Source organism: Phocoena phocoena, chromosome 14 (assembly GCF_963924675.1).
Source record: "Phocoena phocoena chromosome 14, mPhoPho1.1, whole genome shotgun sequence".
Lineage (NCBI taxonomy): Eukaryota > Metazoa > Chordata > Mammalia > Artiodactyla > Phocoenidae > Phocoena > Phocoena phocoena.
In genome coordinates this window covers 59,695,694-59,767,782 of record NC_089232.1, presented here as the reverse complement: position 1 = coordinate 59,767,782, position 72,089 = coordinate 59,695,694, and the positions used below count along the sequence as shown (strand labels likewise).

The window sequence follows — 72,089 nt, the reverse complement described above, 5'->3', positions numbered from 1 at the left end:
TTAAATAATGAACGTAATGTCTGTAATAGTTGTTTTAAAACCCTTATCTGCTAATTATATCACCTCTGTCATTTTCCTGCATTTTTACATGTCTAGTAATTTTTGATTAGATGGTCAACATTGTGATTTTATGTTGTTGAGTTCTGGATTTTTCCTATTCCTGTAAAGAGTGTTGGACTTTCTACTGAAGGCAGTTAAATTACTTGTGAATCAGTTTGATCCTTTGAAGGCTCTTTTTTTTTTGCGGTACGCAGGCCTCTCACTGTTGTGGCCTCTCCCGTTGCGGAGCACAGGCTCCGGACGCGCAGGCTCCGTGGCCATGGCTCACGAGCCCAGCCACTCCTCGGCATGTGGGACCTTCCTGGACCGGGGCACGAACCTGTGTCCCCTGCATTGGCAGGCGGACTCTCAACCACTGCGCCACCAGGGAAGCCCTGAAGGCTCATTTTTAATCTATTTTAGAGCAGGTGTAAATAGCCTTAACTCTAGTGTTAATTTACCTGCATTAGCAAGCCATTACCCTTCTGAAGCCTCTACTGAAAGTCTCAAGTAACTCATACACACTCTACACTCTGGATGGTAAACACTTGAACACTTACCAGTTCTGTGTAATCTTTAGGAATAGTTCAGCGTACAGCTTCCTGGTAATTGTTCTTTCCCTTGAAATTGTTTTTTGCCTGGCTCAGTGGGGTTTCACTCTATGCATGTGCAGATTGGTATTCAATTAAAGGTGCAAGGAGAGGGACTTCCCTGGTGGTCCAGTGGCTAAGACTCCACATTCCCAATGCAGGGGACCCAGGTTCAATCCCTGGTCAGGGAACTAGATCCCACATGCATGCCACAACTAAGAGTTTGCATGTCACAACTAAAGATTCCATAGGCTGCAACTAAAAGGACACCACATGCCGCAACTAATGATCCTACATGCCACAACTAAAGATCCTGCATGCCACAACCAAGATCCCACGTGCTGCAACTAAGACCTGGTGCAGCCGAAATAAATAAATAAAAATTTTTAAAAATTAAAAAAAAAAAAAGACTCAAGAATAGCCCTATGCGTATTTCTGGAACTCTTTCTCTGCATAACTCCCTCATCTTCAGTACTAAGTGGGCACAAATTCTGGGTGCTTCAGTTTCTCTGAACTCTGATCTCTTTTCAACTCAGTGAGATTACCAGGCTCTGTTTGGTTTTCCCTTCCCTGTGCCATAGTCCAGAAATTGCCTCCAACTGGAAACCTGGGGAGATCATAGTATTTTCCTCTTTGTTTCCCTTTTATCAGGGATTAAGGGTGGCAGTGCTATAATAATTTGCTCCTTGAGAAAGTGTCAGGAAAAACAAACCGAAATATTTGCAAATTTAATTTCGTAACAGACAGTTTACCATTATTTGTATCATTTCTCCCAAGTTGCAAACAAAATTTAATACAGGTGTTTACCTGTTTATAAAATAGGGGAAATTGATGGGAAAACAATTTTGGAAACTTCAAAGTCTGTATAAAAGCCTTATTATATTTTACTCTCATTACAAAAGTTTATCCTTGTATTTATATACTCATTGCCATTTTAAAGTCTCAGAAGGAAAGGGGGATTTATATTATTGTTTTCCTCTAGTGGCCTTCTTTAAGAACAGTGATAAGCAATAAAGCTAGTGAAGAGTGGATGAAGTAAAGAAAGATTATGGTGCATTTTGTCAAAGTAGCTAAGTTTATATGCAACAAGTTTATGTTTATATGGAAGTTTATATGGAAGCTTAGGCCTGTGTAGCCCAAAGCTTGGGTCTTTGATGCAAAATGGTGAAAGTTCAGAAGGAGAAAGGAGTCAAAGAAATTACTTTTTTGTTACTTTAAAAATAAGTGAACATTTGAAAGAAAATAAAAACATTAAGACCTCAGACAGAAATAGAAATGTAAGAAGCAGAAGAATTCCAGGTCAGAAGAAAGGAGGTAAAGCCTGCACATACATTAGCATCTCTGCTTTCCATGTTGAATAAAAGAGATGAGGTGGTTACAAACTTGCCACAACTCTTTGTATATTTTATATCTCAAAGCCCATTTTAAAATGTTTATCACTCTAAATTGGAGTACAAAATGTTAACTAGATGCCAAGGAAGAGCTTTTTCTTGGACTTTCCTTAAAGATTAGATAAAACCCAGACATTAGCACACTAGTTAATTTTATACAAATAAAAGGTTCAGACACAGTTAAGCATAATTTGAATTCTTTTTTTTTTTTTTTTTTGTTATAATTTGAATTCTTAAATAGTTTTTTCAGAAATTTATAATGATGCTTTTACCTCTATCATACCCTTTAGAAATATATGGTAAAGAGTAAATTTCAGATCAGAAGTAGAATACAAATTCTGAATTACAGTTGATACTTTACACTGGTTGTCAGTAATATCCATACAGGTAGTATTTCTATTCAGCCACGTACATTATAGAGGCAATTACTCATAGTTTATTTTAGTTTGTGATTTATCAAGTGTTATTAAATTTTTTTGTGATGAGGTAGACTTGGTTTTTGTTGATTGAAAAAGCCCTAATATTTTTGTCTTGGGAAAGACAGAAACAATGTTCATTTACATTTATACTTTTAATTTTAGAAACAAAAACCAGGAAATGCCTCGTTCCACAAACAAAGAAATGATACTTGGCATCATGGTGGGAACTACTGGAATCAGCTTGCTGCTTCTGTGGTACCACAAGGTTCGTAAACCAAGGACAGCAATGGATTTACCTAAATTTCTTTCTCTGGGTAATTCACTTGATTTGATGCCTTTGCAAGATGAAATGCCTAATGGCCAAGGAACAACAGCGATCTTTCAAGGAAGGCAACTTCAGATATTGGAGAAGTTAAATGAATTACTGACAAATATGGAAGAACTCAAGGAGGAAATCAGAGTTCTTAAAGAAGCCATTCCAAAGCTGGAGGAATATATCCAAGGCGAACTTGGAGGGAAGATAACTGTTCACAAGATAAGTCCTCAGCACAGAGCTAGAAAAAGAAGGCTTGTCACAGTTCAAAGTTCAGCAACAAGTAATAGTTCAGAGGAAGCAGAAAGTGAAGGAGGGTAAGATTCTTTAAGATGTTTCCCATGTTGAATTGATTATTTATTGCATTATTGCTATTACTTAGGTACTTTCATTATACATTCCCAGTCATATATTCTGTTACTAAGAAGGCATAAAAAGGAGTGATTATTTTGTCTCATGTTACAATTAAAACCCTATTCCATAGAGGTCAGTATTTTAGTTTAGACCTCAATGACAAAAAGAATGTAACTTACTCTAGTGCTAGGTGGCATCACATGAGTATTGAGGAAGACAGTGATTGTTTGCCAAAATGTGTAACCTGTTTTTATATGTGGCCACTGTGTGACCCCTTGCATAAGGACTGTCCAAAAAGTACTAATAAAACTTTCTGTGATGATGGAAATGGTCTAAATCTGTGCTGCCCAATATGGTAGCCAGTAGCCACATGTGGCTATCAAGCACTTGAAATGTAGCTAGTGAAACTGAGGAGCTGAATTTTTAATCTCATTTCATTGTAACTAATTTAAAATTAGCCACATGGGACTAATGGCTACTGAATTGGGCAGTGCAGACCTAAAAAGATTTCAGAATGTACAAGTGACTCAGTTTCATCCTTGCATGGGTAATTCATTGAATTCTACAATCAAGAACATAAATAATGTTCTTTAGGGGAAAAACAAATGATTTATGAAAAAAGGACTTGTGCCTGACTAGTGTTTCTAAGGAGTAAAATAGGCAAGTAAATAAAGACGCACCAGTGAATGTAGCATAGCCTGAAATTCTTTAAGGCAGGGACCCTATGTTTTCGTCATCGTATTCCTAACACCTATTATTGTGCCTCCCACTGAGTAGATGCCAGTAACTATTTCTTGAATTAATGAGTGATCTGCTAAATAACTATAGAATCAGAAGAAGGAGAGGGGATCTGGAAAGAGGAAACAAAGTGTAGGGATTTAAGGGTGATGTAAATGGTTGATGAGGTCTTTGAGATCAATGCTAGGACTGGAATTACTTAGCATCTTCATATAGAACTGGAGAAATAACTTATGAAAAATCTTTCAGAGAGAGAAGAGCCACAAATGCTAGATCTAGATAACAAGAAGGTCTTAAAAATTTGTGTTCCTGAACAACAGGAAAAGTTGTAGACTGGTTTTAAAATAGGCAATGAAATGGTTTTTGTTTGTTTGTTTTAATTTTTATTTATTTATTTCTGGCTGCGTTTGGTCTTCATTGCTAGACGCAGGCTTTCTCTAGTTGTGGTGAGCGGGGGCTGCTCTTCGTTGCGGTGCGTGGGCTTCTTATTGCGGTGGCTTCTCTTGTTGTGGAGCACGGGCTCTAGGTGCATGGGCTTCAGTAGTTGTGGCACGCGGGCTCAATAGTTGTGGCTCACAGGCTCTAGAGCATAGGCTCAGTAGTCGTGGCGCATGGGCTTAGTTGCTCCATGGCATGTGGAATCTTCCTGGACCAGGGCTTGAACCCATGTCCCCTGCATTGGCAGGCAGATTCTTAACCACTGCACCACCAGGGAAGTCCGGGCAATGAAATGTTTAAAAGGAATCTAAAATAGTTCTAAATAATTTAGAACTGTAACTCAGAAAAGACACTTGTTAATTATTATGGGTATAGAGAACAGCAGCTTAGGACTCTGATAATGATAAAAATCCAACCATAACATTGCGCATCATTGAGAGTTACTGAAGACAAACCGATGGTTATCTTACGTTATGTAGATCTGTGGTGTTTCCTCACCAGGAGTCCTATGTGCAGTTTTGGCAATCACATCTTAGAAGGGACATAGTGGAACTAAAGGCTAGCCAGAGAAGATCTGCTAGACTGAGGGAAGAGATGGCAGCCCTGATGAAGGAGCTTAGGCCAAAAGGATCAATGGCCCTTAATCTTAAAAGACCCTGGCTAAGCTGAGCACAGGCTTGCTCAAGAAATTCTAGTATTCTAGAAAGACAGGCAACCTTTGATAAGATTAGGATAAGTTTAGGACAAATGAAAAGAAGATAATTATGGGACTTAATTAATTTCGAGTAATGGTGTAGACATAAATTTTTTTATGTGGGTTCAAGAGGGATTTGTGAAATCTATGAAGAGTAGTCACATACCGCTAAAAACAACTAGACATATCAAAACTTTAAGGTTGATGTCAAGTAAGACATCCCCTTCTCTTGCTTGATCCTGGGTGCCTTTGTTAGCAAGAGTACGAGAGTAGATGTACTAGAGCCCTAATAATGGACTAGACAATAATGGACAATGAATGGCATTGAAAGCAGAGGGAGAGTTGAATGGAAAAAGAAGATGTGGTACATATATACAATGGAATATTGCTCAGCCATTAAAAAGAATGATACCATTTGCAGTAACATGGATGGACCTGGAGATTATCATACTAAGCAAAGTAAGTCAGAAAGAGAAAGACAAATATCATATGATATTGGTTACATGTGGAATCTAAAAAATAATGATATGAGTGAACTTATTTACGAAACAGAAACAGACTCACAGACTTAGAGAACAAATTTATGGTTACCAGGGGGGAAGGGTGGGGGGAGGGATGGATTGGGAGTTTGGGACTGACATGTACACACTGCTATATTTAAAATAGGTAACCCACAAGGGCCTACTGTATAGCACAGGGAACTCTGCTCAATACTCTGTAATAGCCTAAATGGGAAAAGAATTTGAAAAAGAATAGAGACATGTATATGTATAACTGAATCACTCTGCTGTACACCTGAAACTAACACAACATTGTTAATCAACTATAATCCAGAATAAGATAAAAATTTAAAAATAAATAGAGGGAGAGAAACAGTTTCCCCCTTAGCTCTACTTTAGAAAAATAAACAAAAGCAAAGAAATGAAAACGATTTGTTTCTTTTTCTGTTTTGAAAGGAATAAGATACAGAAAGATCTAACACATCTTTCTAAATAAACACCTAGAAACAAACTTTTTAAATAAGTAAACATTTTTTTTGAAAGTAAGGTTTTATAAAATATATTTGTTTCAATTTTAGATTGCATGTCCTCTTATAACCTGCTTGGGACAGAAACAACTGGTCATGGTGAGATACAGTCATAATCCCATTACCACATTTAAGATGGGTTGTAGCCTTGATACATAGTATCCTTGATAGCAGAATTAAAACGGCAAATGACAATTACATGTTCCATATGTAAATTTTATGCTTTGCAAGAGGCACCTGGAGATTTTGACTTCTTTTAGTAAAATAGATGTCAATCACAATTGGCTGATATTATTAGTTTTACACACGAAAAGAAAAACATCTAATTATATTCTTCGTTGTTGATTAAAACTTGAGTGGGTAGATCAGTAGAATGCATTTTCTGTAAACATTATTAGAATCTTCTACATGCCTCTCTTTGGATCATCGTGGACTTATGGATTTATGCCTTATTTTGTCTCAGCTAATTTCATTTAATTAGTTGTGGAGGTGATGATGACTAAAGGCTCAAAATCTCATGACCCTGGCAGGCTCATCAGTGGGCCTGCCAGGGTTCTTTTCCCTTCTTAGAACTAGCGTGAACATCTTGGAAGGCATCTTTGCTTCTTGGTAATATTGTTTCGACTGATTTTGGTTTGGGCCCCTGCTCCAAGACTTGGAATCAGCTACCGTCCTGGCAGCATTGGTTCATTTCTGTGAGAAATAGTACTAGATACCAAAATTGGGAGTGTAGGGTAGTACTGTTTTTAGGCAGGATGATACCAGAGGCTGTTTTGGCCCCTTTAGGGACAGGATAAAGAAAAATTATTAAAAAGAAATATATATATATATATATATATTTTTTTTTTTTTTTTTTTTGCGGTACGCGGGCCTCTCACTGTTGTGGCCTCTCCTGTTGCGGAGCACAGGCTCCGGATGCGCAGGCTCAGCGGCCATGGCTCACGGGCCCAGCCGCTCCGCGGCATGTGGGATCTTCCCGGACCGGGGCACAAACCCACGTCCCCCGCATCGGCAGGCGGACTCTCAACCACTGAGCTACCAGGAAAGCCCTAAAATATTTTTTAAGTCATTAGTTCACATTGATGTTTTCAGTTTACATTTAAGTCTTTCCCTATTTCTGAAAACTTTTTAGTTCATTTTCTTTTTTAAGCTGCCCAATTTTCTTTCTTCTGTCAACCTTTTAGTTATATTGCTCTATCAAACCATGGGTTTAAAAGTGTTATTTATATCAAGTGGTATATAAAGCTTCAGAAACCTCCCTTTCAGAACTTAAATCTTATTCCAGTTTAGGTTAAAGTATTACCCCGTAATAAAATTCATTGTTCTTCCATTTCATGTGGGCTTTAAGAGAATACATGAGTTTGAAAATTAGATAATTCTGTTAGGTGAGCAAGGTTGTATAGCACCTTATGGGCCTTCTTGATTTTTTTCTTGACTTGGTATTTTCATTTTAGTATTAAGTTCACATGATAACCTTCAGATAGTATCAACAGACACATTGCTGATTATTTGAAAAGAAAATAAAAAGAAACCCCAGAAATCTACCCACAAAGAGCACCAGCATGATACAAGCCATAATACCTAGTACCTTAGATGATATTACTTTATAAATCATAGAAGATGGTCATGAAAGCAAGACCACAGACAGATACAGGTTTTTGAGGTTTTATTTAAAACTTCTTAGACTTTAATTTTCATGAGCCAAAATATAGACTTTGCTTTTTGTTCATTTACATTTTTATTTTTACCATTATCTACTTCCTCCAAGTCAGGTTTAGCGTTTAACTTCAATTTTTCAAGGCCTTGAGAGAAAGACAAATTCAGATATTCCGGATATGGTGATTCTGTATCCCTTCATGTTGTAAAAGTAAGATTTGCAAAAAAATTTTTTTTGTTTCAGATTTTTTTTTTTTAATGAAATGCTACACATACAATTGAGATCTTTTTGTACTCATTTCAGAGGTAGCCATTATCTTCAAGTTGGTGTGCAATCTTCCTTTGAAAGTTTTAATGCACTCCTACATACACTTGTTTACATACACAATGAATAAATGGTCTTTGGTTTTAAAATTTTACATAAATGGCATTGTAGGGTACATAACACTTTGTAATTTGCTTATGCATCAACTTTTTAAGGAAATTTTTCCATATTGATATATGTAAACTTATTTCACTTTTTTCAGTTGCTATGTTGCATTCCATTGTATGAATAATATGCCTTAATTTAGTTCCCTCTTGGGGGGGGTGGGTGGTGGTGATGGGATGAATTGGGAGATTGGGATTGATGTATATACACTAATATGTATAAAATAGATAACTAATAAGAACCTGCTGTATAAAAAAATAAAATGAAATTCAAAAAAAAATTTAGTTCCCTATTGATGGATGTTTAGGTCACCGTTTTTTTGCTTTTATAAACAATGCTTTATTGAACACCTTTCCTCATAATTCCTTATGTACATGTGGAATAATTTGAAAGTATATACTTAGAAGTGGAATTGCTGATTTATAGACTAAATACACTGTTATTTTCTATTACTTAATCATCCTTCAGAGTATACCAATTTACAATCCTATAAGCAGTGTATGAGAATTCTTATTTTTCCATACAAATTCTTATATTATCAGACTTTTTAATTTTAGCCAACCTGATGGCGATGATGTGGTAAGTAATCATTATTTCAGTTTACATTTCCCTGAGCATTAGTAAGATTGGGCAGCTTTTCATAGTTTATTTGCCATTTAGCTCTTTTCTTCTATGAATTTCTTGAAAAAAAATAATAGTAAAGGAAGGGAAGCACTAACAGTTGAAGTCCCTTTTATTCATTTGATGAGAGTGTCTTCTCTGTGGTAGGTACTGTATAGGCTCTCGAAATACAGCAGGGCATAAGATAAAGGCTCACAAGTAAAACAGAGTTTTAACAAAATGTGACACAATGTTAAAGAGGGATACTCTCAGTCTATTTCAACCAGAGCCCCAAAGGCCAAGAACAAACAATAAGTGCGGGGTACTCTTGCATCCTAGAGCCAGATGCTAAACCCTCCTGTTTCAAGCTGGGATGAGGGCTGGGGTCGGGGGGGCCCTTGAGCATAGTTTTAGGCTGCAGAGAGGAAGCCAATATAGAGAGTGAGTAAAAATACCAGAGAGGAATTAAGTCAGAAATGAAGACAAAGGGGAAATGAAGGAAATAACCCATGAAACAAGGTGTGGCCTGACCCTGTTAGCAGCAGTACAACTTAGGTATTGAGCTAACATTTTGAAGAAAGAGAACAGTATCACTTGTAGACTCCAGGGAAATTTTATTAACCTCAAGATAGTATTTTGGTAAAAATGGGAACTGACAATGTAAAATCTCTAAAACTCCCACTCCAAGTAAGATAGTTCTAGCTTAGGAAAAAATGTTACATAGCTTAAGCCATATTCTACATTACATTATTACATTACATTACACTATTCCTGGTCAGTGCTTCTATTACCATAACATTTATATATATAATAACCAGTGGGTTATTAAGAAAGACAGGTAGAACAAGCTTGCAAAATCATTTCTAAAATAAATATTTATTGACCACTGACTATGAGCTACACTCTTGTAGGTGGTGCAGTGGCAACAAACAAGTCCCTGCACCTGTTGAACTTACATTCTCTTGGCTTTTGCCTCCAATTTGGAGACATTTGTCTATAGAAGCCTCACCTAGTGATCTTGCTTCTTATGCTTTGTTCACAACTTGAAGCGCACTATGTTCATTCCTCCTACTAGTGAGTCCACAGGTGAATCTGGGTGCCCCTGATTCTTGGGACCAATGATAAAACTTAGATCTTTAAGTGTCCTCTCCAGTGCCCAGGACCAATAGATACAATGCATTAAATATTACAATAATTCTATGTGTCATATAAGGGAAAGAAAAAGATCCCAGTTCTGTGCACAGATATTACAGAAGAAAATGAAAGTCAACTCCATCAAAAATTTGTTCCAGATCCTGTTCTAAATGTTTTATATTCGTTATCTCCTTTAATCCATACAATAACTCTCTAAGGAAGATGATACTATTATCCTCATTCTAGAGATAAGTCTGGGAAAGATTAGGTAATTCCTTGGTAAAAGGCAGAGTCTATACACCATGCTACACTGCCTCTTTTCTTCCTCATCCCCAGTTAAGAAAGTGTAAGGTGTCAGAGTGCTCTAAAAACATTATCCTAGGAGATAAAGGGAGGGAGGATAAGGCCAATATGTGTGTGAAGTGCCTGCAGAACTCAGACTTCATCTCCCAAGGTGCCTGGCTACCGAAGTACCATAACAGTCACCTCAGTTCCACTTGAGTGCCCTTGAAGGCCTAACCTAACCTAAGGAGGAGTGTGTGGGGTCAGACATACTGTACGTCACTGATTATAAGATGAACCTTTCACATTTTAACATCTCCTAAGTCAAGATGTATCTTACCACCAATTAATCGATCATATCACTGTGTCATAGTTTAATTGGTAACATTTTTTTCTTGCAGTTGATGGTGGTTTTGATTCTGTGAAATATGGGGTAGATACCTTTGTGGGTGTAAGGACCAGAAGCTGAAAGAGTTCCTGCCTTATCACCCTAGTTTTCTCAGGGAAGGACCATAGGTCATCTTCTAGAATGGAAGGGAAAGTACACTGAGGCATGTGAGGAAGGAGATTGAGATTCTTTTTTTTTTTTTTTTTTTTTTTTTGCGGTACGCGGACATCTCACTGCTGTGGCCTCTCCCGCCGCGGAGCACAGGCTCAGCGGCCATGGCCCACGGGCCCAGCCGCTCTGCGGCATGTGGGATCTTCCCAGACCAGGGCACGAACCCGCATCCCCTGCATAGGCAGGCAGACCCCCAACCACTGTGCCACCAGGGAAGCCCGGAGATTGAGATTCTTGACTCCCCTCTTCCCCATACCACCATCCTCTCCCATCCTCTGTCAATTTCCAAGTCTTAGGGCTTTGGCCTTCTTAAGAGCCTGCACTGATGTGTTCACTGTGATGTCTGCAGTGCTTACTTAGCACAGTGCCTGACACATCATAGATGATCGTTACATATTTATATTAATAAATGAATGAACACATGACCAAAGAAAGTACTGAAGAGACATTGTGGGGAGTGGAAGAGGACATTAACTAGGAGCATGGGTAAGGATTACCCTGCAGACTGTTGCTCCAACTGAGGTTCAAGACTGTGTACCAGTTTGCACTGTACTGCGCATCTTTTCACTAGTTCTTGGCCTTTCATATATAGAAGTGGAGGAGTCAGAGGGCTTAATTGATTCAAATTAGGAGATTTGCAAGGTGAGTGTGATAGAGAGGCAAAAGACTGAGGATGTCTAGAGTATAGATAAGGAAATAAGTCTTCTAATGTTGCTGGAACACATCTGTGTTTACTTCTTGACCTAAAATGTGTATTTTTTTTTGCTTCTATTGTTTTAAAAACTACTTCCTGTTTCTTATTAGATCAGTTTAAACCCTTGACTATGTACTGTTTCTTTACTAGACTGTATTTAGTAACTACTGTCTAGTGAGTTAATTTTATTAACCTTTCTTTCAAAAGAAACTAATAGTGGATAAGGAAATTATAGAAATAACCTATGAAATTATTTGGTGATCTTCAAGCCATATTTTTTTCTACCTTTCAAATCACATAGATAATCATGCTATCTGAGTAACTACAAACAGTGAACCTATGTGGTTAGAGTTTAATATTGTAATGAAAGAAAATAATTAACCTGGTGGTAATTTAGTGATGAACATTATTGTTATTTTGCATAATTAGGTATATTTGGTAAATATACAAATAACTATCATTCATATCATGTAATGGATTGAATAATCTACATTCACTACACTCAGATCAGCTAAACATGTAACTGTACTTTATAACTGAATTCAGAGTAGCTCACTATCGCTGATGTGGGAAAATCTGGCTGATGTGGGAAAATCTGAATGTGCCAATTCAAGTTAACTCTGTCAATTCTAGTTCAGAGCTAGTTATTTTGTGTTAAAGATTAAGTCACATTCAGGGTTTCCCCTTCTTCCTCCCTCTTACTTCTCCTCAAGTGTAAGCTAGGTCCCTAAAGGGTCTTAGCATCTAGGCACCAAGAAAGGAGGGACATTCAGTCCTGATAGCATTCACTGTCCTTGTCCTTATTGGACTCCAGCTCAGGTAGGAAGCTGCTGTGAGGTTCCTTTTAACTGTCACTATTTAGGGTTTGTTTATTACCAAGATGATCTAGATCAGAGCTACTCAAAGTGTGGTCTGTGCGCCAGCAGCATCCATATCCCACCTAGTCTGGGAGCTTGATGGAAATTTGCATTCTCAAGACCAGCCCCAGACCTAGTGAATCCGAATCTCTGGGATTCTGCATTGTGCCCAGGAATCTGTATTTTTAAATGCTCTCCTGGTGACTCTGATGTACCCTAAAGTTTGAGAAGCTTTGTTCTAGAAGATTTTCTAACTTTCAGCTGAGATATCATGACAGGATTATAATTTTAATTACTAGCAATTATAGTTATAGATAAATAAGATGTCCCTGAGGCATGGTGAGGAATATAATGATGAGGTATTAGTCTTGATGGGAATAGAGCGGCTGAGGTAAAAAAGGAAGAGGTTTAGGTAACCATAGGACATGATGAATGCAGAAGGTACCTGGGAACATGGAATTGATAGAAAAAAGAGAATTGGGAAGGGATTGAAGGAGAAGCGTGTTTTAAATGCTTACTGTTATGACAGTTTACTAACTTCTTTTGGGCTGTGTCTAATTAAGGTTCTCTTAAAAATAAGCAATGAGGGGGTGATTTTAGGATTAGAGATTTAGATAAGTACTCTATCCAGAAAAATATTACAAAACCTTTAGATATAACTCATGCTAGTATGCAATTTCTTTTCCTTTCAAACATCTGTGCAGATCTGGACCTTCTTCCCCACCCCCCAGACATGCACACCTAAACACTTTTTTTTAATTGATAATTGTAGATTTATTCAGTGGGGTGAGAGGGGAGTGATCTGACCTCGTTCATCACCTCCTTTGGGCAGAAGTATTTGTCAGCATTGAGATCTTGTCATAACTTCATCATTTCCTTTGGGGTAGCTCAGTGGGCAAGTGCTTCTTTTAGAGGCCTTTAGTGGGAATGTTAAACAACAAACTGGTCTACTTTTGGAAAGAGAAGTTTTTAATAGAAACTTTATAAGCATTATATAATCCATTGTTTCAGTTGCAAAAGATGTCCTTTTGGAAAAGGTACTCACAGATCTTAATGTGACTTAGGAACAATAGACAATAATCTCACAAGAAAGGGAAGCAAATAATAGATTGCTATAATGAGAGACAGTCCTCCTTGGGCTTCCTATTCACTTACACATCTTGCTAGGTATGCGAAGAATCAAGAATGTAAGGCCCTGACCACCCTTTTTTTCCCCTAATTTTTTTTTTTTTTTTTTTTTTGCGGTACGTGGGCCTCTCACTGCTGTGGCCTCTCCCGTCGCTCCAGATGCACAGGCCCAGCAGCCATGGCTCACGGGCCCAGCCACTCTGTGGCATGTGGGATCTTCCCGGACCGGGGCACGAACCCATGTCCCCTGCATTGGCAGGCGGACTCTCAACCACTGAGCCACCAGGGAAGCCCTTCCCCTAATTTTAAAAAAACTGAGACTTTACTTTTTTAGAGCAGTTTTAAGTTCACAGCAAAATTGAGGGGTTGGTACAGAGATTTCCCATACAATCCCTACCCTCACACATGTATAGCCTCCCCCATTATCAACAGCTCCAGCCAGAGTGGTACATGTGTTACAGCTGATGAACATACATTGATACATACGTCATAATCACCCAAAGTCCATTGTTTACATTATGGTTCACTCTCAGTGTTGTACATTCTGTGGGTTTGGACAAATGTATAATGACATGTATCCACTATTACAGTATAATACAGAGTATTTTCACTGCCCTAAAAATCCTCTGTGCTCTGCCTATTCATCCCTCTCTCCCCCCAAACCCCTGGCAACCTCTGATCTTTATACTGTCTCCACTGTTTTGCCTTTTCTAGAATGTCATACAGTTGGAATCATAGTATGTAGCCTGTATTGGCTTCTTTTACTTAGTAATGTGCATTTAAGTTTCCTCCATATCTCTTCATGGCTTAATAGTGCATTTCATTTTAGTGCTGAATAAAATCCATTGTCTGGATATACCACAATTTATTTATCCATTCACCTACTGAAGGACATCTTGGTTGCTTCCAAGTTATGGCAATGATGAAGACAGCTGCTGTAACCATCCATGTACAGGTTTTTGAGTGGACATGAGTTTTCATCTCATTTAGGGAAATACCAGAGCACTTGATTGCTGGATTGTATGGTTAAGAGTATGTTTAGATATGTAAAAAGCCTCCAAATTGTATTCCAAAGTGGCTGTACCATTTTGCATTCCCACAAGCAATGAATGAGAGTTCCTGTTGCTCCACATCCTCCCCAGTGTTTGGTGTTGTCGGTATTCTGGATTTTGACCATTCTAATAGGTGTGTAGTGGTACCTCGTTGTTTTAGTTTACATTTCTCTAATGACATATGATGTGAAGGATCTTTTCATATGCTTATTTTCCATCTGCATATCTTCTTTGGTGAGGTATCTGTTAAGGTCTTTGGCTCATTTTTAAATGAGATTGTTCATTTTCTTATGGTTGAGTTTTAAGAGTTCTTTGTATATTTTGGATAGCCGTCCTTTTTCAGATGTGTATTTTGCAAATACTTTCAGTCTGTAGCTTCTCATTTTCTTGACATTATCTTTCACAGAGCAGAAGCTTATCAATTATTTCTTTCATGGATCATGCCTTTGGTATTGTATTTAAAAAGTCATTGCCATACCCAAATTTATCTAGATTTTCTCCTATGTTATCTTCTAGGAGCTTCATAGTTTTACATTTTATATTTAGATCTGTGACCCAATTTGAGTTAATTTTTGTGACGGGGGTAAGGTCTGTGTAGCCACTCTTTATCCAGGCCATTTCTCTGTTTTGTGGTGAGAAGCCTTGAGGAATGAGGTAGTGTTCCCCTTCTGGACCAACAGCAGATTTGGTTACTGCTTGCTATAAAAGCGGGGGATTCCCTAAGCTCAGTGTTGCTTTCTTTGAAATGCAGCTCACTGCGAATGTAAGAGTGTCTGGGCCCTAGGCATTGCCCTTGTGGGTCCTGAAGTCAAGGAGAACCAACATAAAAAAGCTGGTGATCACATTGCTTAATTTGCTGTGAGTAATAAAGTCCTCGGTCTCTTACACAAAAATCGTGTGTCTTCTGCCAGCAACCATGAAACAGGAACAGATTAATTCATTAGCTTGTATGTTGGGTAAAATCAAATTACAAACTGACGATTATATGGTGAGAATTAGAGAGCTTTTAGCCTCTGAAGGGGGATTTGTTCAAGGGTTTCCCAAAGAAGGTTGTTAGAAAGAGAACAAAAACAGGGGGTTGTAGTAGGGTGTATAGGATATTGAGAAGTTAAAATATATATATTTGAGGGTATGTTTTATGTCATAGGTGGCTATACACATATATCTCTTATATAGACAGTTCTCCAAGTTGTTTTGGAAAAGGAGAAGGCAATATTCCTTTTCTAATAGCTCTGTTAATCTTGTCTTAAAATGGGTTTAAGTTGTTTCAAGGGGTTATAAACAGTGGCACAGCAGATCTCCATAATCTGTGCAAGTGACCCATGTAATCAGATGGCACGCTTTACTGCCAAGGTAAATTTAGCTTGTTTCATTTGGGGGGCAGTGACATTTGCTATTTAGGCTTTCTTTCTTTTTTTTTTTTTCTTTTTAATATATCTTCAGACCAAAGTCTGTAACAGTAACTTTTCCATATCACGGGAGGATGTAAAACCCTGGGGTAGAAAGTGTTCAGGTGAAAGAAGAATGAGTTAGTAGGCTAGGGGTGTGGAGGGCAGCTAGTTAGAGAGTTCCAAGTAAAGGATTGTAAGAGATCATATATATTACTGCTTCCATCCTGCTGTTTCCTTGTCCCTTGATTTGTTGGCTGTCTCCTTGAACATAATGAAGTTAGAATACACATTCCACAGTCACATGAATTGCAGCTTTTCAGAGAGATGAGCCACAGAACAATTTTATTCTAAACTGATGTCATTAGATTCTAGAATCTGCTATCATTATATTCTGTGTTATTGCCATGTTAGTTCTACATGCAGCTTAAGCATTCAGCTTCTAACCTGTTCCACCTACACAGGGCATTTTACGGCTTAAAGATGATGGCTTAGAAAGGAAGGGAGAGATTTACTTTGGATTAAATTCAGTATGGGACAATGCTTAAGGTAAGCCTTTAAAAATAAAAAAACACTTCTCCATATGTTTCATGTGCTAAAGAACATTGAAATACTCATAAACCAAGCTTTAATGTTTCCTTTAGTTTCCCACAATAACTGAATATCTGGAATATCTGGATATTTATCTGGAATATTCTCTCCAGAGAGGTTCTGCTTTATCCATGGTTAATATTTTAAAACGTGTTAGTCAGCAGGGTATACATTTATTGTACTTATTAGCCCCTTTAAATATAGTAGTTTAATAGTCTCAAACAGATATTATAACTTAATTATTTTCAAAACAGGGAAGTTCTACCTTTACCTTCAGGGAATCCTTTTGTTTTGGTGCCCTCTCATATGTTTTCCCTTACTTTTCTTTGTGCCTGCTTCCCTGAGTCTTTCAATTTATCTTCCAAGGTTTAATATAGTGGGCAGGTACTGTGTAGGTAGTTAGAAATAATCTTTTAGACTTAGGCATTCTTTTGGATACATCTATGTGGCTACCAACTTCAGCTGTCTTAATTTCTTACATTGTTTCCATATTGATAAGGTGGCCATTCTTCAGGAGGCTTGGCAGGTTTCCACCTGTACTCCCTATTTTTTCCCCTCATTTGACACTTCTCTCACTCTAGCTGCTGCAAAGAGGACCAGAGCTTCCAAACAAAATGTCCTGCAGATCAAGTTTCTTCAGACCCCCTGCACCCTGGAGCCTCTTCTATTATTCAACCACCAGAATCTCTTGATTTTAAAACAGCTCATCCTCCTTTCATGCATAGAGCCAGTTCACCTAGAGGAAGTAAAATTGCCTCTTCTTCATCAAATACGTCTTCTTACTCATCTTTCTTTGGAAGAAGACATTCTTTATTTGCTAAATTTCAGAAAAGCAGTGCTTCCCTTCATTCTGGACAAAGTAGAGCTAACTTTGATTCTGAAGAAAAAAGAAGCTTCAGTGATTTAAAATCGCCCTCAGAACATTTTCGCTTTAGATCCAGAAGTCTTTTCTCTGCCCCAAAACTAAATATAATTTCCTGTTATGAGAGTGCTAGTAAATTTTTGGATCCTCAATCAAGAAGTCAATGCATATTTAATCCAAATGAAATTGAAATCATTTCTAAAAACTTGAGTATTACTGATGCTGGAAAATATATAAGCTCTTATTCTCCTGAATATAACACTAAATATTTTATGAATTCTGAAACAAATGCTAATTCCTCAGCCTGTCGGAACACTGTCGCTAACATCTATCAAAGCACAGCGACCATGCTTACTCTTCCAACTACTACTTCCTATTCCTCTCAACAACGTGGAGTTGCCAGTGATATTCAAGAAAGAGAGCAGTTAAGGAACAATTCCTTTCATCCTGTTTTTCAAAGTCGCAGTAGAAATAATTCTCCAGCTATGTTGCAACATCATCCCTCTCAAAGTGTAACTTTCCCTGTTCTCCGTAATGTTGGATTTACTTCGTTTTATAAAAATGCTACCCCACCTCAAAATGGAGTTACCTCAGATCCCTTTGAAGATGAAAACAATGCTATCTCATCTAAAGATGAAGACAAATCTTCACCTAATGAAATTCCTGAAATAAGGTCACCTCAGACTTTACCCTCTCTTAGAAGGGCAGCTCAGATCAGAAGCTTTCCCACCAGGCATACTATATAGTCTGTAGAAATCACTGCTCAGTTTTCATAGAGGTCTCCTCCCTTACTAAACTTCACTGCATATTCTGAAAAAGAGCTCTACATTGCAGTCTAAATTTAACTTTAATTTCCATATTTTTTGAAAGATAGTTGGTTAACATTATTGGAGTATGGAAATCAAAGATTGTTCATCTGTTTCAGGCTTTTAACAGATTTACTGCTTATAGATTGACTAGTCCCAAATTTATGAGTGACTATTGTCATACTTTTGTGGTCTGAAAATAACATCAAGCTTTAGATCTTCTAAATGTATTACAGTCTTTGAGGGTTTAACATCTTTTATTCTACTCTAATCATTAAAATAGTATTCCTCTATAATCTATAGAGCTATATTCATCAGTTCACAAATTCCCATTTATATCAGCCTTGCTAGCTATAGCTCATGCCAGACATCCCACTGATAGACAATGTTTTTACTAGTACAAGGATCAAATCATAAGTAAAAACATATTGTAGTGGAAATAGGCAGAATATGTTGAAACCAGATATTTTAATTAGTTTTAATACACGTTAGTTTATGTATATGTCTGAGAATTCAGAAAACTCTGAAATCAGAGTTTGTCTTTTTATTTGTAAAAGTGAAAATTTTCAGGTTTTTTCCCGAAATTTTTATAAAATTTTTATTTTAAAAAGTGTCTCCAAAATTTTATTTTTGATGTGAAAATTTAAATTTTTTCCATTATATTAAGCAAAGTTTATAAATATATTTATCACAATAACAAATAGAAAATGCATATAAGCAATTAAAAATACTTAGAATATAATTGGGCTTTGTAGAGGAAAGAAATTTGTATTATTTTCAATTATTTGTCATAATAAAATGCCCGCTAAATTTATATCATTGTGCTAAGATATTTTTCCTTTTGTGTTTTCCTCCTCCTTTTAGCATGTATCATAATTTTTTTTCTATTTTAATTTTTTAGTTGTGGTGAAATACACATAAAATTTATCATCTTAACCATTTTTAAGTTCACTGGCATTAAGTATATTCATATTGTCATACAACCATCATGATCATCTATCTTTAGAACTCTTTTCATGTTGTAAAGGTGAAATTCTACACCCATTAAGCAATAACTCCCCCATCTTCTCTTCCCCTAGCCTCTGACAACTACTATTCTACTTTCTGTCTCTGTAAATTTGATTCCTCTAGGTACCCTATATAAGTGGAATTATATAGTATTTGTCTTTTGGGGACTGGCTTATTTCACTCAGCATAGTGTTCTCAAGGTTCATCCATATTGTAGCATGTGTTAGAATTTCCTTCTTTTTTAAGGCCGAATAGTATTCCATTGTATGTATATACCACATTTTGCTTAGTCATTCATCTGTTGATGGCCACTTTGGTTGCTTCTACCTTTTGGCTATTGTGAATAATGCTGCTATGAACATGAGTGTATAAATATCTCTTCCAGACCCTGCTTTCAATTCTTTTGGTTATATACCCAGAATTATATGTTAATTCTATTTTTAATTGTTTGAGGAACTGCCATGCTTTTTTCCATAGTAACTGCACCATTTTATATTCCTCTAAGAGTGCACAAGGATTCTAATTTCTTCACATCCTTGCCAACACTTGTTTTTTGGTTTTTTGATAATAACCATCTTAATGAGTGTGAGGTGGTATCTCATTGTGGTTTTGATATGCATTTTCTCCCATTGTGTGGGTTACCTTTCATTGTTGATTGCATCCTTCGATGCGCAGAAGTTTTTAATTTTGATGTTCAGTTTATTTTTTTATTTTGTTGCCTGTGCTTTTGGTGTCATATCCAAGAAATCATTGCCAAATACAATGCCATGAAGCTTTTCCTCTATGTCTTCTCCTAAGAGTTTTATAGTTTTAGATTTTACACTTAGGTCTTTGATCCATTTTGAGTTAATTTGTGTATATAGTATAAGGTAGGGATGCAACATCATTCTTTTACATGTGAATATCCCGTTTTCCCAGCACCATTTCTTTAAGAGACTGTTCTTTCCCATTGAATGCTCTTAGCACCCATGTCAAAAGTCATTTGACCGGGTATGTGAGTGTTTACTTCTGCACTCTCTATTCTATTTCTTTTATGTATATGTCTGACTTTATGCCATTACACACCATTTTGATTACTGTAACTTTGTAATAAGTTTTAAGATCAGGAAGTGTAAGACCTCTAACTTTGTTTTTTCAAGATGTTTGGTGGAATTCACCAGTGAAGCCATGTGACCCTAGGCTTTTCCTTGCTGGGAGGTTTTTGATAACTGACTCAGTCTCTTTGCTGGTTATAGATCTGTTCAGATTTTCTGTTTCTCCCTGATGCAGTATTGGTATGTTGTATGTTTCTAGGAATTTGTCCATTTCAACTAGATCATCCAGTTGTTGACATACTATCCTTCACTGTAGTCTCTTATAATCCTTTTTATTTTTGTAAAATTGGTAGTGATATACCCTGTTTCATTTCTGATTTTAATTATTTGATTCTCCTCTCCTCTTAGTCAAGCTTAAGGTTTGTCAATTTTGTTAATCTTTGAAGAACCAGCTCTTGGTTTCATTGATTTTATGTTTTTTTACCCTCTATTATGTTTATTTCTGATCTAATCTTTATTTCTTTCCTGCTAGCTTTGGGTTTAGTTTGCTCTTTTTCTAGTTCCTTAAGGTGTAAATTTAGGTTGTTGATCTGAGACCTTTCTTTTTAATGTCAGTATTTTACAGCTATAAGTTTCCCCCTTAGCACTGCTTTCACTACACGTTATACACTTTGATATGTTGTGTTTTCATTTTCTTTTGACACAAGATAACTTGCTAATTTCCCTTGTGATTTCTTCTTTGACCCATTGGTTGTTTAATAGTGTGTTGTTTAATTTCCACACATTTGTGGATTTTCCAGTTTTCCTTCTACTGTTGATTTTTAGTTTCATCTCATTACAATCAGAAAAGATACTTTGTATGATTTTCATCTTTTAAAATTTATTAAGACTTGTTTTTCTTTTAATATTGTGCTAACAGGACCTGCAGTTCCGTGCTAAGTAGAAGCAGCAATATTGGACATCCTTTTCTATTTCTGATTTTAAGAAGAATGCTTATAATGTTTCATCATTACATATGAACTGTATTGTAGTTTTTGGTTTATATCTATTATAAGAAGTTCTATTCCTTGTTTATTCATTTGGTATTTCTTTTGTGCTGAAATGGTGTTGAATTTACTGAAAAAAATGTTTTTGGTAACTGCTAAAACGATCATACAGTTTTTCTCTTTTTATCTGTTATGCTAGAGAAATTTTCTAATGTTAACTGTGCTTGTAATTAGTGAGATAAACTCAATTTGGTTACAATGTATTCTCTCATGTGTGTTGAAGTTTTTTGGTTGATATTTTGGAGGATTTTTGCATCTATGTTTATATGTGAAATTGGCCTATAGTTTTCATTTCCTATTATACTATACTTGTTTGGTTTTGGTATTAGTTTTACTAGCTTCATAAAATGAGGTGAGAAATGTTTCCTCTTTTTCAATTCCTTAGAAGAATTTGAGTAATTCTTTGCATATATTGATAGAACTCACTATATAGCTATCTGTGTCCCCCCCCTTCTGTCTATCTCTCTCTCTCTCTCTCTCTGTCTCTTTCTGATTTAATTTATTTAATGGCTATAAGAATATTCAATTTTTTTCTTATAAAAATAACATCTTTTTTGAGATATTAATCATATACCATAAAATCACCCTTCTAAATTGTACAATGTAGTGGGTCTTAGTTTAAATAATATTGTCTGATATTAAACCAGTTACTCTCTTTTAGTTATTATTTTCTTACTATATCTCAGGTGCATAGAATTGGACTAAAAATTGTCTTTAGCTCATGCAAACACTGATTGCTGGTGCATGCATGTGCCACTTTTACTCATTTATTTAGTTTGTTATTATAAATAATGTAATAAGCATCTATGAAACCATTTGGCTCCCTGCCTCCCCTCACCTGAGGGTAACCATCATCCTGAGTCTATACTCTATATTGTTCATTCCTCGCTGTCCTTTTTATATAATTTTATTGCATATGTGTATATTCCTTAAAAATAACATTGAATTTTGATTGTTTTATGAAAAGGGGATCATGTTGGATATAATTTTAAGAGCTTATTTTTCCACTTAATATAAGTTTGTTAAGAGTCTTCCCTATTTTGCACATCACTGTATTTCTTTCATTTTGACTGTTGGGTAATATTCATCCACTCTCTTGACTGGGCATTTCAGTTGTTTCCTGGGGTTTGCTATTGTGAAAGTACTGTTGTCTATATTCTTACACCTACCTCCTTTTGTACATGTGCCAGAGACTTGGTTACTGAGTCCTCAGATATGTGAAAGTTCAATATTAATAGATGATGCCAAAGCGCTTTCCCAGCTGGTTTCACCAGTTTACATTCACATCAGATCCATGGATTGATTTCCTCTCCAACATATAGTATTGTCAGATTTTTAAATTTTGTAAATGAAACAGGTCTCAATAATATCTCTCTGTGGTCCTGATTTGTATTTCTCTGATTGCTAGTGAATGTTGAACATCTTTTCTTACGTTTATTGGCTATATGTATTTTTTCATTTGGGAAAACCTCTTTTGAGCTTATTTCTGTTGCATTTATTGTGTTTTTTCATTGAATTTTAGAAAATATTTATGTATTCTTGATATTAATGTTCTCCAGTTGTACATGTTACAAAATATCTATTCCTGGTTTTTAATTTGTGTTTTTGCAGTTTTGAAAATATCTTTTGATTAGCAACAGTTTTTCATTTTAATATAGTCAAATTGGTTAATCATTCATAATTAATAATCATTAATAATCATTTATAGCTAATGCTTTTGTATTTTGGTTAAGAAAATTTCTTGCCCCAAAGACTAAAAGTTATTCACCTATATTTTCCATTTAGAGTTTAAAAAATTATTTTTAACACTTAATTCCTTATACCATCCTTATACCCTTAGAGTTACTTTTAATATTATAAGACAGAGATTCAACTTCAACTTTTTCCGTAGAGATAACCATTTTTTTCCAGCTCAGTCTGTTAACTTCTCACTAATCTGACATGTCACATCTGTCATATACCACACTTTCATTTGCATATGAGGCTGTTTCTTGGCTCTCTTCTGTTCTGTCAGTCACTCATCTATCCTTGTACCAATAGCACACTGTCTTTAATTATTATAGCTGCATGATAGGTCCTAATATTTGGTGAGGTAAGTCTTCTCTCCCTGCTGTCTTTCTTAACAGTGCTTTGACTATTCTCGGCTCTTTACCTTTTCATGTAACTTTTAGAATCATCTTATTAAATTCTATGAATTTCTGGTGAGGTTTATAAAATTGGAATTACATTGAATTAATCTGGAGAGAATTTACTTATTTATAATATCAGTTGTTTCTAGCCATGAACATGATATATTTTTCCATGAATTTAGGTTCTTTTATAAACAGCTTTTAATATATCTTTTATGATATTCTCCATAGAATTTTTACATATGTTTTATTAGATTTATTCCTGGGTGTCTGATATTCTCTGAGATCATTGTAAGTAAAGTATTTTATATAATTTTGTTTTTTAGGCTTTTTGCTGCTAATATATTAAAAATGAAACTCACTTTCATATTTTAATCTTATATGCAGCCGACCTGGTAAACTCTATTAGTCTCATAATTTGTAGGGTTTTTTAAAATATGTTCTATGTAAATAATCATATCATCTGCAATAATATGAAGGTTATGTTTGAACAAGGGTGTGAAACAGGTGAGGAAGTAAATTATGTGGATATCCAGTGGAGAACATAGCAGGCAGAAGGACAGCAAATACAGATGTTAAAGCAGGAACATGGCTGATGTGTTCAAGGAATGTCAAGGAAGCCAGAGTTCCTGGAGTGCTGAGCAAGCAGGAGAGTGGTAGGAGATGAGGTCAGAGGTATTGGACTAGATTATGTAGGGTCTTGTAGACAACTCTAAGGACTTAGGTTTTTACTCTGATTTGGTCATCCACTGGAAGGTTTTGAGCAAAGGGTGACATGATCTGAGTCAGCTTTTTAAAGGACCATTCTGGCTCCTATGTTGAGAATAAACTACAATGGTCAAGAACTAAAGCAGGGAGGCATGATAGGAGGCCATTGCAATAATCCAGGTAACGTGATGGTGGTCTAGACCAGGGGAGTAGTGGGTAAAGGTGGTGAGAGGTGGCTGGGTTCTGGATATATTTTGAAGATAGAACTAACAGGAATTTCTGAAGGTTGCTTAGGAGAGACAAAGAAGTCAAGGATGATTCTAAGTTTTTTGGTTTGAGCAATTAGAAGAATGAAGTTGCCACTGATAATGTTGAAGAAGTTGAGCATCATTTCACGTAGTGTCTTCTTTGTAAGGACTTTGAAGGAAATTTGAGTCTTATTATTGGAAAGAAGTGCATTTCTCTCAAGAACTTGCTTAATTTCTATCTTTGTTAGTATCTGTTGGGAACTGTGACTGCTTTAGCTGCTGGAAGATGTAGAACCACATTTGTGTTGTGCCTTTGTAGCAAGGGTATAGATATGTAAAGTATATGTACTTTTTTATTGACCTCATTCACATTTGGCCTTGTTTTTACCTTTTCCTGCCACTTCTGATTTGTTCTCTTATATGTTATATATCCTCATATACCTCCTTAAAATCTTTTTAGAACAGAACAGTGTGTAAATAAATGAAAACAAATTGTTTGCATTGTATGCTACCAAAAAGGAAATGTGGGAGGTAGCATGAATTTTTAAAGACTAAGAGTTAGAACATCGTCTTGAACTACAAATTAACATGTGTGTGTGTGCATACGTATATATAAAAATATATACATATGTGTGTATAGATGTATATTATATATATATATCTGAGTGCCTGCTGAGTTCCTACAACTCTGTATCATTCATTCAGCAATATTCAGTGTGTGTCCACTATGTGTCAGGTGCTGTTCTAGGCACTTGATGACATCAATTAATAAAACAAAGAATCCTATTGTCAGGGAGCATGCGTTCTAGTGGGGGAGATACTGACAAAAATAGCACATGTAGTAGGTTAGTAAAGTATATTAGAAGATGATATGTACTACAGAAAAAAACATCAAGCATGATAAGGGAGACTGGAGGGGAAGGAAATATACAGGGAGGTTGGAGTGTGGTGGTCGCAGCATTAAACTGAGTGGTCTGGATGGGTCACATTGAGAAGATGACATTGACAGAGACTTGAAGGAGGTGAGGGTGTGAGTTATGTCCCCTTCTGAAGGAAGAGCCATTCCATCAGCAGGAACAGCAAGAAAAGTTCTTGAGGTAGGAGTGTCCCTGGCTTGTTTAAGGAACAGCTGGGCAGCCAGCATACAATTGGCTGGGTGAGAAACGTGGTGGGAAACAAGGTCAGAGAGGTGACTGAGCTGGGAGAGACAAATCTCATCTAGCCTCATAGACTGTTATTAGGACTTAACCTTTTTCTGAGTGAAAAGGGGCACCATTACAGGGTTTCAAGCCTAAGAGTGAAATGATTTGACTTAGATTTTAAAAGGATCACTCTATCCATTATAGTATAACTTTACAGAGAGTTGATGATTATTTCTGCAATTTTAGGTATATTACAGCTAATACTGATACTGAAGAACAGAGTTTTCCACTCCCTAAGGCATTTAACACTCATGTAGAGGAATTAAATTTAGATGCCCTTATTCAGACAGCTGATAATTTACGTATGAATGAGTCCAGAAAAATGGAGAGTTTTGAACTACTTTGTGACCACAAAGAAAAGGTAAGAAATATGTGATAATAACATGCTTGTATAGTTTTAATTTTTTATTTAATCTACTGTCCCATTCATGTTATGACCATAACAATTGTGTCACAGTTTACACAAGCTAAATGATTGATGTACATTTTTTTATAATATCACTACAATTTTTTAAAAGCAAATATAAGAGTTTATTAGGCTCTAAGGTCATAAAAATGAAAACCAGAGATATGATTATACAGACTGACATTGATTTTATCAATCTGATATATTTCGTAAATATTTGGTAACAGATAAAGAATAAGACATACTGCTTCTCTGGAGGGAGGAAAAGCTACATTTTAAGCTCGCTATCTTACAATTACTAATATAACAGCCATTAGTATTTCACTGTGTCCTACCAGTAATCGTTTTCCAGTGTTTAATGCTGGGCTGAATTGGGAAAGCTCATCCTTCCCACCACCACCAAAGGAAAAAAAAAAACGGTGGGTTTTGCAATATCACAAAGATCAATAAATCTTTTTCTTTCCCATGAGAGATTTAAGTCTAACCTTTGAGGATTTAGCAACTCTAAACGCATTACCTAAAAGTTTTTAAATCTCCAGGATTGTATTTAGGCAATTTAGGTAAAAAATGTGACTCCTCTTTTGAATGCATGTAATCTCTGATAACTTACAGATATTATCTGAAATGCCCATTGAAGCATCATATTAATAATAGATAACTTAGAAAGGAAAACAAGGAGAGGATACTACAACCCAGAGAGAATTTATAAATTCTGACACCTATCAAGTTTCTCGTCTTTGTAGGTGTGGAGCTGGTGTCTGCATAATATTCATTGGTTTTAAGATCCAAATGTAACACTACATTACATCACATTTTATAGCCATGAATATTTGAACTTAAAGTGTGATCTGCACATGAACAGATACAGTCATTTCTAAGTACCAGTTTACCTAATTTTTTAAAAGTTGCAGTGGAAAACACAGTCTGGTCACGTTTCTGAGTTTATCTAATGTGCAGTTCTGTCTGTTCAGTTTAGAGATGAAATAGAGTTTATTTGGCGGTTTGCTCGTGCTTATGGAGACATGTATGAGCTATCTACAAATGCACAAGAAAAGAAGCATTATGCTAATATTGGTAAGTATTCTGTAAATATTAATTATCCTCAAGTAGTAATCATTATCTATAGTAAACCACTAATGAATTTTAATTAAAGCTAAATTATCTTAGCTAAAACAAGTATGTTTAATCTATTTCAACATATCCTAGTACTTGTATAGTCTAAGGACAGAAAGGTTTGTTTGTTTTTTGTTTTTTTTTTTTGTGGTACGCGGGCCTCTCACTGTTATGGCCTCTCCCGTTGTGGAGCACAGGTTCTGGACGCGCAGTCTCAGCGGCCATGGCTCACAGGCCTAGCTGCTCTGCGGCATGTGGGATCTTCCCGGACCGGGGCAAAAACCCGTGTCCCCTGCATCGCAGGTGGACTCTCAACCACTGCACCACCAGGGAGGCCCCCAGAAAGGTTTTTTTAGAATAAAAGTACATGTTCTTAAAAGATATTTGAGCATACTAGAACAGGCAACTGAAAAACTCAAATTCCAGCTTTTAAAGTTTATAAAATCACAGAAAGATGAGACATTAAGTGGTAATAATATGAGAAGCGATAATAGCAGTAGTCTTTCACCACAATTAAAATAACCCTCCTTACTCCCTGTAACGTAGAACTCCAGGTACCACAAAGAAATAACTACTCATACTTTAATGTTTTTTTCAAAATTTATCTTGATAAAACAAGATTAGCCTTATTTTAAGGCTAATCTTGTTTAAGCCTTGTTTTAGCTAATTGTTTAAGCTGAGCAATGAGTCCATAGTTGTTCATTATACTGTCCTCTATTTTCCAAAGTAACAACAACAAAAGAAAAACAGCCAGAATGTGAAATTTGATATGTATATAAACCTTGGCTCTCACTGAGTATCATACTCTTTCTTGCAAAAAGCCCCCAAGTTTCAGGATAGTAATTTGACATCAAAACTTCTTTAGTTTTTTGTTTTTTTTTTTTAATTCCAAAGTCTTCTCTTTTCCAAGCTTTCCTTCTCTGAGATAGCATGAGGAAGAAACAGCAAGAAGATAATGATACTGCCAATCTCCTTCCACTCTAGTTCCCTGTCATTTTTATTTCTAAGAAGGAAATATTTCCAAGTTCCTTGAAATTACATTTCTTCCGCTTGTAGGTTTCTTTGCCAAGTGGCCTCTGTTCTTTAATTCTTAGTGGGAAGAGGATGGAAGGAATTCCCCTTCTTGTTCTTTACATGTTCATCATCAGCCTTGTGGGGCAGTTTTTCTGTAGCAATCCTTCTTGCAGACCATAAACAAAATGGAATTCTAGGGAAGAGATTTATTAACTTGAAGGTAAATAAAAATTTAGCCAAAGAGAACAAACTAACTTATTTTTATATCTACTGAGAAAGAGTATATCTGTGTAAACTGTTCCAACATCCGTCAATATTAAATATATATTAAATAATGTAAAAATATATATTAAATGTATTTTTTTTCTTAAGCACCTCCCTGCCCTGGGCATTAAAGCTCCTCCTGTGTTAGAAGGTAGAAATATGATAGCAAAATAGACATGTTCTCAGACTGCAAGGAGCTTATGGCTTTGTGGGGAAGATAGTATTACTAAAATAATCCTACATATAAAGAAACATACTGAAGTAAGTTGTTAGTAAAGAAGAATGTGGCATATTAAGAGAGGTTATAACAGAAAGGAGGATATGATGGCGGGGGTGACCTTGATGCAGGGAACTCTTTCTTCTGGAAGTAAGTCTCACATAGTAAAATTACTTGGGATCTGTATTTTTAAATGGAGTGAGAGTTTAACTGAGTTAATGTATGAGATGGTGAAAATGGAGAAAGAAGCAGGCTGGAGGAAATCCAAATTCTCATACCCAAGTACAAAAAAGGAGCATGGATTGAGACAGGATATATTCAAAACAGAGAAAAGTTTATAGTGTCAAAGAAAAAACAGTGACCCCTCAGATGTGTTCATGCAGTTATAGAAATAAATTTAACAGAATTCCTATTTTTTTATCCAAGAAATATTTATGAGAAATTTTTATTTATTTGTTCAAAATATTTATTCGAAATCACCGTGTCTAGGAACAAAGTTAAAATGAGGGGTGAGGGAAGGAGAAAAGGAGGGACATGAATATGATCAAGACAGTGTTACACTAAGGAACTTACAGACAAGATCAATATGGAGACAGGCAATTGTAATTCAATGCACAGGTAGTAAGTGCCTGGCAAAGGTGATGGCAAAGAACACTGGAGCTGAGACATTGGAGACTGGAGTGACGGGCATCGGCACCCAGTACAAGGGAGGAAGAGTGCTGTTATTGCTCATAACAGTATATTTGAACTTGTATGCCGAGGGAAGACTGGGTCACTGAAGAGTACAGAATTCTTTCCTAAACCTCCAACTGGGGTATACCGTTATGCAGTACATCTGTGGACGTACTGTGATTGATCATACTTGTCTTCCAAATAAAATATGAATCTTATATCTAAAAGAACATCATTGTAATTTTCAGAATTAAATGACTGATACAAATGCCACAAATAGATCACAGAATACAATTTTGTAAGGGAGATAGCTTTCCTTTCAGGCTGAAGCTGCATAAATGAGGCTGCAAAACCAATCTGTGTAGTACCCAGCTCCATTATATTCTCAGAGCGATGGAATCACCTCTATGTTAAGCTTGTAGCAGTGCCCTAAAAGCTATTTTTGTTCATTTGGCAATGTAGGGAAAATGTTGATTTAGTTTTTAAAGTCTGTACATTTAAAAGTATTTATGTTTTTCGATCATTCATTACCAAATTACTAACTCTTTTAATATATGTCCACAATGTACTATCAGTTATTGTTTTAAAATACTTCCTTTTAGTTTTTTTCCGGTTTATGTAGATTTCTATACAGGGTAGTTCTCTTAATGGACAGAGCTATAAAGTACCACCTTAGCAAATTAACAAATAGGAGAATGATTTTAGAATAAAATATCTTTATTTATAAAAATTACCTAAACTAGTTATTTAGAAGAGCATTTTGTAGATCACTGGATAGTCTCTTCAAGCAAAAAAAAAAATTAGAGCAGGGAAAAGGAGATGGTATAAAATAAAACAGCCACTTTTTGAGAAAGATTTCCAGAATGTGGTTTAGACCAGCGGTCCCCACCCTTTTTGGCACCAGGGACCGGTTTCATAGAAGACAATTCTTCCCCCGGGGAGGGGGGGGTGGTGCGGAGCAACGGGGAGCAGCAGATGAAGCATTGCCCACTCGCCCCGCGGCTCACCTCCTGCTGTGTGGTCTGGTTCCTAACAGGCTGCAGACCAGTACCGGTCCACTGCCTGGGGGTTGGGGACCCCTGGGTTAGACAAACCTCTATCCAAAAATTAATGGGTTATTAAAAGTTATTCTAAAACTAAGTAAAATTATTTAGGGGAATTATTTATTTACTGAACCTGCTCATTATTGTGAAAGATTAGACAAGAGCTCTGGGACATCTTCCCTTACCCCTTTAGATAGATTAGATGGAGTTGCTCTCTCCGTTCTCTGTTATACTCTCTTTTTTACCTTGTATTTATTTTTTGCACATAATTCGTTTGTTTATATACCTACTGCCTACTGAAATGTGAATCCTTGGAAGTCAAGAACTGTGTCTTATTTGACTTTTTATTCCCAGAGGCTCACATAATATGATACTTAGAAAGCACTCAGTAAATGTTGGTTGAGTTAATTACAAAACAATTTCTATTAACACTTCTAAATAATGATTGAATGACTTCTCTTGCACTTGGTTAAATCACTTAACCCAGTGAGTCTCAAACTTGAGCATACATCAGAATCACTAGAGGCTAGTTAACACAGATTTCTGACTCTGAGTTTATGATCAAGTCCCTCATGTGGTCCAAAATTTGCTTTTCTAACAAGATTCCAGGTGATGGCTTCTGGTCTTGGGACCATACTTTGGGAACTACTGGCTTAAAGTCAATAATTTACCTCCCACCAACTCAGATGAAGGTAATAAGTGTAAGTGCATTTATCTTTCAGGAAAGACATTAGGTGAAAAAGCTATTACTAGAGCGCCCATGAATGGACATTGTCATCTATGGTAAGTACATAGAATTTATGCAGTCTTTAAAAAATTCTAATATGTCCCTTTATAAATTGCAATGGATTTTTAAAATATTATTGACCCACTTAACATGTCACATTCACTAAAAAGAATATTTAGTATATAGCACAGTGACTGTTCTTTTTCTGTTTATTCTCATGTATTTTTCAGTATATATATTTTAAATATATTTAAGATAAGCTTTCATTGAAGAATTCATAACTGAATCCACCAAGTCTAATAACTGTGCACATGATAAATTTAATTAAATCTAATTTCATATAACATTTTGCTTGAAAACAAATACTAAAGTGATGCCACATTTCTAAATGAAACGCAGAGAGAAGAATAAAAGCACATCAGCCATTATACCTTGATGAGTAAAGGTATACAAATTCCACAAGTCAAAGGAAAGCCATTTCTAATATAAGAAAGCTCAAACAAAGGAAATCTAATTAGTTGGATGGGTATAGGTGGATATCCTTGGGACAAAAAAATTTATTCTTGAGTATGTTTTGTTTTGAATCCTTTGTATATTTACAATTATAAAACACAAATAAGAAGAAAAATATTGTTTTTAATTCACACTTCATTTTACTCATAGTTGTATTTTTATAGCATTTCTTAGTTATTTTTTCTCCCCAGTAATATTGGTACTTTAGGTGCTAGGAAGACATAGTCATAAATTTATTTTTGACCCTTCTCTCAGACCTAGATTGTCAGAAATCCACCCCTCTTTGGGATTATTTTATTCTTCTGGGATAGTCTTAGGCAAATCTCTCTCAAAATGACTTCTTTTCTGCAGGTCCACATTTATCCTCCAGGAAATTCATTTTTGCCCCACCAACTCAAAAGTGCAAACGATTTTTCCAAAGCAGACCTGTTTCTTTACACTGCCACCAGCAGGGGGAGCACCACTCACACACTCTCATCCTAAAACTTTCCTGGGCAGGAATCAGATAACATTTTTTATGTCCCCCAAACTCTAAAGGACATGCCAAAATAAGAATAGGTCTTTTGAAGCTGCCATCACTTAAAATGAGAAACAAGGCTACCCCCTTCCGTCTCGCATGAGAAGGTGGGAGGTGGAACCCAAGTACCCTAGTAGTTCTATTCGCAGAAATCCCCCTTCCAGGTCTCTCTCTGCTTCAGCGAACTCTTTGCCTTCTCTTATATAGCCTGGAGATGGGTGAAGGGCTAAGCCTGGCAGAACCTGTGAATCATTTCACTGATGTGTCATGCATGGGTAGTAGAGTGTCTTGCTTTAGGAGCCGTAGTATACCTAATAAAGTATTGTTCTGTGCCCCAGTGCCTCTGCCACAACTCTAGGAGAAAGCTAATTTTGCAAGTAACATCCTGGTAGATATCTTTAAGGTCATTTCTCCAGTTTGTAAGGGTCTTGGCTATTATTTCTATAGCCAGCTTTACCTTCCTCACCTAATTTGCATAATACTGATATTAATAAATTAATGTGTTGAAGTACTTCTGTTCTTCCATTTTTAGTATAACTGTAATGAATTTATACTGATCAAGCTACACTTGCTTCATCTCTTTTGATATGGAGATGTTTGGGTGTTGGTTAGCCAGATTTGGACGCAGAAAGAACACCGAAGCCCTACTCTTAACTCTGAGCCTCCCCCTCCTCTTCCTCTGCTGTCCTCTTCCTTCTCCCATACAAGCATCTGCATCCATGGAGAATCACATTAAAAATGTACATTTGATGTTAACCCTCAATTTGAGGACACTTATCAGTGTGAACTTCCAAATTTCCATAAAGGAACAATGTTGAATCTTCTCTGAAGACTTCATAAGCACCTTAAACTTACCTTGTGAGGACAGATTATGCTTAACTCTTACTCAGTGGGTTTCCCAGCCTGTCTTCCACTAATCTGACCACTTCTCTTTTGTTCATCTTTTTTCACTTTTTGTTGTGTACTAATTGCCTTGTTTATAACTGTGGGATTTAACCCCGAGGGTGAACCTTATTCACAGACACACACAGAGTACTGATCCAATTGTGTTTCACATGATTTTTTATTCAGTATCAGTTTTTAATTAAAAAACAATTAAAGTCTGATCAGTTGCTAAAATTTAATAAATTCAAATGTCAATTTTTAAAATTTATTTCATTGAAGTATAGTTGATTTACAACGTTGTATTAATTTCTGTTGTACAGCAATGTGGTTTTATCTTAATTCATAAAATATATTATGATGTACCTACTGAATACAAGAATTCTCATTCAATTAAATACAGTAGTAGAGGTTTAGGGTGATGAAAACAGAGAAATTAAGACTTTGACTTGAGAAGCAATGTGTGAAACTTAGGTTAACTGATTCTATAATTAATTGTAATAAAATGTCATGAAAATGTCTTATCCTGCTGGAATTTTTTTCAGTATGTTACGACTTTTTCTCATTCATTCAGCATAAATGACAAGACATGGCCTCTAGGCCAAATGCAGCTGCCTGCTTTTGTAAATAAAGTTTTATTGGAGCACAGCCACACCTGTGCATTTGTACATAGCAATGAAGTTGAGCAGCTGTAACAGAGACTCTCTGATCCCACAACCTTAAATGTTTCCTACCTGGCCCTGCAGCGAAAGTTTGCTGACCCATAGTTTACAGGGTTCTGTGATGGTTTATAAGCCTTCAGTTTGAAATAAAAGATGCAATCATTAGAAATAATTATCATAAAGGGTTGATATGGAGGGAATAATTGAAAAACAAATATTATTTTAAAGACTTTGTTTTTCATCATCATCTTTTCCAAAATGAAATTGCTCTGTAACTTTCAGGCTGCATAAGCTTTCTATATAATTCTGTCGTTTTTGTTGTACCAGCCTAAAATACTTCTAGAATCAAGAGAGCAGAATCACCAATGGATTTGCAGTTTATTAGCCAAATAGGCCTGACCTTAATTATAAATAATGTCTTACATATTTGTTGTGCTCTACTGTTCACAAATTATATCCCCATGCCTTCTAGCATGTGATTCACAGAACAACCTGTTTCCATTTTATAGAAAGCAAGGCCGTCTGTGTGTGTGGTGCAGTGTATGTGTGTCTGGTGTGGTGTTGTGATTAGTAACCAAGGGTCATACAATAAGTGGAAAAACAAAAACCAGATCTTATATTTGTATGTACTCAGTATTTCATCTATTATTTACTCTTCCTCTGCTTTTTCACAGTATAAATAGCATTGGTGCTAAATCAAAAATGCTACTGGGAAACTAATGGAGTTGTTTTAGTGGTTGTTTACTAGTTGTTGAGACAGGGATGTTTATCAGTTATTAAAATATTCACTATAGATGCAAAGAAAATACAGAATTTTTGTCAACACATAGTTAGAACAACCTCTAGATGGAGGTAACAGACCATATTGTGTATTAATTTTCTTCATAGTTCCCATCAACCTGAGAGTTTACAAAATAAAATTTTAAATTACATTTTCCAAGATAAACAGTGTGAAAAACAACACGTACATGCAGATATAGGTGGAATTGATTGCCAGAAAAGAAATGATGATCCTTTGAGGAAAAGTGGTTCAGGTAAACTTTGAATTTATGACATGTAGGAAGATAAATAATACTTTAGACTTGAAAGAAGCAGACTTCAAAATGATTATGAAAAACATAAGACTCTGGTGACAGATTATTTATAAGGGAAAATGTACATATTTCATATAATGGTTTTCTTAAGTCACGTTTTTTTCTTTTTTCTTTTTCTTCACTCAGAGTAACTGGGAAAGAACATGCTGAGGGAGCTCTGTAAAAGCTAGAGATGTGCATAAGTTGTTCTGATTTTCAAAAAATAGAAGATTGATTCCACCACTATAGATCAGTGAACATAGAATCTTTTCCTTTGATTACAGCACAAATAGTTAGTTGGGTTTTCTGTGAGTGATGAAGTTCAAGCAGACTCAACAGATTTTTCTAAAAATGTGAGATGATCTGTTTTTTCTTTGCTAGTAGATAGAGTAGGGAAATTGAGCTAATATATCTGGATTTAAGGAAGGCTTTAAGGCAAGTTCACTCATAATATTCTTGGGGACAAGATGTTAAAATATGGGTAAGGTTCTTTGTTACCCGTGCTGGCAGAAGGGTTTGAGCCTCAATCATTCAAAAGAATAACTGTTGACAATATCATGATTCTAGAGTTCCAGGTCTAGATCTTAGACACTAGTGTGTTCAGCAATTTTTTTCAGTGGGTGAAGATGTGGAAGGTATGATTATAAATGTTGCAAGTGATGCAAACTTAGGAAGAACAGAGTGTATGATGGATGACAATAGTAATTAAAAGATTTTCACATGTTGAAAGAGATACTGAACAAGGTGAATTAAGAGGGATAAATATGGAAGGGGGGATGGAGAGGAAAATGTCAAAATTTGAGGACGTGAGGGAAAAACAGATGGAAATTAGAATGAAGCATGGAGTTTAGTTAACAATAATATATTAACATTGGTTCATTTTGAAAATTTTCAATATTGTATATCAATATTAGTACAGTTGTGATAAATGTATTACAGTAATTTAAGATAGTATTTAAGATAGTAATTTAAGTAGTATCTCCTTATCTAGGTAAGTTCTCAGATCATAATAGGTTACTTTTGTCATAACTCTTGCTTCTACTGTTAGGAGATTATTGATTTTCTAACAAAAATTAAGAGGTCAAAAAAACTTATAACTGAAAAGTGGCCATTTTATTGGCTGTGCTTAAGTTGCGTGAATTATGTGATCTTTTGTGTTCAGGAATGGTCTAACCGTTCCAAATGAAGAAACTTGTTCACTTCAATTTTTTATTTGAAAGTTATGTGTATCCACAGAAACAATCAAGATAAATAACACCCAAAATTACATTTTTCATTTCAGTTATGACAGTGCAAGTGAAAATTAAGGCCTACTTTTGAATTATTTAGGTAAATGAATATTTTGCCTCAGACAGAAACACTCTGAATACTTTTGCACAGACGGAAACAGTCTGAATGTAAAAAGTAATATGTGCCCAATTTTTACAGGAAGCAAGTTGCTGAACAAGTATTGTACATAATTTATAGTCAACTATTTATTTATGTAAATTTTATATTCCCAAGGGAAAAAAAGTAAAGAATCCATGGGATGCACTCTTCTAGTAATGAATGCAGTGTTTCCAAGGAAGGATTGAAGGACATGGGGAATTTTTGAAAAAACATATTCTAAAATTGCCTTTGATATTAGTATTTGTTTTTAGTCATGATATTTATTTTAATTTTCAAATGACATTAAGGGAGCCTTGAACTTTTTATTTTTACGAAAGAGAAGCAGGAATCTGTTGACACAATGTATTTTTCAGTTTAATACTTATGTGAATAGACTTTTCTGAGGGTCTCTTTGTGACTCTGATGTTGATGAAGGTGATGGCAGCAGCTAATCTTTCTTGGAACTCACTCCAGGCCAGACACTATTGTAAGCGATTACGTTTTAGATATTTTACCCTCATAGCACACATATGAGATAGATGGTGTTAGTATCCCCAGGTATAGCTGAGGAAACTGGCCTCATGTTAATGTCAAACATTGGTTATGTATTCATCTATATGAATACTTTTGTTAAATATTAATGAATGGTTTAGAGATTTTTTTTAATGTTAAATTTCATGGTATTTGATTAAAAGTTTACACAATGTCCACTGTTTTTATCCTTTTCAGGTATGCGGTTTTGTGTGGCTATGTATCTGAGTTTGAGGGCTTACAAAACAAAATTAACTATGGATATCGCTTCAAGGTATTTCTTGATATTAAAAATGTTTTACTGTAGCTATATGTTCCATTCACAAGTATAAATCAAATTATCCAATAGACTTATCTCTAGGAATTTATCTTTTTTACTTAAATGAAATGACAGTCTTTAAATAGTACTGTGCCAAAAAAGAAACAAACTCTTTGGGTGATTAGGGATTATTATTATTATTATAGATCCTGAAGGAAGTCACGTAGTAGATGAGTATTATTTTTTTAAAGGTAGAAGCTTAGCCCTTTAGTCATGAGCACACCAACATCATAAACATGGCTGGCACTAATTAGTTAACATTTAATACATATTGATTTGCTGGTAGGAGTAGAATTCAATCTAGGGCTTAAATTTGCCATGATAGAGGAATAAAATAAGTAATGCACATACTCATTATTTATCATGTGCCTGTAGTTGTAATCATTCAGTAAATAACCCCTCAGGGTCAATAATTTTAGGAATGGGCAGAGAGTTCTTTGTTTTCCAGCTCCCTATAACCATTTGACAATGTCAGGGGAGTAGATTCTTCTATCACCTAGTTCTGCTATTCTTTTCTCCATTATACCCACATCAGATGACATTTGTAAGTTTGCCTCTCAATCAATAAGTATTAGGTAGGCAAGCCATGGGCAGACAAAAATGTGACTTGGATGTTTTCTATTTTTAAGGTGACGTTTTCTGTAGCCTTATTTAATCATAATCACAGTTCTGGCTCTAGTTGTGAGCATTTTGATGATTGAGTTATTGAGAAGCTTAATTGTATTAATAATAAAGATTGAGGAGGGAGACAAAATAACATTATAAAGTCCCTTTGAATTTACTAGGCAGAGTTCTACTCAATACCACCTGAAACTTGGGAGATATTTCTTTTGGATTTTCTTTCAGGAGCATCTAGATAAAGCAATCGAATTTTTACCTGAAGAACCCTTTTTGTATTACCTCAAGGGAAGATACTGTTACACTGTAAGTTGAAAGCTTTTATCTGTAAAGCTTATTTGAATATATTCTGATTATATGATATATTTTCAGTGACTTATTCTTTTATTGTTTTACCTAGTGCCTACTATAGAGAAAATGATGAAATCAGTACATATTTTGAGTTTATAAATTTATATATTTTATAATTATATACTGAATTACACACAACATATGATTTTATAAATGCATGTATTTTTTTCTTTACTGCCTTTCCATTTCCCCTTGTGGCAGTCACACTGTTTCCCTTTAAATGTGCTTTTTCTCAGACGGTGATCAGCCACCAGTACCCATGCCCCCTGTATTGGTGCACTGCTCTGTTTTGTGGGAGAACTTTTTTCCTTTATCAGAGTTTATTAAGCATAAATTATGTGCTCGCTGTCCTTTTCTTCAAGAAACTTTATTTAGAAGGGGACATAAGACATATAGAAATAAATAAAGGCAGCTGGTGAGTCTAAGACCCAATGTGTTAAATGACACCTGTTTATGGAAAGTTAACAGAATGTGAAAATATATCATAACAGCTACATTAAAAAATTATCCTGAAGAGAACTGCTCTTTCTGAATGAGAAAATTGGGATAGACAAAATAGGAAGCTTTTTAATTGTGGCTTGTAGAGGATTAGGGATGAAGCAGGAGGTTTGCTTTTACTGAACACCTGCTATATATGTCAGATGTGCATTTTATATTTTATATTTCTTATCATATTTCATCCTTTTAACAACCCTGTAAGCAGTTTTTATTATGCCAGTTTTAAATATTAAGAATCTGAGTCTTCATGAAGGTAAGGGACTTCCCTAAGATTTAAAAACCATTGACCCAACCTCATGAGTCTGGAACTTGAATGTACACTATACAGTTAGGCTTAAAAAGCCCAAGAAGGAAATTTAAATTCCAAATGGAACCTGATCTTCATGCCATAGACAAATGGTAGAAGGTAATACTAATCCTTCCTGGAGGATTGTACTATCACACACAAGCCTTAGAACATTCTTGCAGAGTTGAGCTCACAGTGAAAAATAATAGAATATATACAAAGAAACAAGCCTTCATAGATGACAGTCAAAAGAAACAAAAAAAGAGAACAGAAGTAGATCTGAAAGGACTTCAGATTTTGGAAACATGGAATACAGAATATTAAACAGCTACCTACATAATGTGTTTTTAAAACTAAAATGAATTAGGGGAAAAATGGGTGAGGAGCAGGAGACTACAAAAATGACCAGGTAGATTTCAAACAATGGAACAATTTTTGATATAAAAAGTATATTATTTGTCATTAAAAGAAAGCTCAATGGAAAGATTTGGTAGTAGATAGGCCCCACTAAAGAGAAAATTAACAAACTTTAAGACAAACCTGAAAATGTTGCCTGGAAGCAGCACAGAGGAACAAAGAGTTAGAAAATATGAAGGAGAAATAAAAAGACATGGAAGGGAAGTAAGGATACCACGTAGTGGTGAATTTTTATCTCCTTCTTTTGGTAATTAATAGAACAAAAGACAAAAAAAAAGCATGTAAAAAAAGTATGTAAAACATTGATTGGAGCCTTACATTTAATAACCTTGATCTAATAAACATAGATGAAAATATGTATCTAGCCATTAGAGGATACACATTTTCAAGCATATGTTGAATGTTTACAAAACTGACCATATATGAGGTCATGAAGCAAGTCTTAATACATTTCAAAGAATTGATATCCTGTAGGTTTTCTGATCACAATGCAATTGTAATAGAAATTCAGAAACAAAACAGCTTAAAAACCATAAATCTTGAATTAGAAATAATAGGACATGACAATAAAATAAGATGCCATTTTATACCTACTCATTTGATAAAATTTTAAATTATCAGCATGAGATGTAAAAATATGGAGCAACAGGAATTCTTACATTGTTGTGGGAACACAAATCAGCACAACCATCTCGGAAACAATTGGGTAGTATCTCTGAAATTTGATTGTCTACCATATGACAATGGTGCCTACCCTAGAGAAACTCTTGCAAATGTGCTTTAGAAGGCATGTACAAGAATGCCTTTAGCAGTCTTGTTTCTAAGAGCAAAAAATGGAAAAGTCCCAAATATCCACTGAAAAAAGAGTGGATGGCTGAACCAAGATGGCGGAGTAGAAGGACGTGCTCTCACTCCCTCTTGTGAGAACACCAGAATCACAACTAGCTGCTGGACAATGATCGACAGGAAGACACTGGAACTCACCAGAAAAGATACCCCACATCCAAAGACAAAGGAGAAGCCACAATGAGAATGTATGAGGGGCGCAATCACAGCAAAATCAAATCCCATAACTGCTGGGTGGGTGACTCAGAGACTGGAGAACACTTATACCACAGAAGTCCACCCACTGGAGTTCTGAGCCCCACGTCAGGCTTCCCAACCTGGGGGTCCAGCAATGAGAGGAGGAATTCCTAGAGAATCAGACTTTGAAGCCTAGTGGGATTTGATTGCAGGACTTCAACAGGACTGGGGGAAACAGACTCCACTCTTGGAGGGCACACACAAAGTAGTGTGCATGTCAGTACCCAGGGGGAAGGAGCAGTGACCCCAGGGGAGACTGAACCAGACCTACCTGCTAGTGTTGGAGGGTCTCCTGCAGAGGCAGGGTGGTGGTGGTGGCTGTGGCTCACCGTGGGGACAAGGACACTGGCAGCAGAAGTTCTGAGAAGTACTCCTTGGCATGAGCCCTCCCAGAGTCTGCCATTAGCCCCACCAAACAGCCCAGGTAGGCTCCAGTGTTGGGTTGCCTCAGGCCAAACAACCAAGTGGGAGGGAACCCAGCCCCACCCAGCAGCAGTCAAGCTTATTAAAGTTTTACTGAGCTCTGCCCACCAGAGAAACAGTCAGCTCTACCCACCAGCAGTCCCTCCCATCAGGAAACTTGCACAAGCCTCTTAGATAGCCTCATCCACCAGAGGACAGACAGCAGAAGCAAGAAGAGCTACAGTCCTGCAGCCTGTGAGAAAAAACTACACTCACAGAAAGATAGACAAGATGAAAAGGCAGAGGGCTAGGTACCAGATGAAGGAAAAGATAAAACCCCAGAAAACAAACTAAATGAAGTGGAGGTAGGCAACCTTCCAGAAAAATAATTCAGAATAATGATAGTGAAGGTGATCCAGGACCCCGGAAAAAGAATGGAGGCAAAGGTTGAGAAGATGCAAGAAATGTTTAACACAGACCTAGAAGAATTAAAGAACAAACAAACAGAGATGAACAATACAATAACTGAAATGAAAACTACACTAGAAGGAATCAATAGCAGAATAACTGAGGCAGAAGAACAGATAAGTGACCTGGAAGACAGGATGGTGGAATTCACTGCTGCGGAACAGAATAAAGAAAAAAGAATGAAAAGAAATGAAGGCAGCCTAAGAAATCTCTGGAACAACATTAAACGCAGCAACATTCGCACTATAGGGGTCCCAGAAGGAGAGGAGAGAGAAAGGACCCGAGAAAACATTTGCAGAGTTTATAGTCGAAAACTTCCCTAATATGGGAAAGGAAATAGCCACCCAAGGCCAGGAAGCACAGAGAGTCCCATACAGGATAAACCCAAGGAGAAACACGACGAGACACATAGTAATCAAATTGGCAAAAATTGAAGACAAAAATAATTGAAAGCAGCAAGGGAAAAACAACAGATAATATACAAGGGAACTCCCATAAGGTTAACAGCTGATTTCTCAGCAGAAACTCTACAAGCCAGAAGGGAGTGGCATGATATACTTAAAGTGATGAAAGGGAAGAACCTACAATCAAAATTACTCTACCCGGCAAGCATCTCATTCAGATTCAAGGGAGAAATCAAAAGCTTTACAGACAAGCAAAAGCTAAGAGAATTCAGCACCACCAAACCAGCTCTACAACAAATGCTAAAGGAACTTCTCTAAGTGGGAAACACAGTCTAAAATAGACTTTAAAATAAAGAATGTTACAAGAGACAAGGAAGGACACTACATAATGATCAAGGGATCGATCCAAGAAGAAGATATAACAATTATAAATATATATATATACCCAACATAGGAGCACCTCAATACATAAGGCAACTGCTAACAGCTCTAAAAGAGGAAATTGACAATAACACAATAATAGTGGGGGACTTTAACACCTCACTTACACCAATGGACAGATCATCCAAAGTGAAAATAAATAAGGAAACAGAAGCTTTAAATGACACAATAGACCAGATAGGTTTAATTGATATCTATAGGACATTCCGTACAAAAACAGCAGATTACACTCTTCTCAAGTGTACACGGAATATTCTCCAGGATAGATCACATCTTGGGTCACAAATCAAGCCTCAGTAAATTTAAGAAAATTGAAATCATGTCAACCATCTTTTCTGACCACAATGCTATGAGATTAGAAATCAGTTACAGGGAAAAACACGTAAAAAACACAAACACGTGGAGGCTAAACAATACGTTACTAAATAACCAAGCGATCACTGAAGAAATCAAAGAGGAAATCAAAAAATACCTACAGACAAATGAGTGAAAACACGACGATCCAAAACCTATGGGATGCCGCAAAAGCAGTTCTAAGAGGGAAGTTTAGAGCTATACAAGCCTACCTCAAGAAACAAGAAAAATCTCAAATAAACAATCTAACCTTACACCTAAAGGAACTAGAGAAAGAAGAACAAACAAAACCCAAAGTTTGCAGAACGAAAGAAATCATAAAGATCAGAGCAGAAATAAATGAAATAGAAACAAAGAAAACAATAGCAAAGATCAATAAAACTAAAAGGTGGTTCTTTGAGAAGATAAACAAAATTGATAAACCATTAGCCAGACTCATCAAGAAAAAGAGGGTGAGGACCCAAAACAATAAAATTAGAAATGAAAAAGAAGTTATAACAGACACCACAGAAATACAAAGCATCCTGAGAGACTACTACAAGCAACTCTATACCAATAAAATGGACAACCTGGAAGAAATGGACAAATTCTCAGAAAGGTATAAACTTCCAAGACTGAACAAGGAAGAAATAGAAAATATGAACAGACCAATCACAAGTAATGAAATTGAAACTGTGATTAAAAATCTTCCAACAAACAAAAGTCCAGGACCAGATGGCCTCACAGGTGAATTCTGTCAAACATTTAGAGAAGAGCTAACACCCATCCTTCTCAAACTCTTCCAAAAACTTGCGGAGGAAGGAACACTCCCAAACTCATTCTATGAGGCCACCATCACCCTGATACCAAAACCAGACAAAGATACTACAAAAAAAGAAAATTACAGACCAATATCACTGATGAATATAGATGCAAAAATCCTCAACGAAATACTAGCAAACAGAATCCAACAACACATTAAAAGGATCATACACCATGATCAAGTGGGATTTATCCCAGAGATGCAAGGATTCTTCAATATACGCAAATCAATCAATGTGATACACCATATTAGCAAATTGAAGAATAAAAAACCATATGATCATCTCAATAGATGCAGAAAAAGCTTTTGTCAAAATTCAACACCCATTTATGATAAAAGTTCTCCAGAAAGTGGGCATAGAGGGAACCTACCTCAACATAATAAAGGCCATATATGACAAACCCACAGCAAACATCATTCTCAGTGGTGAAAAACTGAAAGCATTTCCTCTAAGATCAGGAAGAAGACAAGGATGTCCACTCTCACCACTATTATTCAACATAGTTTTGGAAGTCCTAGGCACAGCAATCAGAGAAGAAAAAGAAATAAAAGGAATACAAGTTGGAAAAGAAGTAAAACTGTCACTTTTGCAGATGACATGATACTATACATAGAGAATCGTAAAGATGCTACCAGAAAGCTACTAGAGTTAATCAGTGAATTTGGTAATCAGTGAATTTTGCAGGATGCAAAATTAATGCACAGAAATCTCTTGCAATCCTATACACTAATGATGAAAAATCTGAAAGAGAAATTAAGGAAACAATCCCATTTACCACTGCAACAAAAAGAATAAAATACCTAGGAATAAACCTACCTAGGGAGACAAAAGACCTGTATGCAGAAACTAAGACACTGATGAAAGAAATTAAAGATGATACCAACAGATGAAGAGATATACCATGTTCTTGGATTGGAAGAATCAATATTGTGAAAATGACTCTACTACCCAAAGCAATCTACAGATTCAATGCAATCCCTATCAAATTACCAATGGCATTTTTTATGGAACTAGAACAAAAAATCTTAAAATTTATATGGAGACACAAAAGACCCTGAATAGCCAAAGCAGTCTTGAGGGAAAAAAACAGAGCTGGAGGAATCAGACTCTCTGACTTCAGACTATACTACAAAGCTACAGTAATCAAGACAATATGGTACTGGCACAAAAACAGAAACATAGATCAATGTAACACGATAGAAAGCCCAGAGATAAACCCACGCACCTACAGTCATAATACATGACAAAGGAGGCAAGGATATACAATGGAGAAAATACAGTCTCTTCAATAAGTGGTGCTGGGAAAACTGGACAGCTACCTGTAAAAGAATGGACTTAGAACACTCCCTAACACCATACACAAAAATAAACTCAAAATGGATTAGAGACCTAAATGTAAGACCAGACACTCTAAAACTCTTCGAGGAAAACATAGGAAGAACACTCTTTGACATAAATCACAGCAAGATGTTTTTTGATCCAACTCCTAGAGTAATGGAAATAAAAACAAAAGTAAACAAATGTGACCTAACGAAACTTCAAAGCTTTTGCACAGCAAAGGAAATCATAAACAAGACGAAAATACAACCCTCAGAACAGGAGAAAATATTTGCAAACGAATCAACAGACAAAGGATTAATCTCCAAAATATATAAATAGCTCATGCAGCTCAATATTAAAAAAACAAACAACCCAATCCAAAAAATGGGCAGAAGACCTAAATAGACAACTCTGGAATATCTCAGAGTTGTTTAAGTGACTGAACTTCAGTTACTCTCGTCAATCTGGATGATATCTTAAAACTATAATGCTAAGTGAAAACAATAAGTCAAAGAAGGAAATAAACAACATATCTTTTTTTTCAAGTTCAAAAAAAGAAAAGTAAGCATAGCAATAAATTAACATTATACAGAAAAGCGAGGGAATAATTTTGGGGGGATCGTATTTTTTTTGAAGTATAGTTGACTTACAATATTATCTTAGTTTCAGGTGTAGAACATAGTGAACATAGTTTTTATAGATTGTACCCCATTGAAAGTTATAAAATATTGGCTATGTTCCCTGTGCTGTACAGTGTATCCGTGTAGCTTATTTATGTTATATATAGTAGTTTGTACCTCTTTTCTTTTTTTATTGAGCTAAAGTTGATGTACAATATTATGTCAGTTTCAGGTGTACAAGATAGTAATTCACAATTTTTAAAGGTTACACTCCATGTATAGTTATTATAAAATATTGATGGAATAATTTTTTTTAAAATAGAGGTTAATGGCTACCTAGAACCCTAGAAGATGGGATTAGGAAGGAAGACACTTGATGGCATTGGGAGAGCATAGTACCCTTTTAAGAATTCATTTCTGAATCTTTTTAAAAAATATTTAATTAATTAATTAATTTGGTTGCACTGGGTCTTAGTTGTGGCCAGCAGGCTCCTTAGTTGCAGCTCTCAGGCTCCTCAGTTGTGGCTCACCAGCTTCTTAGTTGCAGCACGTGTGCTCCTTAGTTGCAGCTCGCTGGCTCCTTAGTTGCAGCACCTGGACTACTTAGTTGTGGCAGGTGGGCTCCTCGGTTGTGGTTCACCGGGTCCTTAGTTGTGGCATGAGAACTCTTAGTTGCGGCATGCATGTGAGATCTAGTTCCCTGACCAGGAATCGAAGCTGGACCCCCTGCATTGGAAGTGTGGAGTCTTGACCACTGTGCCACCAGGGAAGTCCCCTGAATCCTTTTAATCTTTTATGTTATATATCTATTATTCATATTTGGGAAAAGTGAAAAAATTTAAAATGAAAGCAAAAAACAAATGGTAATATGAGGTTTAATTTTGGTGTTCATCGGGTTTAAAAAAAATTATCCTGAATTATAAATATTTATACCGGGCCCTCACTGTACACTCCTCGTGGGTTAAGGATCCTCGTTCTGTTTACATTTCTGAGATGCTGCATTCTGGGTCAGGTTGGCAGCATGGAAAAGGTGGCAAGAGAGCAAAGGTAGGGTCTTGTAGCTACTACACCCTGTGCAAAGAAATACTATGTGTCATCTCAGGATCAAGAAGCACATGAACAAAGAGGATCAGCGTTAATCCCCACCCCCACCCCATTTTTCCCTCATTGGACACAAACCTTATGAGTATTTCAAATTGGTTTGGTAACCAATGCTTTTAGAACTCACAGTTTGTTAGAATTATGAAAAAAAGAAGGCAAAATATTAATACCATAAAGGTGATATCTCACACTCATCTAACTGGGGAGAGATTATTCATTCAAAAGGTGAACAACTTTCTAAGAGTGATTTGCTCTATATTTGCAGGTCTCAAAACTGAGCTGGATTGAGAAAAAAATGGCTGCTACTCTGTTTGGAAAAATACCATCTGCAACTGTACAAGAAGCTTTGCAAAATTTCCTTAAGGTACATTTTGTCTATCCATTATTTCAGTGTCAAACTGGCTCCTATCTGAACCAGGCTCTCCTACTCTTGCTGTCAAGGAAATCTTTCTCTTCTCCATTTGTTGATTTCTAACTGTAAGCCCAGATTGAGTCCTCATTTTGGCATGTCCAAACTACTTCTTAGATCATAGTTATGCCCTAGGTCCTGGGTGTGGCAGCCCTTACTGCCAAATCCAGTGTAGCTTTCCAGGTCGTGTGAATATGTGCAAAAGCATTCATGCCCTGATTATTAGACTTGGTCCTAAATACTCCTCATTATCCTAATATAGAACCAGTTTCATCTTAAAGAACTAAAAGTTTCCAAGAAGGGGAGTTATTTAAAAAGTCACTCTATGAATCGCAGACAGTTCTATGGAATATTTGTGGGGCATCAGACCAAACCAGTATTTTCATTCCTGTCTTAAAATGTACAATTGCTATGCTGATAAAACTCTAAATAGTAATGTGTGTGTATGCACACATGAAAATGTGTAATACATCCACCCATTTAACCAAATTCCTGTTGGGCTAATCTCTTCATCTTTCTCTGGAACCAATTATGGAATCTTATAGATACTAAGATTTTTTTCTTTCACCACCTGCCTACTTCAGGTTTGTAACAATGTAGACAAAACCAGGCTCCGATTTTGGTAATTGTCCAACATATTGTACAGGCTAATATTTTTTGTTATATTTTAGGGATTGATTTTGTAGAACTGAGAGAGAGTTTAGAGATCATATAATCTAAGATGGCAAATATGTTGCATTGCACTTCTCTGAACAGTGGAAAAATAAGTATTCTAAAATCAAGCATGAGCCCAATGGAAAAAAGTATGGGAATACAAGTACAAGGGCTGTATGTTTCTTATTTTTTATTTAGTGTGATCTTTTTTGTTTTATAACAAAACAAGACCTCAGGAATGTAATTTTTTCCAGGGTCACACAATGGCAGGTCAAAAATAGGAGTGCAGGGCTTCCCTGGTGGCGCAGTGGTTGAGAGTCCGCCTGCCGATGCAGGGCACACAGGTTCATGCCCCGGTCCGGGAAGATCCCACATGCTGCGGAGCGGCTGGGCCCGTGAGCCACGGCCGCTGAGCCTGCGCATCCGGAGCCTGGGCTCCGCAGCGGGAGAGGCCACAACAGTGGGAGGCCCGCGTACCGCAAAAAAAAAAAAAAAAAAAAAAATAGGAGTGCATTATCATCACTTCACCTTTTTTCTACCATTGAGAATTAGTTCTCCCTTGTTAAATTTTACAAGAATAGAGATCATGGTGCATTTAAGATAAATGATTTATAAAAGGTGCTATGTTCATTAGCAAAAAATTTATTTGAATTTGAAACCCATTTTTTCATAGTATCAAAGTTATAACCGGAGGATGAGGTTTTCAGGACACTGCACGAAAGTTCTTAAGGTGCTCATGCACCTGAAGTATTACACAGATAAAAGTAGTAAGAGGCACAATAATGTAGGGTAAGGATCGCAAACTCTAGAACCAGAGCACCTGGTTAAATCCCAGTTCTACTTCTTACTGGCTGATTAACACTGAGCAAGTACTTAATCTCTCTCTCTCTCAATTTAATCGATAACATGGAGGTTATAGTTGTTGTTGTGAAGTTGTTGTGAACAACCCTTCATAGTGTTGTTGTGAAGATTAAATGAGTTAATACAAGCAAATTGCTTAGAGAATGCCCAGCAACTCATAAGTGCTCAATAAAAGCTCACAGTTTTAACTTCATTAAAATGTAAACACCTTGGCAGACCATCTTTGCGATCTCACCATTTAGTTATGACTTAGATTGTCTGAAATGCGTTCCATGGTGTTTGTCAAGAGGGCGAGAAGGCATCAGGAATGCTTCTCCCCGTATTTACTGCAACACCTGAGGGTACTGAGGAGGCTAAGGCGTGGAGGAACTAAGAAATCTAGGCCGGGAGAGGAGTGGAAAAGGAAGCAGCGCATACCTTGGATCCCATACCCCAGGAGAGTCTGCAACCCCCTGGTCCCAACAGGGAGTCACGTCATTGGAACCCAGACTGTAGATCTTTTGCACCCACTCCATGCCTCCAAAGAGGGTTCACAGGAATGAGTCCCCAGAGCCATCCAGTTCAGTCCTGTAGAGATCAAGAGCACTGGCTTTGGAATCAGACAGTTTGAGACCCGAACTTTTTCCTATATGTATGACATGGGCATGTTTATTTCTCCCAGTCATAAATTTTTCATCTGTAAAGTAGGCATGCATAATAATACCTACTTTATCTGGTTTTTGTGAAAATTACATAAAATAATGCATGTAATTTTCTTGGCCCAGGGTCTAGCACATTAAATGCACTAACTGAAAATAAATGTTGTTATTATTTTGCTCATATAACAGGTGAAATCTGGTCCTCCACAGTCTCAAAGCCTCTAGGGAGGTGGTTTTAGACCAGGAGTCATCTGTGAATCCCCTGCTGGAATTTTTTCAAGCTATAGCATGCTTCCCACCTCATCCAAAATTATGGCATGATTCCCTCGGTCAGTGGTTTTTAACCTTGTCTATACCTTAAAATCATCAGGGGAGCTTTAAAAAACACCAGCCCAGGCCACAACCCAGACTAATTGTTTCAGAATCTCTGAATATATTAAGGTATAGTTTATATACAATCAAATTTACCCATTTTCTGTGTAGTTCAGTGAAATTTGACAAATTGGTATACTCGCATATCCATCTCCATTTCAAGATATAGAACATTTCCGTCGCCCTATAGAGCTGTCCTTGCCCCTTTGCTGTCAGTTACCCCTGCCTCGTGCCCCAGGCAACCACTGATCTGTTTTCTGTCACTATAGCTTAGTTTTGCCTATTCGAAAATTTCATGTTAATGGAATCTTAGAGTTTGTACTTTGTGTGTGTCTGGCTTCTGATGCTCAGCATAATGTTTTGAGCCGCAGTCATTCTATTGAGGGTATCTGTAGTTCTTTTTGTTTGCCTAGTAATGTTCTATCATATGGATATACCACAATTTGCTCATGCATTTACCTACTGGTGGATGTTTTCGTTGTTCCCGGCTTGGGGCTGTTATGAATAAAGCTCCTATGAACATTCATTTGCAAGCTTTTGTGTAGACACGTTTTAAATTTTCTTGGATAAATACCTAGGAGTGGAATTGTGGGGTCATATGGTAAGGGTTTTTAAAGCTTGATCAGCGTTTTTAAAGTTCTCAAGGTCCTTCATGCGCAGCCCATGGCATGGTTAAGAACCACTGGATCGGTGTGTGTAGTAAATGACAGGTGGGGCAATGTTGGCTACCCTGATGTCACTCACTGTTTGCTGTCACATGATCCCTGAGTCTTCCTTAGTGGTTCCACCAGCTGCAGAGCTGTCTTCTGTGCCTTGATATGACAGAGGGCTGCTGCACGAGGTTATGAGATGTTTTCAAAACAAAGCTAATTTATTCAGCAATGTTTATTAAGCACATACCTAGTCCAAATGAAGGGAACACAAATGACCAACACAGCTCCTGCCTCCAGGGAGCTTGGACAACCAACACGAAGTAAACAGGTACAGTATTCTCTGCCAGGTGTTGTGATAGTGTTATAAGAGCATAGCTAGAAACTGCCCCTTAATCAGAACATTCTGTTGAGTGACACTACCTTCCTTGCTACTCAGCTAAGGCCTTTGGCAAAGGTCAGGGTCTGCTCCGTTTTAGGACTTAGGTGTTGTTAGTAGCCTGCCTATGTTCCTTTGGACTTTTTTTTTTTTTTTAACCATGAGTACAAAAAGAGATGTTCTGATTTATGATCATTCTGGTTAATTTGACATAAGTGTTAAGGTGTATATGCAGAATTAAAACTCTAACATTAAAGAAATAAGAAGCTGCTGTGTGCATATGTTGGGGCAAGTTATCTAGACAGGATTTGTTCAGAACTGGGGGAACTACTGGACATAGAAGGTACAATCGAGTAAAGTTTACTCTAGGTCCTTTTTTTTTCCTTCCACTTATATTTAAGTATAATTGGCATGTAGCACTATGTAAGTGTACAGTGTAATGACGTGACTTACATACATCACGAAATGATTTATCACAGTAAGTTTAGTGAACATCAGTCATCTCATGTAGACACAAAATTAAAGAAATAGAAAAAAAAATTTTCCTTGTGATGAGAACTCAAGATTTACTGTCTTAGCTTTCATATATAACGTAAGCAGTGTTAATTATATTGATCCTGTCTATCTTATCACTGGAAGTTATAACTTTTGGCTGCCTTCCTCCAATTCCTCTCCCCTCCCAACACCCTCACCCCCACCTCTGGTAACCACAGATCTGATCTCTTTTTCTATGAGTCTGTTTGTTTGTTTTTGAAGCATAATTGACTTGCTACACTATGTTAGTTCCTGGTGCACAACACAGTGATTCGATATTTCTGTACGTTTCAAAATGATCACCACGTTAAGTCTAGTTACCATCTGTCACCATACAAAGATGTTACGTAATTATTAACTATATTCCCCACACCATACATTTCATACCTGTGACTTATTTATTTTGTAAATATACAAAAATTGTATTAGCGTGGCTCGAGAAATGCACTTAGTAAACTCAGAAAGTGACAATGGAAATAACCGGAGAAGTAGAGAGGAAGTGGGAGGACCAGAACCCATCAGCACCATGGATGGCTCTATAGGACTTTCAAGGCTCCGGCCAGGACTGGACTTCCTTCAGTCTGTTCGCAGCCTTGCTGTTTCACTAGCAGGTTCTAGGCCAGATCCACACACTGTTCAGAGGTACACCCAGTCCGGCTTCCCAGCCCAAGAGATTTTGTCCTCCTCTTCCTCCCAGGACCCTTCTCTTTGGGGGTTCTGTAGAGAGTAAATGGCCTTTACAAGGGATGTGCTCCTGTAGGGTGTTGGAACGCTCCTCAGCACCCTAGGTCTTGCTTTCCCCTCCATTAGTATCCATCCTTAAAATGTATGTATCCTTTGACTCAGCAATTCAACTTCTGGGAATCTCTCCTACACATGTAATCACATGCACACAAGCATATAGGAACAAGTATGTTCGCTGATCATTATTAGTAATAGTGAAAAATAAGTCTAAATGTCTAAGGGAGGATGCTTAATTTAATTATGGTGTATGTGTAGTATGAAATGCAGCTCTTAGAAACAATGAGGGGATCTTGTATGTGAACACAAAAATGTATCTGTGGTATGTTGTGGGGAAAAAGTTTTGGACCAATATGTAAGAAATGGTCCCATTAAAAAGTTTTTTTTCAAAAATCAGTTTCCTTAGGAGGGGGCAGGTTACTCTGCTTGGTAAAATGTCTGTAGGATGCATTTGTCAAACTGTTGGTAGTGGTTACCCCTGGGGGCTGAGATCGTAATTGAGAATAAGATTCTAACCGAGAAACTTTCGCTTTTTAATTTTGGAAATGTCTGGATTGTTAGTGTGTTGTAAAACAAGCATACTTTTATAAATTTTTTTAAGTATCCTTCTTTTGGGTTCTGTGTCCCTCTGTGTTGGGGGCCGGGTCGGGTTGGGAGCTTCCTTGCATAGACCTTTACAACAGCAAAACCTGGCTCCGATGCAAAGATTGACTTAGGTTCTAAGAAGAGCTCTCTAGTAGCAACACCATATACCTGGCGGAATTCTTATTTACCAGAGAGAGAGAAAAGGAACTGGTACGTAGGACATTAGTAGATGAGGGGTTATAATACCCACTTATTAAAATCTGCAAGGAGGTCTGCTACTTGGACTAGTTATTTTAAGCATCTGCATTTTCTTTGAAAGAACTTGATGTGATGGACCTCAGTTATTATTCAGCTCATATGGAGTGTGTTGAGATCATAAGAAATCAAATATTAATGTAGTGGAAGATGCTTGCCATGTGATGTCAGTCACGTTCCACTCGTGCTTCCCAAAGAGATTGTAGGGACTTGTCCTGGGGAGAGTGTATCACCAGTTGTTTTGTCCCTGAAAGAAAAAAACACAAAAGATAGAGAAGGGGAAGTGAGGAAGATGGTTATACAAAGGATGGTTATACCTTTGTTTTGTATAACAAAGGTTATACAAAATCTTAAAGTATCTCATTGCTTTGTAAACTTTATGACCACAATAATAATTCTATTTTAATGGATAAGCTCAAAAGCTATATTTCTACCCAAAGGATACTTGAGCTAATAAAATGATTCACATGTGACACAACCATCCTAAATTCTTAGGGCAATTTGGTTAATGTCTGATTTATTGAAATATATCTACTTTACTTATTGTTTTAGTATTTCCCTGTTATTCTCTTTTCTGTTTTCTCTGAAAATCAGGTCGAAGAACTACACCCTGGGTTTTCTAAGTCCAATTACATGTTCTTGGCCAAGGTAACGAAGACCACAGTTTTAAGATCACTTTGACTTCATTACACAAAAATGTGATTAAGCTTCATATTGCTTATTTTTTCATTTCTAGTGTTATATTGATCTTGAACAAACAGATACTGCTGTGAAGTTCTGTAATATGGCAGTGTTGCTTCCTTGTGTTACCAAAGAGGTAAGTCCATACGGTGACAAGGAGCACTGTTATTTTATTAGTACGATTCCAGCCTCAAATATGAACAACCGGCTTAGATACATCTGGAGGTTTTTGCTATCCTAAAACATTTTGACTTGGATTTAACATGTACTATGACGTTTTAAAAATTGCTATAGGGGGCTTCCCTGGTGGTGCAGTAGTTGAGAGTCCGCCTGCCGATGCAGGGGACACGGGTTCGTGCCCCGGTCCGGGAAGATCCCACATGCCACAGAGTGGCTGGGCCCGTGAACCATGGCCGCTGAGCCTGCGCTCCGCCACGGGAGAGGCCACAACAATGAGAGGCCTGTGTACCGCAAAAAAAACAAAAAAAATTGCTATAGGTAACCCTTCCCCAGGAGACCCCTTGTATCTTTAAGGAGCACACAAATCGTGGGCTAGCAGGTAAAACATCGTGATGCATGTTAGGTGTCACACAGCAGGGAGTGGGAAGGGCCCCACGAGGAAGGATGGAGGACAGCATGATACTGGGGAGCTGGTGCTTAAACTGGGGTAGGCAGCAAACAAGCTAGACAGGCTGCCGCCTTACGGCAGGAGGAGGCTCTGTGCAGTTGCCGCTGTCAGTCCCCAGCGCACAGCAGGTTGTGGCTGTCGAAGGCCATGAAGAGGACTAAAAATACGTACTAACATTTTCTTGGTCTTTGAACACCATTAATGTAAAAGAAGGTGTCGCATTGCTTCTTGCCTTTTTCCCGCTAATTCAGAATTCTGGACGTGCTGTAAGTTTTAGGAGTTTCACAGCATTAACAGTTCAGTCTGTGTTCCTGTATACTGGAGTTGCGGGAACAAAAGGAAATGAATAAATGTTTTCCTGCTCCCTTCTCATAGCACATAAACATTATCAGCCTGGGAATCGCAACTGAATAGAAATACCTCAGAAATAAGTACTCCTCCTCTGCTGTTGGAGCAATACAGGCTTCAGTGTTTGTTGTGATCAGGAATATAAACATGCAAGACATGCCCACTGCCCTCTAGGAGCCTGTAGCCTAGAAGGGAACATAAGGTATATATCCAAATAAAGGGAGCTCAGGGTAGAAAGCATGAAGTGCTCAGAGAGGCACAAATAATTGGTTATGGACATATTGAAAAGGGGGAAATTATTTTCACCTGGAAGAGATCAGCTAGCATCAGAGGTGGACCTGGAAAGACGTATATAACGTGAAGGTGTGGGCGAAGCACGTCACGGGCCGTGAACAAAAACACAGAGGTGGAAAAGCAAAGGTTTGTTTGCCTGGAGTGGAAGGAGTATTCAGGGCAGTCATGGGAAATAAGTCTGGAAAGGGGAAGTGAAACAAGACCTGCGCAGGACCTTCCAGGTTCCGGGAGGCCTGTGTCTCTATACAGGGCTCAGCAGCAGCCACCTGCGCAAGGACTTGGCCTGCTTCTATGTTTGGGATTTCCTACGGGGTTCCTTATCCTTCTAACTCTAATCCCTAGTTGGCTCCATTGGCGAATAGGAAATACAAAACAGCACTCTTTAACTAAAAGACAGTTTGTGTAACTTTTTCAGCAGGAAACAGATTTTGTCCCTCTCGTTGCCTGCTCCGTGTTAGTGGTTGGGACCCTACTGTCTTTTACATCTCTCCTGAACGATGCCAGTTTGGGTTACATGCAGTCCTTTTAAACTGAGTGTCTACGCATTCTTACTAGAATAGGAGATTAAAATACAGTATGATAGTGAGGTACCTGGTTTGATATGCAGATGTTCATGCATGACATTCAGCGCTCTCACAGGCGGTCTAGTATTGACCAGCTTCAGGGTTTGATCCTTGGTCCCTAAGTCTTCTCTCCCCTTTCCTTCTCCCTACCTGCCAGACCTATCCTCCATGGCTTCAAATACTACGTACCTGCCAGGGGTCCTCAAATTTGCGTCTCTAGACCTCTCCTCTGAGTCTGGACCTGATTATCCAACAGCCTGCTTGACATCTCTGCTTGGATGACTCATAGACGTCTCACACTCAACTGGTCATCAGACCTTTGCCTCTGCTCTTCCTTCATCTGCCCCTCTTAGTAAATAGCACCTCCACCCACCTAATTAGAAAAGCTGGGAATGACCCTTGACACATCCTTATCCCTCAGCCCCCAGACCCAGATGTCTACCCAAGTTCTCGTAGTTCTTCTTTCTTTTTTTTTTTTAAATTTATTTATTTAAATTTACTTATTTTTGGCTGTGTTGGGTCTTCGTTGCTGCATGCGGGTTTTGTCTAGTTGCAGCGAGTGGGGGGCTACTCTTCGTTGTGGTGCACGGGCTTCTCATCGCGGTGGCTTCTCTTTTTGCGGAGCACCGGCTCTAGCCGCACGGGCTTCAGTAGTTGTGGCACACGGGCTCAGTAGTTGTGGCTCGAGGGCTCTAGAGCACAGGCTCAGTAGTTGTGGCGCACAGGCTTAGTTGCTCCGTGGCATGAGGGATCTTTGCGGACCAGGGCTCGAACCTGTGTCCCCTACATTGGCAGGAAGATTCTTAACCACTGCACCACCAGGGAAGCTCTCTCGTAGTTCTTCTAATACATGCCTTGAGACATCCAACTGCTCGCGCGCTCTCTCTCTCTCTCTCTCTCTCTCTCTCTCTCTCTCTCTCTCTCTCTCTCTCCACCCACCACTCCAAGCAGGGCACCACCCTCTTTCACCTGAGCTGCGATCATGAGAGCCTCCCAACTGGTCTCACAGCTCCTTGCCCCCTGCCCAGTCATTCTTGGCTCCCAATATCAGCCAAAGCCACAGATTAAACATAACCTTCGCATGTCACTTCCCTGCTTGAAAACCTTTTGCTTTTAGGATGAAGTTCAAAATTTTTAGCATGCCCGTCAGGGCTCTGATCTAGCTCCTCCCAATCTCTTTTAAGTTTCATATGTTCCCCTCTCTCCCCTCCTCTACACTGTGTTTTTTCCCGCCTTGCGCCCTTGGGGCACAGTGTTCCCCCTTTTGGAAACATTCCCCTACAAACCCTCCATTCCCTTCACCAGCTTTATTTACTCAACCTTCAAGCCTCACCATCAATGTCATTTCTTCAGGAAAGATTTCCTTGACACTCCCAGGCAAGAAAGTACCTCATACTTTTCCTTCATGCCATTTAGCACAGTTGTGATTATATAGTTATTTGTGTGGTTGGTTCATGAAAGTAGCAACCAGGTGTGTTTCATTCATCACTCTCTTCCTAGTGCCAAATGTACTGCCTGGCGTATAACAAGGACTCAGTGAATACTGGTAGGAAGACTCAATAAAAGTGCTAATAGTAATAAATAGAACCGGTAATAAATGTAACTAAGAAAGCTGAGCAGTGTGGAACTATTTATGTAATAAGAACAACAGCCTTAGCAAATATTTCCCACACTACTTAATTTTTCCAGTGATTTGTATTCCTAGCAGTTTTTTTTTCAAGTGGTTAACGTACTGTCAGGAATATCTCAATTTCTTTTTCAGTTAGAAAATCGAATGAGGCAAGTTATCCATAGTACCCACTCTCTCTGTAAAGGTTTTCCAGGTTGAAGTATATCCCATTAGTGACTTTGCTGACGCACTTGTTTATTTCCAAAATACCTATACCTACCATTGGCACTCATTACAGCGAAGGCAGCCCAGCCATCGGTTTTCTCTCCCTCCTGTGAACTTGCATAACATCTGTGCTTCTTTCTGTGGCACTCGTACCCTCTTCCTGGCATCGCAGTCATTTGTGAACGTGACTTCTGTCCCTATCAAGGAGCTGGGAGCTCATCATACTGCACTTAATATCGGGAATGTCAGCCCTTGGGCCTCTAGAGCCCAGATTCATGCACATAAGCCACTTTACAGCTTCAGAATCTGAAATTACAGTATTTTATTATTCATGTGGACTTTTCTTGACCCTAGATAGGTAATGTCAGCTCCTGAGAAACATTTCTTCTTTTAAAATTAAAGGGAGTCCTGTGTCTAAGGCAGTGTGAGAGTGATCACTGAGTGAAATAACAACAACACTGACAGCCTGAAAGTTGTTTGCCTGGAGGAAGAGTCCAAGTTATTGACTCAGAGCACACTGAGAAAGCACAAATATAAAAAGCGTTGTGTGATATGTTGTGCTACAATGAGGGATGTGCTAATCTGGTAAAGAAAAATACTTTTAAAATTGTTATAATATTTTGAAGTGACATTAATCACTCTTCTAAGGCAAACAAACTCTTATTGGACAGTAAATACAATGTATCAGAAACAACCACAGGGAGAAGATGCCTCTGGGAGGGCAGAAAGTAAAGAACTTCTTTATATTTAGCAAGTGGTGTAGTTGTCTTTGAAATTACCTGTAGTTTAAGTCCTGGGCTGCATTTCCAACCTGTTCTATAGATTGAGAATCATCACTCTCCTTAGTAACCACTCTTAATAATAAAATTCTAATTTTTTTTTTTTTTTTTTTTGGCTGCACCACAGAGCTTGTGGTTCTTAGTTCCCCAACCAGGGATCGAACCCAGGGCCCTGGCAGTGAGAATGCCAAGTCTTGACCACTAGACCACCAAGGAATTTCCTAAAATCCTAATTCTACTTTAAATGTTCTATCTTAATTAAGACCTCATATTTGATCATCTTAATTAAGACATCGTGTTTTCAGGTAAGTTTAGAAAGTATAGTTAGTCCACAGCTCTTCACCTGTCTTCCTGTTCTAGGGATGCTACAACTCAGAGGGGTGGCTGGATCACTTACCAAAATCCAGCAGTGTTGTCCAGGGTCTCATTTGTTAGAAATTCATATCTGCCTGTTTCTTTCTGGTTTAAATGTATATCTTATGCATTAACTCATCTGTGCTCTCCATGCCTGGAGAATTCATTCTTCCTATACATTAAAAAACAATTAATAAAGCCATTTCAGAGTGGACAGAGTGGACTTTCCCACTGTCTGAACAGACATTTTGTGAATTATAGGCAGGCAATGTTACTCTGTTTACACCCTCCTGTTTCTACTCTTTTGTCTCCTACCTTCTATTCATCTGCATTCGAAATACATTATTTCTTAAGCTTTCTCAGTATGTAATGGCCTTAGCTGTATTCTTTAAGTTGATCTTAAAAATACCTTAAAGAGATTGCTTAGCCTTCCTTGTAATTAATTTTCTTAAAATAACTGATGATGTAGAATCAGTTTGGGATCAGTTATTTTTAATCAGTATGCAGTCTAGTAAAGTTGATGTTTGATAAATCATTACCCAAATGCTTAGAGCATAATGATTTAATATAAATGAGTCTCTCTCTTATTTATCTCTGTAGCATAGAGCATTGATGTATTTAATCAAAACATAATATTTTCTGACTCTTTCAGATCAAATAAATCTATGTTTTTGAATGTGTGTTTGAGTGAGTGAAAAAAATTACCTTTATTCATTTATCTTGCAAATATGGTGATGCTCTGCCAGAGGCTTGGGATACAGTGAGAAAAAAACCAGATCCTATCCTTGCCACCATGAATTCTGTAGTCTAGTGGAGAAGGCAGGCACAGAACAAGTAATAGCAATAAAGTGTGATGAGTGTAATGGAAATAAAATCACAGAGATTTATGAGAAAGTAAAACTGGGACTGCAACCTGGACCGGGGGCTAAGAAAGGCCTTCCTGAGGTTTTGACAGGTAACCTGAGATTCTAAGGAAGTTAGAATTTAAACCCAATGGTTTAAATCTTTAAGACTTTCTTGGGTATGGGGGGCTTGTTAAAAGTATGGATTCCTGTCCTTTTTCTAGAGAGAAAGAAGCTCTGCGCTGCAGTGCGTGATGACAGCAACCTCACTATCAATGTGACTCACTCAGGTCTCTGTCCGTTGAGTTCTGCTCTGCCGGCTTAGTGCTCAGGCTGTCCCTGAGTAAGAAAACAGAGGAAGGCAGGTGGTAGCTGGGTTCCTGGCATTGCAGCCACAGGAAATGATGACCTTTGAGGACATGGCTGTGGACTTTACTCAGAAAGAATGGGCCTGCTGGACCCATCTCAGGGGAAGCCGTGCAGAGACATGATGCTAGAAAACACCAGTCATTGGCTCTCCCTTGGGTGTGAGCTCTGAAATCAGATGTGACTTCCCAGTTGGTTCAAGGGGAAGAGCTGAGGTGGGGGAGGGAGAAGATTTCCCCAAGGCCAGCGTCTAGGCTGGAAAGTCTTAAAAACTAGGACATAACTCCCCTGCAGAATATCTGCAGGAAGGAGCCATCTAATGTCACGGTAAGTTCATGAGGGTGAGGTCTGTTTCTCTACATTAGAGCTGATCCGCGAGTGGGGTAACTGAGGAATGCAGAACGATCCCATGACTTCAGTTTGAGGTGAAAGTGTGCTGTCTCAGCAGAAAGGTTTGGGTAGTTTGAATCTGGGGAAGAAAGGAGTAACCTAAGCTCACAACCATAGTCTGGGTTCTTACAAGAGGACATTTGCATAAATATGGTCAAACATCAAGTGCTTGAAACATAATGAAGGCCTCAAAATTACTCAGATAACTATACAGTGGACATGCTGCAAAGGAGAAAACTTCTGTACCCGCAGGAGAGTCACACACCCTGTGAAAGTAACCAGGGGGGCAAAGACTTTAACTAGAGGTTATCAATGAATGAATGAGCATAAAATTCGTATGTAGCAGAATGAATAGATGAATGGATGTGGACAAACCTTTAACAGCCTCTCATCTCCTCAGTAGCAGAGATTTCACACTGGAGAGGAGTTCTCTGAATATAGTGAGGATGGGGAAATATTCACTCACAGCTCCACATTGACTGAACAAGTGTTAACTCACACTGGAGAGAAGCCCCGTAAATGTAACGAATGTGGGAAACACTTTAGCCAGAGAGCTACCTTTTGTTCATACCAGAGACAAACCTTTTGCAGTCATTATGGAAATGCCTCCAGTAATAATTCATCCTTCAAATGACACAAGTGAATCACACTGCAGAGAAGCCATAAGAATATCATCTATGTGGTAAAGCCTTTAGTTGATGCTCTAACCTTAGCCATGAAACAGCATACACTGGAAAGGAACCCTATAGACGTAATGAATTTGGAGGAACCTTCAGTCCCAGCTCTAACCTTTATAGACACCACAGAGTTCACTCAGGGGAGAAATGCTGCAGCCTTCAGCCATCTCTCAGGCCTTGGTCTGCACAGAAAACTCAAACAGGAAGGGACACAGCAAGTCTTTACCAGGAGGAGGAAGCCATTTGGGAAATACCAGACAATTCATGCTGGAGAAGCAATTCAATGAAATAAACATGGGAAACCCATTACTCATAGAGCAGCACTCCAGGGCACGTGAGGACTTTTACTGTATCAGACACTCTCAGTGTCATGAATGAAATGATCTCACCTTAGTCAGCCTTAAAGTTCTCAACACTGGGGAGTTCCTTAAGCCTCAAGTCAATGTAGAAATGCCTTCTTCTGGATTTTATATAAGAAAATTCATACTCAGGGAAAAAAATACTCTATCAAGAAGAACCCTTTAGTACACAGTTCAACATATAATTAGACTTCTGCCAAATGACATATTACTGAAAATAATACCATGTAAAGATGTAGAACTGTGATGCATTCTTAGAAAAGTTGAATGCAGATTTTGGTGAGATGTAATAAACAATGTGATAACCCCTCTTCAGTAGATTAATAAGAGTTGTTTATGAAAAATCTAATACATGGGTATTTGTCTTTAAAAAAATCATGAGGGCTTCCCTGGTGGCGCAGTGGTTGAGAGTCCGCCTGCCGATGCAGGGGACACGGGTTCGTGCCCCGGTCCGGGAGGATCCCACATGCTGCGGAGCGGCTGGGCCCGTGAGCCATGGCCGCTGAGCCTGCGCGTCCGGAGCCTGTGCTCCGTAACAGGAGAGGCCACAACAGTAAGAGGCCCGCGTATCGCAAAAAAAAAAAAAAATCATGAAACATTATGGTGAGTAATTGAGGCATTTTCCTTTACTGCATCGCTGTTGATCAGCTGATCAGTTTCAGTTTTGTACGCAGCTCTAAACGTATTTACAAGGACTTTGTTTAATCAGAAAATACCTTTTAATGTAATGGGAAAAGCGTAGAATACAAAACATGTGGCAAGAGTGAATGGAAACATGGACAAACAAGCACAGTTTATAAGTGATTCAGATATCCCAGGTGGTACTGATGCGGGTGGTATACACACCATATTTTATTAAATAGAAATAGAAAGATAAACAGAAAGGTTTGGAGTTGAGAAATATGTGAAAAAGCACTGTATCCAGTGTACAATATTGCTGAAATGTTGAGTTCTTGAGAGAGAGAAGAGATGAGAGCCTTGTATACCTTTTTCTTAAAAGCAAGAGAAAACCATTAGAGGGTCTTAAGCAGCAAGTAAACCAATGAGATTTTTAGAAGGACACAATAGCTACCATGTGGAGATTGACTTGGATGGGAGGAGAGCAAAATTGGAAGTTGGAATACAATTTAGATAACTTCTGCAATGACACAAACATGAGGTGATGACCTGGGCCAAGATGATGGCAGCGAGGAGTGAAGAGATGAGGGCTGATTCAACAGATTTGTAGGTAGTATTGTCTACAGGACTTGGATATCGAAGATGGAGGACTCAAGAATGACATCTCGGTTTCTGGCATGGGAACCTGACCAGGGCAGGTGGCAGTACCCTTTATGGACACAGGGAATATTGGTGAACCAGATTTGGTAGACAAGGAGAGTTCAGTTTTGGACATTTGGAGTTTGTGTTTGTGAGATTTTCAGATCCATTAAGTGATTGAATATTTGGCATATAAATGTCTGAAACCACAAGTATGGCTGAGATCATCCAGAGAGGTTATATAGTGTATGAAAAGCAGAGGGCAAAGGATCAACCCTGAGAAACTCCAGTGTAATGGGAGGGAAAGAAACCTACAAATGAGATTGAAAGAAGTGGCCAAAGATGACAGGACTCCAGAGTCCAAGGGACGGCAGAAGTGGTCAACTCTGTCAGACACTCTAGGGGAGTCAAGACTGTAATGAGCAGATGAAGTTAATGATGCCTATGTCATTGGTGATCTTAACCCAGACTGTTTCAGTGGAACAGTATAGGAGGCAACAGAGCGCAGAGCACTAGAGGTGAGAAAATCCAGTCAGTACGTGCAGACACTGCTCCAATAATTTGATGGGAAAGAGAGGAGAGATGTAAGGTAGAAGTTAAAGCAGTGCTTGAATTGAGAAATAGTTTTGTTTTGGATGGAAAATCTAGGAGCATATTTAAATAGTAATGAGAAAGAGCCAGCAAAGAAGGAAGGGTTCAAGAAAGACTAGAGAGGGGGGAGATAACTGGTAAAGCTAGGTCACCAGGAAGCCGGAGACGGTGGGATCCAAAGCACATTAAGGTCCTGTCCTTTTGTCACAGGCTAGATAGAGGAATCGATGGGTTTGTAGTGAACCAGGGTAAGTGCCCCAGGGGAGAAAGGGTTTTAGTCTTTGAGTGAGAGTAGGAGGGTGTGGAATCTAAGGTGGGTAGAAAATAAGTCAAGGCAGGAAAAAGCTGATAGAGAACAAGAAGGATAAAATCGCTCCATGAACCTATTGAAGGTTGAAAATTTGATGTATTGAATGTAATTGGATAAATGACCCCAAAGGATAGGCAGTGTTCAGAGAACAGGATGCCTATTTCAGAGGTGGAGCAGTTTTAGGTCTGACACAGCCCAGGGTGCACTCGCAGGGGTGATGGGGACGATGAGGAGACACCCTTCTAAAAGGCTGGGATACACGGGCCGTGGGAACAGTGAAGTCTCCAACAGTGGTGGCGGAACTCGGTGTGGAGACTAAGGCATCAAAGTCGTAAAAAATAAAAGTAAAAGGAAGTGACCAGGAGTTTGTTAACAGCTCTAAGAAATGGTCGAGAGCAATTATCCTGTACCACTGGCTCTAACCACTCCCTCATCCTCTTCCCGAGCCCCTCAGAAATATTCTTTTAGCAAATACGTTGCTGGTTATGCAGAAATGACTTCAAAACAAGCCTTCTAACAGGGGTTCCAGGGAGCTCTGTCTGGGAAAAAGGGGAGGAGTGTGAGGTTGAGTCAGGGAAGAGAGACTAGAGAAGAGCGGTTTTGGGGTGAGCACTGATCTGAAGGGGGTACATTTGGGGCAGTGACAGAGGAAAGCATGACTGGAGGTGTTGCTTTTAGTTGGTGGGGGGTTTCTTAAGCTAAAAGGCACTGCCAGTGTCCTCTATCCATTAAAAATAAATTAATTAAAGACTTAGGTGGAAACCCTGGGAAGGAGGTAAAGTGGGAGGTGTGTGTGTGTGTGTGTGTGTGTGTGTGTGCGTGTGTGTGTGTGTGTGTGTGTTGGCAGTTGGATTGGGTGGGAGTTGAAGGAATTCTTTGTGGTGCCTGAGGGCAAATATTGCTAAGCCATGATCTTAATTTTAAATCTTTTATTGTAGTTTGAGCATATTCATTTCTTTAGGCATCTAGTTGAAATAAGTCTCTCATCTACATAAGAAATTGGTTCCTAGATTTGGGAAATTGTTACTGAGCTCCGGTGTCTAGCCACTTGCTTAACAGGCATTTATTTAGGGTCTTCCAGGTACCAGGCACTGAGCTGGCCCTAGGATTACAAAGATAAACATGAATTATGGCTTTTTATAAGTTCTTTTAAATAATGCATCACTATCATAGGTTCATTAACCATATTTTCTTACAACCTTCAAAAATATTGATTTGATAGAAGGTATACTCCTAGTTGATCAGACATTACAGTAGAATCAGTGTGTTAATGTTTATGATTAAAACTATTAAAGAACTTCCAGTTTTTAAAAAAATCTGGCTAACAGCTACTTCCAAAATCTACCTTGTCCAGTTTTCCTCATCTGTTTATTTTAAATGTGTTAACATTCCTTAAATCCTTTCTGATAGATGCTCAGTATCTGTTAAACACAAAAGCGCATAGGAGTACCTTACCATCTGAATTTGTTTCTACTCTTCCTAACTTCCACACTTGTTTTAAGGAAATAACACATGTGGAGTCCTATAAAACATATTACATGATTTTTAATCTTAAATATAAACTACCTGATAAAGTAGGTAGTTTGGATCTTGTAGTGGAATCTTGTCTGGATCTTACAGAGGAATCTCAGATTTCTTCAAATTCTGCTGCTAGGACCAGGACCTTTTCCACATGTTACAGTTGAAGAAGAAAACAATGTTATCATTAACACGCTGGTGGATCCAGTGTGTCAGCTTCTATAGAAGGGGCTCACCTTCCTGTATCTACCACTCCAGACCAGCTGGAGGAAGAGCCTGGAAATCACTCTCCACATCACTTACATTTTCAGAGATCTGATTCATGCCTGGTCCTAAGAAATGCACAGTTTCTTTGTAATGGTCTTTAAAAGAGTATTCCCTCATTCAACAAAAGTCTACTTCAAAGTACCTAGAGTATGAGGTTGAATGTGTGAAATCTTTTTGTGTATTTGTATTTTCTTTATAGGATAAAGATGCACAGAAAGAGGTGAAAAAAATAAACACTTCCTTGAAGAGGTAAATAAAAGAACTTGCTCTTCAACAAATCAGATATGGTCTACTAAAATTTAAACTAATGAAAGTTGTGTTTTTTTATTATCCTTTTTTCTTTTCTGATGTAAGGGTAATGTGCTCAGATATCAAGGCAAAACCACGTTTCTGCAGAACGCATTCCACTAGTAGCACTACACAACTAATCATGTTATTTGGAGGAATCTGTTTCCTATAATGTTACTACAAAATGATCTTTAAACATGTACGCTTTATATTTTTCCTATTAAACTATAGTCTTCAGAATAAACTATTTAAGTCAATTCAATAAAATGAACTCGAGTGTTTTATTGCTGCTTCAATGGTGACTTTACAAAACAAAATAATTTCATTAATGTGAATGAAAAATGGAAAAAAAGGCAAAGGACATGAACGAGTTGTTGATAGGAGAGGAAAAACAAAAGGGGAAATATAACTAGTAATTTTAAAAATGTGAAGAAAATTACAATAAGATACTGTTTTACCATCAAATTAGCAAGGATTTCTTTTTTTCTTTAAAGAAACGTTCAATGCTGGCAATGATGCCATGAGATGGACCATTCTCATACACTGCTGCTGGGAGGGCATTTTGACACAAACATTTGGTACAGTGTGTCTAGAACATTAAAAATATAAAAACTCTTTAATCTTGTAATTTCATTTTATGGAAATAATCTTTTTTTTTTAACATCTTTATTGGGGTATAATTGCTTTACAATGGTGTGTTAGTTTCTGCTTTATAACAAAGTGAATCAGTTATACATATACATATGTTCCCATGTCTCTTCCCTCTTGCGTCTCCCTCCCTCCCACCCTCCCTATCCCACCCCTCTAGGTGGTCACAAAGCACCGAGCTGATCTCCCTGCGTGATGTGGCTGCTTCCCACTAGCTATCTACCTTACGTTTGGTAGTGTATATATGTCCATGCCTCTCTCTCACTTTGTCACAGCTTACCCTTCCCCCTCCCCATATCCTCAAGTCCATTCTCCAGTAGGTCTGTGTCTTTATTCCTGTCTTACCCCTAGGTTCTTCATGACATTTTGTTCTTAAATTTCATATATATGTGTTAGCATACAGTATTTGTCTCTCTCTTTCTTACTTCACTCTGTATGACAGACTCTAAGTCTATCCACCTCATTACAAATAGCTCAATTTTGTCTCCTTTTATGGCTGAGTAATATTCCATTGTATATATGTGCCACATCTTCTTTATCCATTCATCCAATGATGGACACTTAGGTTGTTTCCATCTCCAGGCTATTGTAAATAGAGCTGCAATGAACATTTTGGTACATGACTCTAAAAGGATTTTTAAATTGAACTTACCTAGCAGTGATTTCTAGATTCCCCACTACCCTTTAACCAGCCTTATCCTGGAAATCAGGTCAAAGCTTAAATTTATTGTTTGCTATCCCAAATGCACGGACACACACACTTACGCACTCAATTTCAAGCCTTGACTTAGTGATACCAGTTAATCAATCTGAGCTAGTTTCTCCCTCTTGTCTTTTATAACGGCCCATCGAGATACCTAAATCAATCCAACTGATTCTTGCCCAAACTCTGACAATTGGTCTAACACTGAAACTACTAGCTGGAAGGGACAAGAGTTTTACAGGTACCCTCATGGATACACAGTATCCACAAGGCCATGGCTACCTCTAGCTATCTCTAAACAGCTAGGTGAATGTGCAAGTCGAGACAGGTGATTCTAGCAGCAGAAAATAATGTAGAATCAACCACATTGTAGGCTTTGTAGGAGCAGCTCATTCCAGCAGAGGGTGGTACAAAGACTTCCACTAAGAATTATGAGAAACAGCGGGAACGCTCTTTGGTGATGGTGGGACTTGGGATCATAATTGAAGCATAACAAGACCTAACCAATCTTGTTTTAACAGAATTCCCATTTGGTCCCTGTAGTCAATACGTTTTCAGTGGACAAGTTGATGTACCTTGATTGAGTGATCAGTTTCTGAATAAGGACTTAACCCAATAGGAGTGTAACATTTCTAAAAGTTACTTGAATCTTTAAAATCTTGTTAATGTCTGAAACATTGGACAGATTTTTCAGTAGGAGGTTAATGGAGGAAATCTCCCTCCTCACCATGGTAATACCATACCCCCTTCAAATTAACATCAAAGCCGTGTTCTGTGCTCCGTTCCAGGGTCACGCCTGGTCATAGCTAGTCTTCATCAAGTCATGAAATCAAAGCATCTGTGTGTGATGAAGCCAGCTAAAGATGGTTTCCACATTAAATCCACCTCCCCGCCTTTTAAAAGCTGAGTAGTGTTTTCGGATGGCAGCATTATATGTAAATTATTTCACTTACTCCAGTGAATTTCACACAGAGTGAACCACTGTGAACTCCTTCTGTAGTTGCTTCACTCACCACTCATTCTGCTGACCTGGGAAAAGACAGAATAGCTGCCGAGTGTTTCTGAAACGATTTCTCCTGGTGGGTCACCAAGGCCAAGCCAGTGGTACAGCCTGCACCACAGACAAAGTACACAAACTCCTAAACTTTCAAGAGAGTTCACGCACGGCTTTGGGAAGGGGGAGTTCCGATCCAGAACTTCTTGAATGTGTTTGATTTCAGAAGATAATAAGGTGCATGTTAAAATTTCTCATAAAACATTCAAGAAGTAACGCAGTGTTCCACTAAAATTTTAACAATTGTCATGTCCATGTAATTTGCAATGTTATCTTTCTAAGTACTGAATATCCTTCATTGTAACATGAAAATCTCTCTTGTGCCTAAAAGTTGTCAAAAAGCTTTTCATCTGATAATTTTTGCATACTTCTGAATTATAAATAGCCGTATAAACAGGTGGATGAGACTGTAGAGACAATCGTCTAGACCAGCCTTCTCGTTTTACTGGTAAACAGTTTAGTCTCTGATATCTAAGAGAACTGGTGAGTGGCTGAGCCAGGACGAGGTACCAGGTCTTGGAATCTCATGCCTTCGGAACCCATCTTTGAACCCAGGGCCTTTTCCATTTAACCGAGTGGAGTCCAATGTGTTTGGCATAGATGGAGGGGGATGGGAGGGAGGGAAAGAGGTCTGAGAATGGTAACACTTGCATGGTTCTACCTGGTCTAAGTGTTTTGCCTATGTTAGCCCATTTATTTTATTTTTTTTAACATCTTTATTGGGGTATAATTGCTTTACAATGGTGTGTTAGTTTCTGCTTTATAACAAAGTGAATCAGTTATACATATACATATGTTCCCATGTCTCTTCCCTCTTGCGTCTCCCTCCCTCCCACCCTCCCTATCCCACCCCTCCAGGCGGTCACAAAGCACCGAGCCGCTATCCCTGTGCCATGTGGCTGTTTCCCACTCACTATCTACCTTACGTTTGTTAGTGTATATATGTCCATGACTCTCTCTCGCCCTGTCACAGCTCACCCTTCCCCCTCCACATATCCTCAAGTCCGTTCTCCAGTAGATCTGTGTCTTTATTCCTGTCTTAATCCTCACAGCAACCCTATGAGGAGGGAACTTCTGTTATTATCCCATTTACAGATAGGGGAGCTGAAGCACGGGATATTAAATACCATGCCTAACACTGCATGAGATCTGAACTTGGGCAGTCGGCTCCAGAGTCCGAGCTGTGGTCTGAACCACCATGCAATCCTGCCAACAAATGGGGGGATGTAGGGAGTAAAAGACAGAAGGTGGAAGGAGAGCAGGAAAAAAAAGAAGGAAGGGAAAGGCAGAAATGGTATAAAAATGGGGGGGTGGGTAGAGAGGGATAGTAAGGCAATAAGGAAAAGAAAAGTAGAGAGCAAAGAAAAATCTTTCTTTTTGGATATTGATACCCATTTTCTGGTTTCACATCATAAATTCCCAACAACCTGTTGTGTATCTTGCCTTGTATTAAATCTGTTTTTATATTTCCACCTTCTCCACCCAAGATAAGGAAAGAGAAAAAAGGGAGGATGGTGAAACCTGTTGTAAATGACTAGTTCCACTTGATCTGTGTGTGTAGGGAGAGCCTCATTATGGACTAAATGACCTACTGTTGGGCAATTAAGAAGAATATTTCACTGCACGAGTAAAGACAAAGTCACATTTTAGAACCAAATATAGTTAATATCTTGATGTTCTATGATTTTTGCAGCTCCCAAACCTATATTTTGCTCTAGATGCCTAAAGTCAAATCATACGTTTTAAAAATAGCTTTATTGAGGTATAATTGACCTACAAAAAATGTACAGTTAAAGTGTACAATTTGATGTGTTTTGAGATATATGTATATATCTCCATGAAACCATCACCACAAATAAACAGCAAAGTTTGCTCCTTTGCAACCCCTTTTTCCTGACTCTCCCTGCACCTCCCATCTCCAACCTCAGCTCTGTTTTCTGTTACTAGCAATTGCATTTTCTAGACTTTTATATAATTGGATTGTACATTATGTACTCTCTTTTTCGTCTGATTTCTTTCACTCAACATAATTATTTTGAGATTCATTCATGTCATAGTGTGTAATAAATAGTTCATTCCTTTTTATTGCTGAGGGGTGTTTTATTACATACACCACAGTTTTGTTTCCCTCCATTCACCTGTTAATGAACATTTGGGCAGTTTCCAGTGTTTGATAATTACAAATAAATATATGAGTATTCATATAAATTATTCAAATTGACACACGCTTTCATTTCTCTTGGATAGATACTTAAGAGTAGAATGGCTGAATTATATAGTTGATTTATGTCTAGTATTTTTAAAAACTGTCAAAACTGTTTTCCAAAGTATGATTTTACATTCTCACCGGCAGTGTATGAGAGTTCCACTTTTCCACCTTCTTAACAACACTTGTTATGGTCAGTCTTTTTTTTTTCTTAATTGAAGTATAGTTGATTTACAACATTGTATTAGTTTCAGATGTACAGCAAAGTGATTCAGTTACATATTTTTCATTATAGGTTATTACAAGATATTGAATGTAGTTCTCTGTTATACAATAAAGTCAGTCTTTTTCATTTTAGCTGCTAGTCTGTGTGTGTAGTGATATTTACTTGGGATTTTAATTTGCATTTCCCTAATGACAAATTACGTTGAGCATTTTTTCATGTGCTTATTTGCCATTCATATATCTTCTTTGGTGAAGTCTCTATTCAATTTTTTTGCCCAATATTTTAATTGAGATACTTGTTTTCTTTTTTGTTGAATTTTGAGAGTTCTTTATATATTCTGGATAGAAGTCTTTTATCAGATGTGTAAGTTGCCAGTGTTTTCTTTCCATGTGGCTTGTCTTCCCTAACAGCGTCTTTCACAGGACAAATGTTTTTCATTTTGATAAAACAATTCATATGCTCACATATCTTGTTCTTTGTGCTGTATCTAAATATTTTGCCTAATCCAAGGTCATAAAGATTTTCTCCTATATTTTCTTCTAAAAGTGTTATAATTTTTGGTTTTACATTTAAGTCTGTGACCCATTCTAGGTTAATTTTTGTATATGGTCTGAGTTACGGATTGAAGTCCATTTGTTGTGTATATGGATATACAGTTGTCCCAGCACCATCTGCTGAAAAGGGTATCATTTCTCCACTGACTTGCCTTTGCACCTTTGTCAAAAATCAATTTTCCATATATATGTGGGTCTATTTATGTACTTTCTATTTTGTTCCATTGATCTATTAGTAATAATGTCAATACCACACTCTGTTGGTTACTTTAGTTTCCTACTGTCTTGAAATCAGACATTCCTCCAGGCGTGTTCCTTTGCTAACTCCTCTTGGCTATTCTAAGTTCTTTGCATTTGCATATGAATTTTGGAATCAGTTTTTACATTTCTAACATAAAAAATCTAGATGGGACTTTGATTGGCATTGTGTTGATTAATTTGTCTCCTCAACTCAAGGAGATGGTGGGACTCCTTTATGGTTTCCCTGCGGTGTACCGTTGCCTGGAAACTCTCTCCAGACAGTGATCTGGGGCAATTGTAGGGCTTAACTTTGTTCATTACCTGTCTCTCAGGGATCACTGTCCTTTCTTTCCTGCTGACCAATATCTTGAAAACAATTGATTCATATACATTGTCCATGGTTTGGATTTTGAAAGACAGAAATTGTAATTTGGAGAGTTGTAACTGCGGCACTTTCCAGTCCCATAAACCATGATTTTGCATGTAGCAAACTCTAACATATTGAGTTTAGTTTTTTAAAAAAGTTTCTATAATATTCAAGTATATCCATTCTATAAAATAAAGCAAGTTGAGCAATTGCACTATGAAATTAACTACTTAATTGGACTTTGGTTAGAACTCTGAGATAATTTTTTTGTTTGCTTTTATATAGCATTCTTAAATTTTGGCCAATAAAGTTTGCATATAGAGAATTAAAGTATATCTTTCCTCCTTCTTAATTACTTTGTACTGCCATATCCTAACTAATTTAAATTGGGAAACCTGATTGGGAAAATAGTCTGCTGAAACTTACAGGTAGAAATGGCATTACATACTTTGCCTCTGGCAGAGCCCTCATTGGACAGCCCCTTCCAATCGGGCAGACTGCGGTGTAGTGTGGAAGTCGTCTGGCGCGTAACACTGTCTGTCCTAATTTTTAAAAGGTTCCAGTCATGAAGATAGTGATTTTCCAGCCAAGCTACCAAATCAGTTATTTATTTTGTCTCTTTTTTTTGAAATGCATTTTATTTCCTTAATGTTCTTCAGTCCTAGGAGCTCAGGGTACCCAGCAGTCGTAAATAATCGCATGTATATTGAGCTAATATGGAGTCATCCAAGGACGGATCCAAGTTTGTGAGCCTCAAGCTTATACAATTTGGAGTATTGGTTAAGAAGAAGAATACAAAATTAGGTATGAAAGTAACTTTATTTCGAATGAGAGACATCACAGCCAATTATAAAGTTTTAAAAGCTGACAGATGCCACAAATATTACAAAATCGAGAAAAATAACATATCATTATTACTTATTAACTCTGAGGCACACCTCTAGGATACTTTTTTCCTGTGTTTTCTCACATACTCTTTGTTCACTTCATCTTAAGACGTTAATTTTGTTAACATCATTTTCTATAGAGAGGATATCGGATAGATACGTTGGTCTTTCCCCTAGCATGATGGATTGACATTTAGTTTTCATTTCGAATGGTTTAGAAAAGCTCCTCTCAGCCTCGCTTGCTGTTCCTAACGGTGTGCGGTGACTTCCCCGGCTGCGCTGCTTCCCCAGGGTGAGTGCGCCTTGGGAGAACCCCAGTCCCTGGAGCACAGTGAGCCCGGCTGGGCAGCCCAGCTCTGCCCAGCCTCGTCACCTCCAGTTCCCAGCCACATCACACCCCAGGCGTGAGGAGGTCCCAGAAACCCTGGAAGCCCAGATCGTGGTGGGCCCTGAGCAGGGGACCAAGCAGCACCTTGTTCACGTCCTTCTCTTTGGAGTCCAAGTCAGGGTGTAAAGCTCAGTGCAGGCCCCAGGAGCAAGCTGTCCCTGGGGCCACTCATGTGGAGGTGGAAGCTGCTCACTGGTCACCCTGCCCACCACATCCACTGCAGGCCGAGGGGCTCTTCAAGCCTTCCTGGTGCAGGGGCTGGGGTGCTCTTAGGGGGCGGGGAAGGACAAGGAGCGGGGTGGGGGGCAAGTGAGTGCCCTGAATAAGAGAAGACTAATACCAGTATCTCGCCATATTCTTCCAACTGCCTGCAGCATAAAGGCCGAGTCTGCAGCAAGGCCTTCAAGAATACCCTGTGCCTCCCTGCTCCCACCTAGTCTGTCTTTCCAGCAGGCCTCCCTCACCCCTCACCACATACATGCACTGTG

At 37.8% G+C, this 72,089-nt stretch overlaps 1 protein-coding gene across 1 annotated transcript; it reads left to right on the top strand.

The window, feature by feature from the left end:
• The first annotated feature begins 16,203 nt into the window (after positions 1-16,203).
• Positions 16,204-64,318, top strand: RMDN2 (regulator of microtubule dynamics 2). Its single transcript, XM_065891159.1, has 11 exons — positions 16,204-16,332; positions 16,956-17,660; positions 25,604-25,778; positions 26,795-26,897; positions 30,869-30,929; positions 36,618-36,693; positions 37,585-37,662; positions 46,170-46,268; positions 52,577-52,630; positions 52,719-52,799; positions 64,240-64,318. The coding sequence occupies exons 1-11, from the start codon at positions 16,316-16,318 to the stop codon at positions 64,291-64,293; spliced, it is 1,503 nt and encodes a 500-aa protein (XP_065747231.1). The 5' UTR covers positions 16,204-16,315; the 3' UTR covers positions 64,294-64,318.
• Positions 64,319-72,089: the final 7,771 nt, after the last annotated feature.

What these genes read in the sequence shown, in the direction of transcription:
- RMDN2 (XM_065891159.1), top strand. An exon ending in ACTATGGATATCGCTTCAAG is followed by an intron (nt 36,694 to 37,584) that starts GTATTTCTTGAT and finishes ATTTTCTTTCAG; the next exon opens with GAGCATCTAGATAAAGCAAT. An exon ending in AGGGAAGATACTGTTACACT is followed by an intron (nt 37,663 to 46,169) that starts GTAAGTTGAAAG and finishes CTATATTTGCAG; the next exon opens with GTCTCAAAACTGAGCTGGAT.